The following is a 72,089-nucleotide window of genomic DNA, read 5'->3' on the forward strand; positions in this document are numbered from 1 at the left end:
CTAGGCATCATAAGTATCTATCAATATTTAACTCATACGATTCTATTTGACATACACTTCTATCTACCCTTCGTTTCACCCAAATCCGATTAACGGATTGAAAGTTACGCTATAAACAAGTAATCACCAAATATATAGATCGACAGTCAATCAACAAGTCACATATAACACATAACATGCCAAGTAATCAATGACATATCATTTATAAAGGAGTCTTGGGTTATAAACAGGCTTTTGGGTATTCAAAATGATTTTTAAAACATTTTTCGGAATTAAAACGGGTCGTTGGATCAATTTTGGAGTAATAAATAGGGTTCGGTTGGCCAAATCAGGCTTCAAAACAATTTTATAATAATTATCGAGCCATGAAAATAATATTTTAAAGCTCGAAACAATTTTTTGGAATTTTTAAATCTTTTTTAAATAATTAAATCTCATTAAATAATTACTAAAATCAATTAATAATTAATTAAATCAATTAATCAATTAATTTTCGAATTAATTGACCAATTAATCAATTAATTATTAACTAAAATTAATTAACTAATTAATTCAGATTTATTTTTGAATTAAAATTAGTTTTAAGAATTAAAATATTGATTTTTAACCCTTTTTAAAATAATTAAAACAATTTTCGGAAAATAAAATAATTAAAAATATGATTTCTGAAAATAACTAAAACAGAAATCCACTTTTTATGATTTTTGGAAATTCCATTGAGTGAAATACAGGACTGTGTAAACCAGGGGGATCAAAGTGTAATTTGACCACCCCTCCCCCCTTCTTCTTCACCCGGTCGGCCGGAACTCCATGGCTTGATTAAATTACGGAAGATATACTACAGACATGCAGGAATCGTTTGGTGGCATCAAAACATTCAAAAACATCGCGAATCAGCCGGGAGAATCGACGGAAAAAATCCGCCGCCGCCCGACCTTCTTTTCCAATGAGGGCTCTCCGGCTATCGTTTGTGCATCACACATATGCCAATCGATTTGTTTTGTTACGGTCTATCTATTGGTGCAACCAATTCAGTCTAATAACCCCTGGGTTAAAAACGCCCAAATCGTAATCCAGAACAATCAAGAACATTCAAACCCTAATTTTAATAATCCGAGAATCAAAACTAAAATTAAACATATTATTGAACTCCAAATCAAGAGTATAATATACCAAAATGATCAGGAAAACAAGCTCTACAACATACAATCATCAAATCATTCAAACAATCATCCGTACAAAAATTCATAATTTAAATACCAAGAATTCGAATATAAATAATTAAATAGGAAATCACCTGATCTTTCTGGGTTGAAATTTATGGAAGATTTGGATTCTAGATTTCAGTAGCTTCGTTTTGAGTATATGTACGCCAAAATCGGATATCGATAACGCCTCCGAATTTGTGTTTGATTACGAAGAACAGTTTATAATTATAGTATTTTCTCTGTAAAAACTCTGTAAATACTGTTTGCAAATGATTTCTGGTACAAAATAAAATACGGTAGAGGCTATTTATAAATATGGGAAATTAGTATCCCGTTGGATCATTCTGGATATAAAACGGTATGTTTATTCATAAAAACTGATCCAAATGGTACCGAGTTTTGAGATAATTATCCAAATCAGTACAATTTATACTGCGGTCTTGGTCTCAGCGCCTGGTTACACGTATTACGAGATGATAATTGTGATAGTTTAATAAAAAGCTCTCGTTTATCGAAAATACGAGTTTTATTGATCTACAGAAATGAATAATGTATCGAAAATATTGCGCCGGGACCCGCACAGGACAAACCGTACGCCGGATCGAAAAAGTCAAAACATGGAAAATGCTCGAAATATTGCAATTAGGTTAGGAAGAAGTTTTCGGAAGAGTTTCGGGTTATAAAAACGTAAAAACGGATGACGTCGGTTGGTTCCCGATTGTATAAAATAGTTTTTAAATACTCGGAAAAAGATTTTATAAAATCCATATAATTCTGATAAAATCATAAATCAACATAAAAATAATTAGGAAGATATGACAATTATCTATATTTTATTTTGGACATATAAAATTAAAATACTCAATTAATATTATTTTTTAAACATCCAAACATATTTAACACTTAACAAATAATTCACAGTATAAATACTAAACACATATAATAATTATTTGTTAGCAAAAATAATTACACGATATATCCCGAATATTACAAATATATTAAATTAACGTAAGACAGAACTAAAAAGTATAAAAGTATGTAGAGAACTGAGTTCTCGATAAGTCTAAATGACTTCTCGACAAGTCATTTTGAGACTTCTCGATAGAGTTCTCGATAAATCTTTTTCATGACTTCTTGAAGGACTTCTTGACAAGCTTCATTATGACTTCTCAATAAGTATTGTAGAGATCTCGACATATGTTTATTCATGGAGTTCTCTACAAGTATAAATTTTAGACTTCTCGATGACTTAGAACTGAAACAATTTAATTCAATAAATTATTTTACTAAAATCCTTTTGATACAAAATCATTCTAATTTTATTCAATGAAAATTAGAATAATTCAGTCCAATTAGGACAAACTTGGTATTTAGTCTACATCTCGATAAGTCCCTATCTTGTTCTCGATAAGAGTCAGGAAAGTGACATCTCGATATGAGTTTACAGATTCACGTGACTTCTCGATAAGTAAATCTCAACTGTTTATTCCTACTTCTCGACAAGTCACTTTCTTTTTTTTCTATAAATACCCAGACATCTTGACATAACCCCTCTTTACGCTTTCGAGATCTTAATTGACCTAGCTTTTGCAAATCTTCACCATTTTCTCTCATTTCAAGTTCTTTCTCTCTCAAATTTCTTAACCATTCAAACTCATACACTTACAATGGCTGCAAACAATGTTAGAGCTGATATCCCAAATGAGGGTACCAACTACCTAACTTTCACTGTAGCTAACCAAGCTCCTGATAGCTTCAAGAGTTTTGTTAAGTTTTTGTCTGAGTCCTATCTTGCATGTACCTTGAGTGATAATCCTATCTTGTACTTGGACGTGCTCAATGAGTTTTGGAACTCAGCTTTGGTTAACACTGTTGTCCATGAGAATCAAGCAGTGTCCTTGGTGGTAAATTGTTCAATTCAGGGCACACAAATGGAATTCGATGCTAATGATGTCAACAAAGCATTGGGCATCCCTACAAACAGCATGGTGGAGGTATCAACTCAACATGAGCTAGCTGAGTTTATGGATTTAATAAACTATAATAAGAAGATCAACCTTTCCAGCTTGAACAAGAAGCATCTTAGGAGGGAATGGACTTTTTTGTTTGATTCAATTGTTAGAGCCTTCACCTGCAGGAAGACTGGGTATGACAATATATCAGTGTGGTCCAAAAACTGATGTTCTCCATGGCTTACAACAAGCACATTAATTTGGGGCTATTGATCCTGGAAGAACTCAGCACTATGCTCACAATGTTATTGGCCAACAGAGGTAGGGAATTTTTTTCCTAGGTTTATTAAGTTTACTTTAAATCATAAAGTTGCAGACATATATTTACATGATGGTATTGATATAACTAAAATAAGAAACTGTAAACAAGTGACCTAAATTTTATTTGGGTCACTAATTAGAAAGAATAAGGTGAAGGTAGGTCTAAATACCACTAACTTTATGTAGGGTCAAAGTTTTGATAAATAAAACCTTAACCCAACCCAACCCGGTTCTACTATATAGGCCCAAACCATTTTAGTATTGGTTTCCTTTGCAGTCTAGCTATTTGTTTGTGTTATTTGCTCTACGGACCACTGGTCAGAGTGTAATAGATAAAGAACCCTTAAATAAATTAGAATCACGCAAATCTTGATTCGTTCTTAGGATGTACTAGGGGAGTCCCATTTTTCCTTTTTGTAATTAAAATAATTCTTATTTAACCTAAAATCATCCTTTTGGAAGATAATTGATGATCAGTTGTAATAAGCAGGATTTTTAAATAATACTAGTCCATTCTTCCTGTTTCCTTTTGATAGTTTTATTTTCAAGAACAATTAAATAGCAGCACCTTCTCATTTTACCACTGCAAATACATGATAATTTTATTAAATTAGGTTGGTTGGTGTTTGTCGTATGTATGTTGATTAGATTAACCAGATTAACCCAACACAACCCGGCCCAACCCATCACATAATTAATAGGGTTGGGTTTCATAATTTTTTTACGTTTAATGGGTTGATATATTTATAACCCGTTTTAAATGGGTTGGGTCATTAAAATAGCCAAACCGACCCAACCCAAACCTAAACACTTCAAATCAATCATCCACCTCAAACACCCAACATAAACCCTTAAAATTAATATCTCAATGGCTACAGGATGTAAAGACTCAACCAATTATAATGAATGATCTTCTAGTAGACCAATTGGAAGGACTGACAAACATTACCCAACAGTTACTCACCTCATACATGTCTAATCAGGATTACAAAAAATCTTGTTGTCATATAAGGAAGAAGTTGAAGCTCAACAGACTAAGATAGCTGATAAAGCTGAGCAGGATAGAAATATTGATACCTGGCTATCTAAAGATTTTGGTGTTGACATGGATGACGCCTTGGCTAGATTCAGGGAGAAATATATCACTATTTTGAGTAGCAATAGCTAGGCACTCACACCACATGAGGTGTATGATGTTATTATAGAGGTCTACAAGGCACATCTGAAAGCTTTCCACTTCATTGGTAAAGCATTATAAAAGACTCTAGGTAGCCATCTAGAAAAGATCAGGAAGATGTTTATGAATAAAATTAATGCACTTATGCCATCTCAGATTGAGATCAAGAACAAATTCATTAAGTTTGCAGAAAAGATGGCAAACTTCAGTTTAACTTGTGTAGAGACCAACATCAAGAATCTAAGGCAATCATTTCTTGCCTTACATGAGGTTGTCCAACAGCAAATCACAAGCAACAATGACACAAAGGTCAAATTAGAGCAACTTTACCAAGCAAGATATGAACCTTCAGCCTTATTGATGGAGGAAATCAAGAACTCACTTCAAGCCACCTTTGGTACCTCTCTCTCTCGCTCATAGCTCACAATCCATACCATCCACATCCACAAATCTGCAAATTCAGTCTCTGCAATAACAAGTCACATATCTTCAAGCTTCGAATGATTCTCTTTCAGCTCAAGTCAGTGCTCTCACCACTCTGGTTCAGTCTCAACAACAGGACATTAAGTCCTTGGTAGACTCCCATAATAATCTCCAAATGAAAAACTCAATTTCTTTAGGAGCTATCATGGGAGCTTTAAATGTACCTCTGCCAGAAACATCTAAATCTGTAAGATCCCAGATCCCTCTACCTTCAATATACATGCCTGCTAACCATACTAAGGGGGATATGGTGACCAATCCAAAATCCACAAGCCAAACCACTCAAGATAAACATGATGTTGGTAAAGACAGGCTTCAGTTGGGTGCAGAAGGACATTGCCTTGACAAGGAGTTCCATGAATTGCTTACAACACTGAGAGTTTCTCTAAATAACAACTACATCACATACAAAAGGGCTTTGGTTAAAAACATAAACTTTTTGAGAGTGATGTTAGTGACCAATAGAAATTTCAGAGAAAAGAGGAGTATTGCCAATGTCAATGACTGTGGTGTAGACAGGTGTATGCAGGTCTCTCTCTCAAATCTTCAATTCAAGAGAGTATCTGAGCTGGATGTCATCATTGAGAAAGTCAAATAGGTGATTTCAGAGGACACTCAACTACTTGGAGAGCTTAAAAAGGCACAAATTGTTGCATTTCCTGAAGCCTATCTTTAACCAAGTAAGGGGTGGCCTACATATGCTCTACAACCATAAAATTCAATAGTTCATGGTTCCCAAATATTATTTTATGGGTAACTTAAGATTGATCATGACATTGGAGACTTACCTAAAGAAAAAAAAGATGAAGATTGTTGAAGATGAGGAAACTATCAAGATAATGAGTAGATATCTGAGAAATGTTGAAACCATGCTGCCCAAAACTCAAATCAACACTAAAGATGACTTGAATGATGATGAACAGAAGAAAGATGAACAAAAACCTTCTGACTCAAATCCAAGTCAGTCTAGGAAAGCAGTTGGGAGCAAGGTGGTTGAGAAGAAGAATGATAAAGAAGAAAAGAAGGGGAGAGATGACAGGAAGAGGGGGAGAAAGGATGGAGATGGGATAGCAAAAGATCTAAATGTCGAAAGAATCCAAATATCACAAACTCACAAAACTCAAACTCATACACCTAGCCAATCAAACACTCAACAAACTCTAACCTCAAAGCCCAAATACCTGTACAAATAAATTGCAATTTCCTTACTCAAAATATCAATCACAACCATCCATGTATCTTTAAAAAAAATTCAAATCTACCTTCATTCAAGCCTCCAATCAATGCTTACTTCAAAACTGTTGGGAGAAAACCAAAGAAAATTCAAGCTAATGCTGGTGCTATATGGAACTGCTTCAATCAAGTTATTTTCTACCTATAACAGGGAGCATAACAGATGATGACTATCACCAACAAATAGCTAAAGAGATAGTTAAATTTTGGGTTGTCTCTCTGGAAGAAGTCGGAATCTACTACTTGGATGGCTCATTCATTTTGCTGAGCAGAGAAGTAATGGAAACATTTTCAATCACAAAATTGAAGAGAGTGATAAGCTTGATGAAGGATAATGATTCTAGCATAAGAATATGGAAGGCTGTTGTGACGCCCTCCAAACCCGGGTCAGAAGTTTGGGATCCACACACACACACCTTATTTATAACCTGCTTATAACAATAATAAAGATAATAATAATATGCAGTGACCCCACTTACCAACTTTCACAGACCGCAACAGGTTAAAGTATGTACACAAGCCACACACACACACTTTATATTAAAAACGTCCAAATCCCAACTATTCAAACTCAGAACTGAATATTAAACATTATTACAAACTTTTACAACTTAAACTATCTCAAAAGATGCCAGCTAGCTTAACTCGATCAACCTGGACCCCTAGCTCTCGCACTGGATTGGGGATCCTCGCTACCAACTATTTCCTTCTTAACTGGAAAAGAACATAAACAACATCGCACAAATGAGCTAACTAGCTCAACAAGTCACAATGACAAGACTGAGAATAATGATCATCAAATGAAAAGGATTAAGGTATCAAGTAAACAAGGATTAATGATTTAGAATTGGATATTATATTTTTATTTTTAAAAATTCAGGTTAGGTTGTTGAACAGTCACGCACTAACCCCGAGCAAGGCACACAACTCTGCTCTAATTACTGGATCCAAGGCACGTATTGGCCTAACTTGACCACCAATCTCGTCTGACCAGGAATCTGGTCCATAATTTTATAAAGCATTCCAATTCTAACATAATAACAGAATAAACAATGTAAATCAATAGCCAAAATCATAAGCAACATTGGATATTCAATCTTCACAAAGGATCAATATGTCAATTTCAAAGAATGGCTGTTAGGTAATGAAAGAATTGGATAACAAAGGAATCAACATTTCAAGGTTACAAGGATTTGGTCTTTCAAAGCATAATGTACAATGGTTTGAATATGTAAGCAATTTGATTCAGTGTTTGGTATTTTGTTTGTATGTATTTGTAGAGTAGTATCGTATATCGGTGGTTCGTATTCGGGTATGCAACAATCAATGGTTCAGAAAGAATAAGGTTTACGGCTCAAAGATCGACAACTAGAATCAAGGTTTAAGGTTCAGTGCTTCAAAGCACTTGCAATATAGAACAGGATTATCAATCATCAACAATACATCTCGAGAAAGTTCAAATTACTTTCCTGGTACTAGCTTGCTATACTTCACTAACTTCCAATTACCACCGTCTTACTCATCGGCTATCTGTTTCCCTTTCCTACGCCTTGCCTCTTCTTCTCACATATCATACATCTATCATTACTCAACTCATACGATTCTATTCGATATACACTTCTATCTATCCTTGGTTTAACCAAATCCGATTAACAGATTGAAAGTTATGCTATAAACAAGTAAACACCGAACATATAGACCGACAGGAAAACAACGAGTCACATATAACACGTAACACGTCAAACGCTCAATGATATATCATTTATAAAGAAGTCTCGGGTCATAAACAGGCTTTTGGGCATTTAATATAATTTTTAAAACATTTTTTGGAATTAAAACGGTCGTTATATCAATTTTTAAAGCAATAAACAGGGTTCGATTGGCCACATCTGGCTTCAAAATAATTTTCTAATAATTATCGAACCTTGAAAACAATTTAAAGTAATATTTTAAAGCTCTAAACTATTTTTCGGAAATTTTAAATCATTTTTAAATAATTAAATCTAATTAAATAAGTAATTAAAATCAATTATTAATTAATTAAATCAATTAATCAATTAATTTTCGAATTAATTGACTAATTAATCAATCAATTATCAACTAAAATTAATTAACTAATTTATTCAAATTTATTTTTGAATTAAAAATAATTTTTGGAATTAAAATAATAATTTTTGGAATTTTCAGAAATTAAAAACGAATTTTTATAATTAAAATAAATAGAGAATATGATTTTTAAATAATTTCAAAACAGGAAGGTTATTTTTTCAAATTCTGGAAACTTCAGGGACCAAACTGCATCGTTCCCAAAAGTTCAGGTACTAAACTGTCATTTTACAGGGGGTCGCCGGAAAATGTCATGTCTCGCCGGAGAAGACAATTCCGACATCATCACCCCACCAACACCTCCAGGTCACATCTATACAATACCAGGAACATAACCATATCATCAAATCGTCCTAACAATCCCTGAGTTGGCCGGAATCTGGCCAAGAAGTTCGCCGGTTTCCGGCGAACTCGACGAAAACTTTAAAACACAACTCCCTCCTCTACAGACCTCGTCGATTAGCAAGACTTATACGATTCAATTGCAAATTTCATAAGGAACACAACCCACCCCTCAAGAACATCTAGTTATCCCGAAATAAGAAACCCCCAAATTCAATTAAGACCATTCAAACGAACTATAAACCCTAATTTCAAAATTCGAAAATCAAACTCAATTTTGAACATGTTATTGAACTCCAAATCAGTCATATGACATATGAAAATCATCAGGAAAATAAGCTCTACAACATGCAATCATCAAATCATTCAAACAATCATCCGAACAAAAATTCATATTTTTAATCAAAATAATTTGAAAATAAATAAAAAAATATAAAATCAACCTTTGATTTTGCAGTTCTGAAACTTGTATAATCTGATAGTACTCTTCAAAACCTCCGTTTTGGTTACTAGAGCTTCCCGAGCAGATTTCAATAAAACCTCCAAATAGTAGGTTGATTCTTGAAAGATTATATGAATATATAGATTTTCTCTGTAAAATTATATAATTACTGTTTGCAAATGATTTTCGGTACGAAATAAAGTACGGTAAAGGCTATTTATAATTACGGAAAATTAGTATCCCGTTGGATCATTCCGGATATAGAATGGTACGTTTATTTATAAAAACAGATCCTAACGGTATCGGTTTTCGGGATAATTATCCAAATCAATATAATATGTACTGCGGTCTTGGTCTCAGCGCCTGGTTACACGTATTACAAGGTGATAATTGTAATAGTTTAATAAAAAGATCCATTTTATCAAAAATACGAGTTTTATTGATTTACCGAAACGAATAATGTATCGCAAATATTGCGCCGGGACCCGCGCAGGACAAACCGTATGCCGGATCGAAAAAGGCAAAACATGGAAAATGCTCGGAATATTGCAATTAGGTTAGGAAGGAGTTCTCGGAAGAGTTTCGGGTTATAAAAATTTAAAAATGGATGGCGTCGGTTGGTTCCCGATTATATAAAATAGTTTATAAATACTCGGAAAAAGAATTCATAAATTTCCTATAAAATCATAAATCAACATAAAAATAAATAGAAAGATATGAAAATTATCCATTTTTTATTTTGGACATATAAAAATTAAAATACTCAATTGATATTATTTTTAAACATCCAAATACATATACCACTTAACAATTAATTCACAGAATAAATACTCGACATGCATAATATATATTTATTAGCAAAAATAATTACATGATATTTCCCAGATATTACATCGTTTCCCCCTTAAAAGGATTTTGTCCTCAGAATCTCCTAGGAAAACAAATGAGGATACTTTTCTCTCATATCACTTTCTAACTCCCAGGTTGACTATTCGACCTTTGGGTTTCTCCACAATACTCTTACTAACTTTACCACTTTATTCCTTAACACTTTTTCTCTTTTTTCTAGAATCTCTATCGGACTCCCTACGTATGACAAATCTGCTTGAAGCTCTATTGGCTCGTATTCGATTATATGCCTGGAGTCTGGATTATATTTCTTAAGCATCGATACGTGAAAAACATTGTGAATGTGCTCCATGTGCGGAGGTAACGCTAACTCGTAAGATACTTTGCCAACGCGCTTTAAAATCTCAAAAGGTCCGACATATCTTGAGCTCAGTTTTCTTTTCTTTCCAAATCTTGTCAATCCCTTCCACGGCAATACTTTCAGCAATACCAAATTCCCTTCCTCGAATTCCATATATTTCCTTGATTGATCTGCATATTTCCTTTGACGGTATTGTGCTGCTATCAATCTCTTCTGGATAACTTCAATAACTTCCTTCGTCTGTTGCACCAATTCAGGTCCTAGTATTTTGCGTTCTCCTACTTCATCCCAATATACAGGAGATCGACATTTACGTCCATAAAGGGCTTCATAGGGTGGCATCCCAATACTAGCATGATAACTGTTGTTGTAAGCAAATTCTACCAAGGGTAAATGCTCGTCCCAACTTCCTTTGAAATTAATGGCACAAACACGTAACATGTCTTCGATCGTCTGGATTGTTCTTTCACTCTGGCCGTCCGTCTGTGGATGGTAAGTCATACTCATATTCAGTCTCGTTCCCAAATATTCTTGAAAACTTTTCCAAAATCTCGAATTAAATCTGGGATCTCGATCAGATACGATAGACACAGGCACTCCGTGACGAACTACGATCTCTTTCAGGTATATATGGACTAACTTGTCTAGTGAAAATCTTTCATTTATAGGCAGAAAATGAGCTGACTTGGTAAGTCTATCCACTATAACCCAAATGGCATCATGATTAGCTTTCGTCCTTGGTAATCCAACTATGAAATCCATGACAATATACTCCCACTTCCACTCTGGAATCTCTATTGGCTGCAATAATCCACTTGGTCTCTGATGCTCTGCTTTAACTTTCTGACATGTATAGCATCTACTAACCCATTCCGCAATTTCCCTCTTCATATCTGGCCACCAATTATTTTCATTTAAATCTCTGTACATTTTGGTACTTCCTGGATGGATTGAATACCTTGAATTATGAGCTTCCTGTAAAATTTCATTCTTCAACTCCGTTACTAGTGGATTCCAAATTCTAGAAGAAAACCTAAGAATACCTTGATCGTCCTTTTGCGTGCACAATTCTTCACCTACAAAATGATTTATGTCCTGATCCATTACCTCTTCTTGACCCTTCCTTATCTTCTCTAACAACTCTGGCTGGAAAGTCATACTATACACTTTCGCTTCATCAGGTTTATAAACTCTAATTTCCAATTCCAGTTTCTGAAATTCCTTGTATATCTCTCCGGGTACTGATAACACATTCAACTTTTCTTTCCGACTTAATGCGTCCGCCATAACGTTTGCTTTACCGGGATGATAGTTAATCGTGCAGTCGTAATCCTTGATCAACTCTAACCATCTTCTATGTCTCATGTTAAGCTCCTTCTGTGTGAATATGTACTTCAAGATTTTGTGATCCGTACAAATCTCGCACTTTTCTCCATATAGATAATGTCTCCAAATCTTCAAAGCGAATACTATAGCTGCTAATTCCAAGTCATGAGTAGGATACTTTTGCTCGTGTGGTTTCAACTGCCTTGAAGCATACGCAATAACCTTATCGTGCTGCATTAGAACACATTCGAGTCCTTTATGAGAAGCATCACTATAGATTACAAAATTCCATTGATCATCTGGAAGTGACAAAATAGGTGCCGTAATTAATCTTCGCTTCGATTCCTAAAAACTTTCTTCACATTTATCGTTCCATACGAACTTTTCATTCTTCCGTGTAAGCTTCGTCAATGGTGTTGCAATCCTTGAGAAATTATGAACAAATCGGCGATAATATCCCGCTAATCCCAAGAAACTTGTTACCTCTGTTGGTGTTATCGTTCTTTCCCAATTTGTAATTGTTTCAATCTTTGTTGGGTCCGCTTTGATCCCTTCATTACTGACTATGTGTCCTAAGAATTGAACTTCCTGTAACCAAAACTCACACTTTGAAAATTTAGCGTATAACTTTTTCTTTCTCAAAATCTCCAAAGCTGTTCTCAAATGTTCTGCATGATCCTCTTCTGTCTTTGAATAAATCAAAATATCGTCTATGAACACAATAACAAACTTATCCAAATATTCCTTGAAAATTCTGTTCATCAGGTCCATGAATGCTGCTGGGGCATTGGTTAATCCAAAAGACATCAATAAAAATTCATAATGTCCATACCTTGTTCTGAAAGTTGTCTTTGGTTTATCCTCTGGCTTAATTTTTAGTTAATGATATCCCGATCTCAAATATATCTTGGAGAAGTACTTGGCTCCCTTCAATTGATCAAATAAATCATCAATTCTGGGTAACGGATACTTGTTCTTGATTGTAAGCTTGTTGAGCTCCCGATAGTCGATGCACAGTCTCATGCTCCCATCCTTCTTCTTGACAAATAATACCGGTGCACCCCACGAGGATACACTGGGTCTGATTACTCCTTTCTCTAACAATTCTTGCAATTGCTTTGCTAGTTCCTTCATCTCAACGGGCGCCATTCTGTACGGGGCCTTGGATACCGGTTCCGTTCCAGGTGCTAAGTCGATCGCAAACTCAATTTTTCTGTCTGGAGGAAGTTCTGGTAACTCATCGGGAAACACGTCTGGAAATTCATTGACTGCTGGAATATTTTCAAATTTTGTTGGCTCCTGACTTCCATCAATCACATAAGCAACGTAATGCTCGCATACTTGCCGTAGTAACTTTTTAGCTTGAATCATTGTTAAAAACTTCTTTGCTTGTTTCTGGCCTTTAAACGTTACTATCCTTTCGTCTGGCATCTTCACCATTACCTTCTTATTTCGACAATCTATCTGGGCATCGTGCTTAGATAATCAATCAATTCCTAAGATAACGTCAAACTCTCCTAGCTTAAATGATATCAAATCTACACAAAACTTATTACCAAAAATCTCAATCTCACAATTCCCACAAACTTAATTAACAGATATACGTTCTTGATTTGCTAATTCCACAGTAATTATTTCATTTAAATACTCAACTGAACAGTTTAACTTACTAACAAAATCTTGAGAAATAAACGATCGAGTTGCTCCCGAATCTATTAATACTTTGGCACATAAAGAATTCACATTAAGCGTACCTGCCACGACATCAATATCCTGGATAGCGTCCTTCACAGACATATCAAAAACTCTAGCCCTCGGAGTCTCATTCACTGCTGGGGTAGATCCCATAATTCTCAATACATTACTGACTGGGGCTGGTGTCTTGCAATCCCTGGCTATGTGTCCTGGCTTCCCACATTTAAAGCATGTAAATCCAATAGCTGGAACCTTAACCGCTGGATTCCGGATAGGCTGATCCTTGTTTGCTGGCTCTCTCACTGGCTGATTGCGGCACTCCCTCGAATAGTGCCCTTTCTGATTACACTTGAAACAAACCACGTTTAACTTATTACAAACTCCTCCGTGCTTCTTCCCACATACCCGACAATCTGGAAAAGTTAACCTTGAGTGATTCGGCTAATTCACATTGACCGAACGGTTGCTTTGACCTCCGTCGCCTGCATTCTGCTTCTTGAAATTAAAATTTCTCCCTGTCTGAAACTTAGCCTTCTTAAAGTTTGGAAACTTCCCTGGTTGTGACTGTCCTTCATTTCCTTCAAACTTCCTCTTCTTACTTTCCTTTTCCTTCTGTGACATCTCGCTCTATGTCTCTACAATCATGGCCTTCTGTACAACTCCTGCATAAGTATCTAATTCAAAGATAGCTACCTTCCCTCTGTTCCATGGCTTCAGCCCTTGCTAGAATCTCTTAGCCTTCTTCCTGTCAGTATTTACATATGACGGCACATATCTTGACAACTCTTCAAACTTACTTTCATAATCAGCTACCGACATATTTCCTTGCTTTAACTCTAAAAACTTCAACTCCATCTGATCCTGAACAAACCGGGGAAAATATTTTTCTAAAAACAATTCCTTAAACCTCTCCCAAGTAATGACATCTGTACCTTCCAATGTCTTCACAGTCTCCCACCAATAGGTGGCCTCAATCTTCAAATAATAACTTGCAAACTCAACCTTCTGTTCTTCCTTCACTTTAACTAAAGCAAACGACTTCTCTATTTCCTTTAACCAAACATTTGCTTCAATCGGATCTAGGGAACCCTTGAATTCTGGTGGGTTTACCGCTTGAAAAGTTTTGAAAGTTACCTGGGGATTGGTCTGTCTTTGTTGTTGTTGAGTCAGGTGAACTGTTTATTGAGCCAAGATTTGAAAAATCTGGGCTATTGCTGGGTCATGGGTTTACATTCTGGTTTGGGTCATCTTGATTATTATTGTCGTTGTTATTGGTTTCTTCATTCTGGGTGTTGGTGTGGGTATTTCTTCTGGGAGGCATTTTCTGTAAAGAATCAAACAACTTATTTAGCTTTTAAATCAAATCCTTTCATTAAAAGAAAAGTTTTGTAAAACACAAATATCTCTTTTTGAAAACAGTTGTAACAGTTAGACCAAGTAAATTGCATGCTTCTTTACAGAATATAAACAGTTAAGGAAACAGGGTATCTGGTATCACAAGGGTATAACCGGTGCAATAAATAAAGTAAAGTAAAACAGGTGCAGTAATGTAAATGACAATGCTGGAAAGGAAAAGGTACAGCTATATATAGATCAAAAGTTTTAGGTAGTACAAGCATAAAGATGCTTCAGAAGTAAAAGTAAAAAGGGTACAACAAACCTACACTAGTCAGCAGATCTAGACTATAAATATAAGCCAAAAGTCTACTGATACATACTACACACTAATGTACGTACTAAACATCCACAACAGCACTGATCAGCATCTCCATCTCTGTATCTAACTCCAAGGAAACTCTGGTCCTCCCAGCCTCTTAAAGTCTTCCATCACCTCACTAGCCCATCCCATAAGTGCATCAGGGCCTCGATCAGGTAATGTAGCTCCGTGTAGCCTAGCCTCAAGAATCCTGCGTGTCACATGGATCTCCTCTCGAAGCTCCCTCACACCATGATCAACATCTGTAGTCCTGATGATATGCTGCAGCTCTCGGATCTGTGCCAACAAGGAATCACGCTCCAATAAAAGAGCCTCATACCGGTAATAACGAACAGGATGCAATATAGACTGGAATGGGGCACCCGTAACTGAATGCCGAGTGGAATCTGAATCGGCTGGTGGAGGTCCTCTAATAGGTGGCCTCATGCCTGGGGGTGGAATAGCCTGCAGTGGTATGGGCTGCAACACAGGTGGAGGTAAAATAGCCAACACTGGTGGAACAACATGATGTGGATCTGAAGATGGTCCTCCAACTGAGGGCTCTGAGTGATCAGCTGGTACGGAGATGAAAGAGTCGGCCATCGCTGCTATCTAAAATCATATCGCAATATAAGAATCTCAAACCATAACGCGAATTATACTAATACCTGTTATGCCATCGCATTCATCTTCTCAACATTCTATCTTTCTATTTCCTTACTTCTAATTCTAACCCTCTACCCATTCCCGTCAATCTAGGCTTGTGTCAGTGACTTATAACCTGTAGCTCTGATACCAAACCTGTGACGCCCTCCAAACCCGGGTCAGAAGTTTGGGGTCCACACACGCACCTTATTTATAACCTACTTATAACAATAATAAAGATAATAATAATATGCAGTGACCCTACTTACCAAATTCCACGAACCGCAACAGGTTAAAGTATGTACACAAGCCACACACACACATTTTATATTACAAACGTCCAAATCCCAACTATTCAAACTCAGAACAGAATATTAAACATTATTACAAACTTTTACAACTTAAACTATCTCAAAAGATGCCAGCTAGCTTAACTCGATCAACCTGGACCCCTAGCTCTCGCACTGGATTGGGAATCCTCGCTACCAACTGGTTCCTTCTTAACTAGAAAAGAGCATAAACAACATCGCACAAATGAGCTAACTAGCTCAGCAAGTCACAATGACAAGACTGAGAATAATGATCATCAAGTGAAAAGGATTAAGGTATCAAGTGAACAAGGATTAATGATTTAGAATTGGATATTATATTTTTATTTTTAAAAACTAAGGTTAGGCTGCTGATCAGTCACGCACTAACCCCGAGCAAGAAATACAGCTCTGCTCTAATTACTGGATCCAAGGCACACATTGGTCTAACTTAACCACCAATCTGGTCTGACCACGAATCTGGTCCACAATTTTATAAAACAATCCAATTCTAACATAATAACAGAATAAACAATGTAAAGCAATAGCCAAAATCATAAGCAACATTGGATATTCAATCTTCACAAAGGATCAATATGTCAATTTCAAAGAATGGCTGTTAGGTAATGAAAGAATTGGATAACAAAGGAATCAACATTTCAAGGTTACAAGGATTTGGTCTTTCAAAGCATAAGGTACAATGGTTTGAATATGTAAGCAATTTGATTCAGTATTTGGTATTTAGTTTGTATGGATTTGTGAAGTAGTATCGTATATCGGTGGTTCGTATTCGGGTATGCAATAATCAATGGTTCAGAAAGAATAAGGTTTATGGCTCAAAGATCGACAACTAGAATCAAGGTTTAAGGTTCAGTGCTTCAAAGCACTTGCAATATAGAACAGGATTATCAATCATCAATAATATATCTCGAGAAAGTTCAGATTACTTGTCTGGTACTAGCTTGCTATACTTCACTAACTTCCAATTACCACCGTCTTACTTCTCGGCTATCTGTTTCCCTTTCCTACGTCTTGCCTCTTCTGCTCACATATCATAAACATCCATCATTACTCAACTCATACGATTCTATTCGATATACACTTCTATCTACCCTTCGTTTTACCCAAATTTGATTAACGGATTAAAAGTTATGCTATAAACAAGTAAACACCGAACATATAGACCGACAGGCAAACAACGAGTTACATATAACACGTAACACATCAAACGCTCAATGATATATCATTTATAAAGAAGTCTCGGGTCATAAACAGGCTTTCGGGTATTTAATATAATTTTTAAAATATTTTTCGGAATTAAAACGGTCGTTGGATCAATTTTAAAGCAATAAACAGGGTTCGATTGGCCATATATGGCTTCAAAATAATTTTCTAATAATTATCGAGCCTTGAAAACAATTTAAAGTAATATTTTAAAACTCGAAACTATTTTTCGGAAATTTTAAATTATTTTTAAATAATTAAATCTAATTAAATAAGTAATTAAAATCAATTAATAATTAATTAAATCAGTTAATCAATTAATTTTCAAATTAATTGACTAATTAATCAATCAATTATCAACTAAAATTAATTAACTAATTAATTCAGATTTATTTTTGAATTAAAAATAATTTTTGGAATTAAAATATTAATTATTGGAATTTTCAGAAATTAAAAACGAATTTTTATAATTAAAATAAATAGCAAATATGATTTTTAAATAATTTTAAAACAGGAAGGTTATTTTTGCAAATTCTGGAAACTTTAGGGACCAAACTGCATCGTCCCCAAAAGTTCAGGTACTAAATTATAATTTTACAGGAGGGTTCACCGGAAAATGTCATGTCTCGCCGGAGAAGACGATTCCGGCATTCTCTCCCCACCAACACCTCCAGATCACATCTACACAATACCAGGAACATAAACATATCATCAAATCGTCCTAACAATCCCTGAGTTGGCCGGAATCTAGCCGAGAAGTTCGCCGATTTCCGGCGAACTCGACGAAAACTTTAAAACACAACTCCCTCCTCTACAGACCTCGTTGATTAGCAAGACTTATACGATTCGATTGCAAATTTCATAAGGAACACAACCCACCCCTCAATAACATCTATTTATCCTGAAATAAGAAACCCCCAAATTCAATTAAGACCATTCAAACGAACTATAAACCCTAATTTCAAAATTTGAAAATCAAACTCAATTTTGAACATGTTATTGAACTCCAAATCAGTCATATGACATATGAAAATCATTTAGAAAACAAGCTCTACAACATGCAATCATCAAATCATTCAAACAATCATCCGAACAAAAATTCATATTTTTAATCAAAATAATTCGAAAATAAATAAAAATATATAAAATCAACCTTTGATTCTGCAGTTCTGAAACTTGTATAATCTGGTAATACTCTTCAAAACCTCCGTTTTGGTTACTAGAGCTTCCCGAGCAGATTTCAATAACACCTCTAAATAGTAGTTTGATTCTTAAGAGATTATATGAATATATAGATTTTCTCTGTAAAATTATATAATTACTGTTTGCAAATGATTTTCGGTACGAAATAAAATACGGTAAAGGCTATTTATAATTACGGAAAATTAGGATCCCGTTGGATCATTCCGGATATAGAATAGTACGTTTATTTATAAAAACAGATCCAAACGGTACCGGTTTTCGGGGTAATTATCCAAATCAGTACAATTTGTACTGCGGTCTTGGTATCAGCGCCTGGTTACACGTATTACGAGGTGATAATTGTAATAGTTTAATAAAAAGATCCCGTTTATCAAAATTACGAGTTTTATTGATTTACCGAAACGAATAATGTATCGCAAATATTGCGCAGGACAAACCGTACGCCGGATCGAAAAAGTCAAAATATGGAAAATGCTCGGAATATTGCAATTAGGTTAGGAAGGAGTTCTCGGAAGAGTTTCGGGTTACAAAAACGTAAAAATAGATTCCCGATTTATATAAAATAGTTTATAAATACTCGGTTGAAGAATTCATAAAATCCAAAAATTTCCTATAAAATCATAAATCAACATAAAAATAAATAGGAAGATATGACAATTATCCATTTTTTATTTTGGACATATAAAAATTAAAATACTCAATTGATATTATTTTTAAACATCCAAATACATATACCACTTAACAATTAATTTACAGAATAAATACTGGACATGCATAATATTTATTATTAGCAAAAATAATTACACGATATTTCCCAGATATTACAGCTGTGATGTCTGAAAGGTTGAGAGAAAGGGATACAAGGCATGCTAGGATAAAGGCTAAGAGGGAAGAAAGAGAAAGGCAATATTCCAAGGAGTTTGAGATGTTTGAACAAAGATCTAATGAACTCAAGGCAAGGGGTTGAGTAGAATTTCAAAAGATGGATATATTCTGAACATTTAAGTTAGAAGATTTTCAAGATTCAGGGTTAACTATCTTAACAGTTACTCATTGGAAGAATGGCTCAGACTGGGGGAAGCCTTAAGAGGGACAATAATTATTGAAGAACTTCAAGTGCTAGTAAATCTCAAGGACCTCATTAGGAAAGAACCTGGTTATGAGAAATTCACCCGATGTTTGTAATTTTAAACTGATGTAATTGATCAATGTATAAGCAGTGTAATTCTTATTTAATCAGTCAATTTATTGTATTTAATTTTAGCTTGGGGTTAGTCTTGTTATCGGGCATGAATTTGTGATAAGAAATCTTCTCACAAATTGGGGGAAATTGTTGTGCAAGACATGCCTGTATAATAAAAAGACTAAATCATATTGACAGCCCTAAGATTAAGTTATATGATAATAAATATTTATATTATGTAATAGTATTCCTTGAGACTGTAAAAATGTTTAATAGATTAGACTGGGGGATTTTTCTATGAACAGTTTCAAGCTAAGGAATAAACTTTGAAAGAAGATCAAGTCATGATCATGCCTCAGAAAAAAGGTGTTGAAGCATGGAGTTGAATAATGTTGTTCTATGAAAAATGTTAAGTCAATATATCGACAAGTCACAGAGCAAGGTATATCGAAAAGTCATTCGAGAAGTCCAAAATGACTTGTAGAGAAGTCTTATAGATATCAACAAGTCAAATGAAGATGTAGAGAAATGGAGATATCGACAAGTCATTTATGCATGTAGAGATCTCAGATATATCGATAAGTCAAACGAAGATGTAGAGAACTAGAGATATCGACAAGTCATTTCTGCATATAAAGATCTCAGAGATATCGACAAGTCAATTGAAGATGTAGAGAACTGGAGATATCGACAAGTCAATTTCTCATATTGAGATCTCAGAGATATCGATAAGTCAAATTGTGTATATAGATATCTCAGAAATATCGACAAGTCATTTCTAAATGTAGAGATCACAGATATATCGACTAGTCATTTCACATGTAAAGAACTGGAGACCTCAACAAGTCAAATATACCTATAGAGAACTTAGAGATACCGATAAATTATTATACATATCGATATATCACTTCTCTATAGAACAAAAAGAGATCTCGACATACTATCTCAAATTCAGAATACAGGCAAGTTCAAGATTCAATATTATCTATAAACAAACAATTCATTCACTGAATTGGAAGTCTACAAAAGCAGCTTGAAAAATACAAGATCAAGGGCCAAGATTCACTGGACAAAGGATAGTCACATACCTGCAAGATTCTGCATAGATTTGTTAACACCGGGAAAGGAAATAGACAAAGTTACTTTAGAAATTGGTTTAGTACATTTTAGTGCCAGTTTTATAAACCCGTGTTGCTAGTCTATAAAGCATGCACGGGTCCTTAGTTTAAGAGTAACTAATAGATCTAAATTTTCTTGTATTCTCTCAAGATAGAAAGTTGAGTTCTTATTTTCTTAAGAACATAAATTTGTAGCAAGACAAACTTAATTAATACAATTAAGTGAGTTTTTGATATTGTGTGTTCTGTGTGATCTTGTGAAACATATTATCTCTAAAAATATTATATGATGTGTTCAACCATAATCCAACTAGCTTAAAAACAAAGAAAAATCCAAGAAACACATTCACCCCATGTGTTACATTTCATAGTATTCAATATCTAACACACACATATAACATATTTTAATCGATCAAGGTAAACCAACCTGGATAGTCTGGACACTCTCTGAGTTTGTAAATATTTGCATAAGATTTTTTCCTCACAAACCAAACCATCATTTATAGATTTTAGGTTCGGCGATTGAAGATTCTTCTTCCCCCTTTCTCTATTTTTGGCACCCAAATTTTGTAGATTTATTATTGCATGTATGTACTTTAATTAAAAAACCAACAGTCGACTTGTATTGTACTTGATAGAGGTTAACAAAGTGATAATACACTTTTACCCTCGATTTTATTTGTTCACACTAACAGTGCTTTCCTTTATTAACGACTGGTTAACAGAAGTCATTTAGGGGTCGTTTGGTTCACCAAATTCTTGAATCAGGTGTGGGTTTTAGACATTCCAATCTCATACCTGGTGTTTGGTTCAGAAAAAAAGTTTAATACCCATTCCTCAAACCCCGAAGGTATGGGTTTTTCATACCCAAGTGGGAAGGTGGGTATGGGAGAGCGGCATGAGAATCAACTTTATAACTAATATTTTAATTTCTATTTTAGAATTTAGGGGTCGTTTGGTTCACAAAATTCTGGAATGGGTTTTAGTCATTCCAACCCCATACCTGGTGTTTGGTTCAGAAAAAAAAAGTTTAATACACATATCTCGAACCCCCAAGGTATCGGTTTTCCATACCCAAGTGGGAAGGTGGGTATGGGAGAGCGGCATGAGAATCAACTTTATAACTAATATTTTAATTTCTATTTTAGAATTTAGGGGTCGTTTGGTTCACAAAATTCTGAAATCAGGTATGGGTTTTAGTCATTCCAACCCCATACCTGGTGTTTGGTTCAGAAAAAAAAAGTTTAATACACATTCCTCGAACCCCCAAGGTATCGGTTCTTCATACCCAAGTGGGAAGGTGGGTCAGGGAGAGCGACATGAGAATCAACTTTATAACTACTATTTTAATATCTATTTAAGAATTTAATTGTAATCGTTTAATACCAAAATATATATATTAACCAAAAATATATTAAATAATAATAAAATTATATATTTAATTAAATTAAATATTGAGTCAAAAATAAATTAAATTATATATTTAATACCAAAAATATGTAATCGTTGAGTCTCTAATAGATCATCCGTTGAAAGTGTCTTGAGTCATCCGTCGAAGCTTTGTAGTTTATCCGTTGAAAATATTTTCTTAACAGTTGATACTATTTTATTTATGCAAAATTACAAGGCATCTAATATTTATAATTAGCCAACCTATTTTACATAACTTTCTAGTATTCAACATGACTTAAAATTTTCTACAACTTCTAAACTTCTAAGTTATTATAGTATACAGAATTGTGCTACAAAAATTTATTGAAATATAAGTTACTCTATCAACAAATTAACAAGTATGGTTATCCATTTATAATTACAAAATCACTTAATTAAATCTACTAATTAAATCTACTAAGATGTTTTGGTGAATTATCATCAAGCCTACAATATATTCCTAACAAAGGAATTAACTCATACAACCAGATATATATGTTGATACAGTATCTGATACTATCATGTACATAGAAAAACTGGAAATGGGAAAACAAAAAAAAATTGAAGATTTTAGAGTATTACTTAGATAGCCAGATCATCAGGTAGTTCTCCCTCCCGTCCTGCTCAATTTAATTACTTCTCTGTAATAATCTATAAGCAACACCTCCTCTACTATATAAAACACAATCGCAAATCAATTCTACACACAATCAAATTAAGAAACAGTCATTAGTAAAAACAATTCGGCCCAGGAGAAGGAATTTAATTTTTGCATGAGTTGACCCAAGAGAAAGCCACAAGTCAGTAAGGGTCTAGAAACCGAGGCTTTGAGAAGAGCCAAATAAAATAACATGAAAAATGAGATGCTAGCGAGCACATAAGGAATTCCTAAAAAGCATTTCCTAATTTCTGTACATATGCAGTACAGAAAATAAAGAGCTTTTATTACAAGTTACGAGAACTCAGTCAATACAACCAAACACAGATAATAAGTTGGCTAATGATCTTTTACCAACTTGGAGGCATTAAACCCTTAGTTTAGATATACATACTTATTTCAGTTAGATTGGTGCAATTATGATATATTAACAATAGTAATTGTATAAAAATAACATTTACAGAAATTAAATACAGACACATATCGAGAAAATTCAGCGGGAGAAATACTACTCCAGTTACTTTTCTACGTTTTTTTGCTAAATAATTAATTCTATATGTTATAACTTTACATGGAAACAGAGTCATCTGCAAATAAAATTATCACTACTGAACTAATAGACTGATACATAATCAATTTACCTTGTGGATCTCGGCGAGCATAAGAAGAGCATCAATGTTTTGTAGATCAATGTTTCCCTTAACATTGTCAAGTATCATCCCAGACTCGTCACATGGGTCTATCTTTGATTTTCTGTCCAAGATTAAAAAGATAGAAGTTGTAGCGGTACTGGATATGCTTTTATCTGTTGCAAAAGAACCCGACTGAGAAATTCTAGTAGCTTCCATGGTCAGTGCAAAGAAAATCTTCATTACCACATGTTGCGTTTTGAAGCCCCCCCCCCCCCAACTGTAAACATATTGCAATATAAACCTAATTAAAATGCAAAACTTATATTAATTAAATTAGTACAATTTATTTAGCTTATCAAAACTATCATTGCATAAAATGAATACGCTTCTTATTTGCATAAATCACTGGAAATATTTAAACCATGTGAACATCAGTTATTTGCCTGCACTTGGAGACTCAGCATGTTGTAGGGCATCTTCTTAAACCAACAAATCCAATTAATTCATGGATTTACATACTAAAACCTATGCTCAAATGTATTTCTGATTGTAAAAGTTTTTAAATTTCGCAGAAAAACAAGAATCAAGTTCTTGAGATTGATTATCTGATTATAAACATAAAAGAATTGCGACATCGCCTTATTAAGGGTACTTCCACCAACAGTTATTTCTATTGATATAGGACTATCAGCTAACCAGTCTTCTTTTCTCTACCAACTAACCGTACTGCATGTTACAATATGTCAACATGGATAAATTATCGTATGCTAAATTGAAATTTAGGATTTCAGTGAACTAGTTAATGTACAAATGTAGACGTAAAAGTCCAATGTATGCATAAGAAACTAAGATTTTAATAGCATCTATAACTCATCAATGTTAGGAATACTATTTAAAAAAGATACTTCCTTCTATAATTAATCACTGAAAACTAATTATTCAATAAGATGAGAATAATTTGTAGAACTTACTGATAATTTGTAGTTATTCTGTTTCCAGGACCGATTCTCTCCTCCGTATCAATCCAGTACGCTGGTACTTTGGCCTTTACAGATTATACATTTATATTATATCTAGCTCAACCCCAGGTGATTTCACATTTCTGCAAATGTTGCTTGAAGTAGCTGTGGCTTGTGGCTGTTGCGACATCTTAAAGGGAAATGCAATTTTTATTGAGAAGGCACGAAAACCAAATATCAGTTTTATATATTGACATTCCAGATTATACTCAAGTGATAAGCTTTTCTATTTGTAAACTCAAATCTCTGTTGATTTTAAGTTCAAGCATAATTTTAAGAGGATCTTACTTGATAATTAAATTCTCAACCTTTTAACCAGATATAATGTACAGTTTGAAAAGTAACAATATCCACATGCTTAACAAATATTGATATACCTCAACTTCAGAATATGTGCTTCTTAGCTTTAAAGGGCTCTGCACGAGTGTGGAGTCCACACAGCCCGTAGCAGTTTCTATTTCCATCGGGGTCCACGCTGATGGATCATAAGCAATTCTTTTCGCATCAACTTGATTAACATGCAGAATTTCCAAAACATTGCTAGCTCTGTAAAAGACAATAATCGAAATAATTTCAAACTCATACAATCACAAATCACGTAACTATTACAAATCACAAGCTCAATTTACAAAAATATGCAAAAAAACACAATCAATTCAATCAAACCATAAATTTCACCATAAATACACAATAAATCAGTATCTTTAGGGAGATATAGCGAGAGAGAGAGGGTGAGAGAGATATGGTGATAGATTGAGAGAGAAGAGAGAGTGAGAGAGACAGAGAGATGGATTCAGCGAAAGAGAGCCAACGAGAGATAGATGAAAAAAATACGGTTTACACATTTACAATTTAAATTGAAGACAAAAGAGAGCTTGTATCTCAAGATTGAACATAAACATAGCTTGAAATCTGCAGAGAGCTTGAACCCAGATCTTTATCGAACCATAATTGAAAACTGCCTGAAGTCCTTGAAATTTATTGCTCTAACCCTTAAAATCCTTGAATCTGTTGCTCGAATTTGTTGCTTGGATCCAACCCGAACCCGTTGCTCGAATAACCGGTTGAAATCCTTTATAGTTTGAGAGAGAAGTGAGAGCAAGGGAGGGAGAGTTGAAAGTAATTTCCCTGTATAGACTTCCCCCGTTCCTTTTGTCCAAAATTTTGAAAGTTTCGAGCATATAAATGCAACAGAAACAGTAATTAAAAATGTAAAAAAATCAAAATTTTCGAAACCCACCGCAGGATCCATGCGAAAAATGTATATTTAAATCATAGATCAAATTGTTTACCTTAAGAAGTTTTACCAATTGGTTGACTAATGGAGATCTAAAACTTGTTCAATCACCACGCATCCCGCTCTCGCGATCTACGCTCTATCGGTATCCACACGAATGCTTGAACTCAAGGATTGGATGTGTACTAGCACAAACTCGTTTCTTCTTGATCTCTCCATCTTCTCTCTTGTTGGCTAGGGTTTTGGTAAAAGTCTTGCTTGCAAAATCAACCGCCCAAGAGATATTATATAGAGAGTATAATAAGAATTATAACTCTTAACTAATTAGGAGTTATTATTAATTCGAAATTCCTATTTTTATAATAATAAAAGTCACTTAATTACTTAACAAATGAATTTCATAATTAATATTAGTAAATTCGAATATCAATAATTATCTAATTAATTAAGTCATACTTAATTAATATTATAAATAATTCGAATTACTTTAGTATAATTTAAATCCAATTTAAATTAAATAATCCTTCAAGTATTCTTACTGTGTGACCCTATAGGTTATTATTACGTTGGCAACGAATTTTAAATCTAATTTAAAATCGTAAACAATGAGCGGCATCTAGTAATACATCATTGCTACCCGAGTAATAATAATTGAATCGGTGATCAATTAAACCTTTTGTAAATAATGTACAATATAATATAATCCCTTTAACCAAATATTATAGATTAAACTAGAGGCATGTAATGTGTCATCCTCATCTTAGTTTAATCCAATTTCATTGATCAATGAGTAGACTATTATATCAAATAAACATTTGAGCGTGGCCACACATTTCATAGTCTAGCTCACACAAGAGGCCAATAATATCCCTCCTAAAATATGAGGGTTAAATCTCATCTAGATCATTCATATTTCTCATACGATTCATACTATACCCAATGTCCACTTTTATCATTACCCGATCAAGGATAACTTTTAATGGAATCAATGTATATTAATTCTCGTATAGAAATATAATGACTTCAGGTGTAAGGACCATTACATCATTATCACTGTGAGAATTACTTATGACACAACAGACATGTAGAATCTCACATCGGGTCTGTCCAGCACCATGTACATATACATATGCCCGTGTCTTTGACTTTAGTATCACCAGACATATGATCAATGAGATGTGATCATCAGTCAACAAATACACTAGTCTTAATGCATTATTATTGTCCCTTAATAATAATACTCGACTAGGGACCTTTAGGAATATTGATAATATTCTCATAATCTCATTTCTAAGTCACGTACTTAGAGATATAGAATTGCATATCATATACCAAGGCCATTTACTAATCTAACATTTATATTACAGTAAACTAAGAATTAATAAATTATCCAGGGAATAATCGATAGAACATAAACATTAATAATCCTAATATCTTAAACTAAAACATCATAGTGTTGTCTCTAGGGTACAAACACTAACAATCTCCCACTTGCACTAGAGCCAATCACCCATGTATCTAATACTCATATAACTAGTATGACCATCGTGCTTCTGCTGCGACAAAGCCTTAGTCAGTGGGCCTGCAACATTATCATTACTATGCACTTTACATTTATATCTCTTTGATCATTAATCTCATTAATAAGGTGATATCGCTTAAGGACATGCCTAAACAGTCTCCTTGGTTGTTTCAAAAGTATCAATATATTCGGCTTCCATTATAGAATCATCAATGTTCTTGATGTGAACCATTCCAGCTAACATCAATTATATTTAGACAAAACACAAAACAGACATAAACTCGTAATCATCCTTGTATGTCCAAAAATTAGGTTCAGAAACTAGTATCAGTGTAACCCTTTACAACCAGTTCCATATCTTCTCCATACACCAAAAATAAATCTTTAGTCCTCTTTAAGTACTTAAGAATATTCTTGAAAACTATCAAGTGACCCTCACCTGGATTAGATTGGTATCTGATTGTCATGCTCAAAGCATACGAAACATCAGGATAAATACATATCATTGTACACATTATAGATCCAATTGTTGACGCATCTGGAACTTTCTTAAACGGCCCTTATCATCTAATGATTTAGGGGGCAATTATCTTTTGAGATCACTATCCCATGAGACATCGAAACATATCCTTTCTTTGTATCATGCATCCTAAATTGATGCAATATTTTATCAATGTATGTACTCCTACTAGGTCGATTAATCTCTTCAATCTATCTCTATAGATCTTGATCCCTAATATATAGGTAGCATCGCCAAAGTCTTTCATCGAGGAACTATTTCTCAACCAAATCTTAACAGCCTGTAGAGAAGGTATGTCATACCTTATTTGTTATATGTCATCTACATATAATACTAGGAATATCACATGGCTCCCACTAACCTTCTTGTAAATACATGGTTCATCTTCATTTTGAATAAAACCAAACTCTTTGACCGTTTCATCAAAATGAATATTCATTTTCCTTGAGGCTTGCTTCAATCTATAAATAGATAAAAGCAACTTACAAACTATCTTAGCAAACTTTGGATCGACAAAACCCTCGGGTTGTATCATATATAGATCATGTTCAAGGCTCCCACATAAGAAAGTAGTTTTGACATCCATTTGACAAATCTCATAGTCAAAGTAAGCAACCATTGCTAACAAAATCCTGATGGACTTGACCATAGTAACCAGTGAAAAAGTCTCATCATAGTCTATACCATGAATTTGTTTAAAACATTTTGCCACTAGTCGCGTCTTTTAGGTCTATACCTTACCATCCATGTCATTTTCCTTCTTGAAAACCCACTTGCACCCTATATGTGTTACCCCTTCGAGTGGATCAACTAAAGTCAGTACTTTATTTTAATACATGGATTCCATCTCGGATTTCATGGCCTATAGCCATCTCTCGGAGTCAGAACTATTCATAGCATCTTGGTAGGTGAGAGGCTTATCATTATTCGTAAGCATCACATCACCATATTGAGTCAAAATAAATTCATAATTTCTCTCGGGCTCATGGTGAATCCTACTAGATCTACGAATAACCTGTGTTTCTTGGACATGATTAGTTTCAACATTTTGATGTACATCCTGATCTTATTCCAACTCTGGTTCAATGTTATCATGTGGTTCTCGATCTTCATCGAGATGTATTATCCTCCTACTAATTTTCTTAGAAAATAGTTCTCCCTCAAGGAATACAGCGGCCCGAGCAACAAATATTTTATTCTCGGAAGGATTATAAAAACTATACCCTAGTCTCACTTGGGTATCCCACAAAATAATATCTATCTAATTTTGGTCCAAGTTTGTCAGAGGCTAAACATTTTACAAATGCTTCACGTCCCCAAATTTTCATAAATGACATGTTATGACATTTATCACTCTATATCTCATACGGAGTATTTTGAACCGCTTTAGTCGGAACTTGGTTAAGTCTATATGCAGCCGTTTCTAGAGCATAATCCTAGAAAATGAATGGAAGATCCGTTTGACTCATCATCGATCGTACTATGTCCAAGAAGGTATGATTTTTCCTCTCAGAATCTCTATTCCTTTGAGGTGTTCCAGAAGGATTAAATTATGATACACTATCACACTCCTTCAAGAAACTCTTGAAATTGAGGCTTAAGTATTCTCCTCCACGATCTGATCGTAGAACTTTTATACTTTCCTCTGTTTGCTTTTCTACTTCAGCCTTATATTCTTTGAACATTTCAAAAGAATCAGATTTATTCTTCATAAGAAACACATATCAATATCTACTGAAATTATCAGTAAATGTTATGAAGTAGTATAAGCCACCCCTTGCCATCATACGCATTTGACCACATACATCATTATGTATAATTCATAATCGTTCGATCAGGTAAAATAAGCTTTAGTCATTTTGCCAATGAGACAAAGTTCGCATCTTCCGTATGATTCAAAATCAAACTTATCCAAGTATCCATCTATATGTAATTCAGAAATGCGTTTCTCATTAATATGGCTTAACGATAATGGTAGAGGTAATTTTTGATTTGAGTCATCTTAGAACATATAAATTGTTAACTAATCGTGCAACATTATAAGCCTTATCATTAAAATAGAATAAATAACTATTGTTTATTTAATTAAAATGAAAACATTTCTTGTCCTGACAAGAAATTGATTTAATGTATTCCCTAAAGGCAGGCACGTAATAACAATTTATCAAGTTCTAAATCTCGCCTATATGGGAAAAATTAGGTATCGAGTTCTTTCAACTAGAGCAACAACTTTTGCTCCAATTCTAACCCGATACCTGAAACTTGACCATTGCTAGTCTTCTTCTTTAGATCTTCCAAACAAGCTCGACAATTTAACTTCTAATCATCCAGTTATTTCCACAGAAATGACAAGCATCTCCATTAGCAACACCACTATCAGGCTTCAAAAGCCCTTTGGGATTGGACTTTGGTTTGGCACGAAATAAAATCAAATATTCACCTTGCATTTCCACTTTCCTTTCCCATTTGCATTCCATGTGTACATCATCAATATGGACGTAATTCATGCCTTTACCGTGTTATTTTCAGCAGTTCTAAACATGCTTAACAACTCAGTGAGTGTTCTGTCTATCTCATTCCTTTTGTTCTTAACAAACTAAGAATATAAGTTGTTCAAAGATTGTTTGATCAAATCAAGCTGATTCTTTAGACTATTCTTGAAACCCAAAATATCAAGGTACATATACCTATCATCTTTAGAATATGTGGTCCAACCGGATATCATCCTCCCATTAATGCAAAAGTATGGTGCCTTATTATTGTCAAATCTTTCTGATGAGCCTATCCTTCAAGCATCCTTTGAAGGTGCTCAATCATATCATAAGCATCATTATGCTCTTGTTTCTTCTAAAATTCAGCACTCATAATTACAAGCATGAGACATGAAACATCAGTTGCATAATCAATTTGCTTCTGGTAAGCATTTTGTTCAACACATGTTTCATTCTCAGCTAGAAGAAATAAGGGAGGGGTTTGAGTGACATCCTTGAACCTGAGGACAATCCTCAAGTTCCCATGTCAATTGAGAAAATTATTTCATGTCAGCTTGTCATTCTCAAGGACTATTACATAGAGAAGTTATTTGTGTTATTTGTCATTTTATATCTATAATATTAAAATGCATTAAATGACTTAGTCTACAGATGACCATTAAATTATGTTCAAGTGATTATTCATATATATATATATATTCACAATATATATCTCCCACTATTTCTATCAAATCAATAGCCCTAACTATTAATTCGGAAATAAATATCTTCTATATCTTTTCTAGTGAGCCAAGATCCATATTTCACCATGTGTTAGGTCAACTTTGGCTTTTCTCCTAAGACATGATTATTTAGGTAGACAACATTTGTCAATTATATCAATTATATAACTCTTGGATAGATTGGTGGAACAACATTTGTTCATATTTATCTAATAAATCTCGCCAAACTCTATGCCTCTAAGTTCACAATCCTATTGTGGTAACTTAGTTAAGTCAAATCCAATAGACAAAAAGTATCAATATACTTCAACACATCTCTCACGATAGATAGGAGTACTTCACTTTGACGAACCCACTCCTGGTCGATCTAGGGGTTAACACATTGGACTCATTGGAAGGCATCTGATCAACTTAATATTAATTTTAGGGTTTTGTTAATTTTAAAACGATCATGATCCCATCATAAAGAGATTCCCAATTTTTTCTAAAATAAAATACTTCAAATCAATATTCGTCAATGATTTGATTTCCAGGTAGTGATGGAGTCACAACGGTCTCGCTTAAAACCCACAACCTTACAAGTTCGATGAACTCACTTTTAACAAAATTGCCCCATGTTAGAAATAAAGAAAATTTGTATTTTATTTCGTATTTCATAAACACGAGAATCTCATAATCGTTAAATCTTGAATCGTTACAGATTTTATCTTGTTTAGCAAACATGGCATGGGTGTTATATCTAAAACATACATCCCTAATCTAATTAAGCATGCATCGTTATAAACTACTCTACATATACATTCATCATATGCGCATATATATGTAAAGTACAATAAATAAACGTGGTTGGTTATGGCTTCATCCTATGTGATCTTTATCAAGCTAATGACAAAGATCTAGGCTAACTATTACATGTCTTCTTTCTTGTATTGCTTCCTTGGATGGCCTCCGTGTGGGATTACCCTTGATCTTCATGTCTTCATGTACATTACAAGAATGAAATATGAAAACTAATCTAATGAACTTACAAGAAGAACTCGAGTTACATTCGAGATTTAATAATTACAAGATTAAACGACATGCAAGCCGTATTTGGAAAAACCAAAACCATTAACCTAAGGCCATAAGCCATAACCATCCACCATGCTCAATTAACACAAAATAACATGTTAAAACACATAATCTTATCTTAACATATCATACCCATCATGATCTAATCATAAAAACCAAATATTGAAAAAATCAGAAAATTCGAAATTAAATTTGATAACATTAAATCGCAGATTACAGAGCCTAAACAACGTCAAATGCCTTACAAATCAGTCGTTGATAGCTTTATCTATCAGTTACATTCATACACTCGATTTCATATGAAATAGAGTATTTTTTCGCCAAAATCGGACATCAGACACAGATTTCAGCAAATCTGCTGCATCCGATTCAGAATCGTATCAAATACGATTATTATAATAAGAACAAACACAAAACATGTATATATCAGTATATATACAGATTATATAATCATCATATGATTATACAACTCTCATTAATATCATATATTCAAAATATATACATACATACATACATACATATATATAAGCATAACAACATACAAAACATACAAAAATGCATACATAACAATCATGGAATACTGTATACATGTTATCATCATAAAACCAGTAAACACATAAACGAATTAAACACTTTTCGTAAGTAGCTCTGATGTCATTGAAGGGTTTCGAGCACATAAACGCAACAGAAACAGTAATTAAAAACGTAAAAAATCAGAATTTTCGAAACCCACCGCAGGATTCATGCGAAAAATATATATTTAATGTGTAGATCAAATTCTTTACCTTAAGAAGCTTTACCAATTGGTTGACTAGTGGAGATCCAAAGCTTGTTCAATCACCACGCATCCCGCTCTCGCGATCTACGCTCTATCGGTATCCAAACGAATGCCTGAACTCAAGGATTGGATGTGTACTAGCACAAACTCATTTATTCTTGATTTTTCCATATTCTCTTTTGGTGGCTAGGTTTTTAGTAAAAGTCTTGCTTGCAAAATCAGCCACCCAAGAGATATTATATAGAAAGTATAATAAGAATTATAACTCTTAACTAATTAGGAGTTATTATTAATTCGAAATTCCTATTTGTATAATAATTAAGTCACACTTAATTATTTAACAAATGAATTTCATAATTAATATTAGTAAATTCGAATATTAATATTTATCAAATTAATTAAGTCACACTTAATTAATATTATAAATAATTTGAATTACTTTAGTATAATTTAAATCCAATTTAAATTAAATAATCCTTCAAGCATTCTTAGTGTGTGACCCTATAGGTTATTATTACGTTGGCAACAAATTTTAAATCTAATTTAAAATCGTAAACAATGAGCGGCATCTAGTAATACATCATTGTTACCCAAGTAATAATAATTGAATCGGTGATCAATTAAACCTTTTGTGAATAATGTACAATGTAATATAATCCCTTTAACAAAATATTATAGATTAAACTAGAGGCATGTAATGTGTCATCCTCATCATAGTTTAATCCAAGTTTCATTGATCAATGAGTAGACTATTATATCAAATCAACATTTGAGTGTGGCCATGCATTTTAATAGTCTAGCTCACACAAGAGGCCAATAATATCACTCCTAAAATAGGAGGGTTAAATCCCATCTAGATCATTCATATTTCTCATACGATTCATAATATACCCAATATCCACTTTTATCATTATTCGGTCAAGGATAACTTTTAATAGAATCAATGTATATTAATTCTCGTATAGAAATATAATGACTTCAGGTCTAAGGACCATTACATCATTATCACTATGAGATTTACTTATGACACAACAGACATGTAAAATCTCACATCGGGTCTGTCTAGCACCATGTACATATACATATGCCGTGTCTTTGACTTTATATCACAGAGTGAATAAATCTGCCATTTCTTGAAATCTCTCTTCTGATTCAAAATCGTGGTGTAACGTGTATCCTCCCATGTTCCGGTCATGGAATAGATGAAATAAATCCAGAAATGAATTTTTGTTCAAGAATGAAATCTTATTGGAACTGTCCATATACCTATGATCAATGAGATGTGATCATCAGTCAACAAATACACTAGTCTTAATGCATTATTATTGTCCTTTAATAATAATACTTGACTATGGACCTTTAGGAATAATAATATTATTCTCATTATCTCATTTCTAAGTCACGTACTTAGAGATATAGAATTGCATATCATATTCCAAGGACATTTATTAATCTAACATTTATATCGCAATAAATTAAGAATTAATAAATTATAAAGTAAATAATCGATAGAACATAAACATTAATAATCCTAATGTTTTAAACTAAAACATCATAGTGTTGTTTCTAGGGTACAAACACTAACAAATATTAGGAGCCCAACCCAATTCTTTCATTAACACAGCCCATATACTACTTCAATTACATTTTGTAAATTTTATATATTTTATAAAAAAAATTATTGCATACATTATAGTGATTACAATTCATTTATTATTTTAAATATTTAAATTATTACATGATTTTATTTTTTATAAACAAATATTTTAGTGATATTAATCGAAAGTAGTTGATATACTAATTTAAAAAAAAAAATTAAAAAATAAATTGAATATTTTACTATATAATTTAAAGTATATCAAATAATTTATTTTATATAATTTAATTGTCTAATATACTTTATCTTTCTAAGAAAATTTTATAATATTCAAATTAATTTATTTAATGATAAACTTAATTTTGAATTAATATTTTAAAAAAATATTCGCAGTCTATGGCAACATAGTATCATGTGTTGTTGTGGTAACACCTTATTGAGATATAGCAACATACTTTTATGTCTTTAGTAACACCGCATATGTTGGTGTTCTGATAGAGTCAAAATTGCATATCTATTGTAACATACTCTAAGTCAACACCCATGTAGAAATGTAACGATAGACCATCTATGGCGTAGTGTAACTTATACGCAAAATTATCCAAACATCTAAATAACTTATAACTTGCAAGTTCATATAACTTATAAGACACTTTTCAACTTTAAATTATAAATTACACTTTTTAAGAAATCTCAAACGGGACCATAATTTACGCACAATACAACTATCATTCTTCTGAATAAACCACTGTACGAGCTCTTCTGGATGGCCTTGCTTTTATTTAGATTTTCTCCTTTTTATTTTATATATTTCAACGATGTTTATAATTGTAGCTAGCGGTGAGGATAAAAATTGAAATGAAACCGAAATTGAATCAAAATTGATAAAAATTGAATCTTTAATAATCGAGCCGAATTAAAATCGAGATATTGAAAAACTGAAATGTTACAAGCAGTTCGGTGTTTTTGTGGTTTCGGTTTTTGACAAAAACCGAACCGAAAAAATCGAACCGAATTGGTTATCAATTTTTTTATAATAATCCATTAATGTATAATATACTAAATATAAACCTATATTATATGTTAGGATTTACACCTTAAAATAATTAGATATGACGACAACAAGACTTGTTTAAGCTTCAATTTATCTAGCTGATCCTTTGTTATGTGAACATGTAGTTTGGCAGAAGTTTATGCAATATGGTTTATGGAACATATTAATTACCATTTATTTACCTTGATGTCAACAAGACTTGTAAAAGCTGTATAAATATGTTTATGAAACATGTTGCTTGTTGTCTGTTATAGCCAAAATTTGGTAAAAGAGATATCCGGATCAAAGTCAGGTCAATATAACTCAATTTGGGCAGACGCCAAGAAAATGGATTTTCACGGACGTCCAAGGAAGGACGACCAAGAAAATGGGTTTTCCCTTGAAAAGTTAGGGCGAGCCCAAACCTTGTACAATTAGGGCGAGCCCAAACCTTGGAAAAGTTAGGGCGAGCCCAAACCTTGGACAAAGTTAGAGCGGGCCCAAATATTGGACAAGTTAGGGCGAGCCCAAACCTTGGAAAAAGTTAGGGTTAGGGCGAGCCCAAACCTTGGACGAGTTAGGGAGATCCCCAACTTTGGACGAGTTAGGGCGAGCTCAAACCTTGGACGAGTTAGGGCGAGCCCCAACCTTGGACGAGCCCCAACCTTGGACGAATTAGGGCGAGCTCCAATCTTGGACGAGTTAGGGCGAGCCCCATCCTTGGAAAAAGTTAGGGCGAGCCCAAATCTTGGAAAAGTTAGGGCGAGTCTCAACCTTGGACGAGTTAGGGCGAGTCTCAACCTTCGACGAGTTAGGGCGAGCCTCAATCGTGGACGAGTTAGGGCGAGCCCCAACCCTGGACGAGTTAGGGCGAGCCCAAACCTTGGAAAAGTTAGGGCGAGTCCAAACCTTGGAAAAGTTAGGGCGAACCCAAACCTTGGACAACTTGGCACGAGCCAAACCCCTTGGACAGCTTGGCATGAGCCAAAACCCTTGAACATCTTGGCACGCGCCAAAACCCTTGGACAGACCAGGGTAAGCCCTTACCTTTGGACAAGTTAGGGCAAGTCCTAAATGTTTGATTGATAGATTTCTTAGACGGATTCCTCAGACATGATTACTTTGACAAATTCACACATTGGATTTCCATGGAGGTGGTAAAGGCGCGCCCTAACCGTTGAATAAGTTAGGGCGCCCCCTATAATTTAGAATGACAAAAGAAAATATCAAAGGCTGATGACATAGGATGGCGCCAACATACATAAATTTTTGGGCGCGCCTTTAGATTCTACTTGGCACAGAATACAACTTTGACATGCTACTTGGACGGACTCTTTGAATACTTAAGGAGGACAGTGGAAGATTATTACTAACATATTTTTTGCAGATACTCTATTGAAGAACTCCTTCCTGTAATACAATCACAGGAAACGGTGTCTGTGGTCAGAGACCTCCAAGGGTATGCTTGGACGGAAAGCCTCCTCCTGTAGTCAATGAGTGTCCTCATTAGGGATGTAGGGTAAACTCTAGTGTGTGCTTTGGGAGCTCTGTCTCTTTAGTCAACGGGTTTTCTCGTTGGGAGACTTCGGAGTATCCTGCACTTTGCATCCAAAAGCTTGGGATCACTTGTCCTGCAATCTGGTAGGGGCTCCTTATCCGGGGATAATGATGCGTCCAACATTTGAGGTGAACCACGGTTAAACCTGCGTCCACGGACTAGAGAAACAGCTGGCAGTGGAGAGTTATCCTCGGCCGAGGAGATGCCTTATCCGCGAAGTCTTGAAGTCGTGGACGAGTTTTGGGCCTTTGTGGTTGGGTATCATCGGTGGACATTCTTAAACTAGTAGAAGACGGTTTCCAGTAGGTTTCCTGCTAGGCTTCGGGATAAGAAATCTACGCCCATTAGGTTTCTTGTTCCCCAAAAACTACGTTGGCTTGATTCCCTATAAATAGGGATACGTAGCCAAATTGCAAGGGGTCGGAAGTGCGAGCCTTAAGGAACCACCACCAACCCTAAGCAATCTCAGCCCTCAATTCATCACAACCACCAAACACTGTTCACGTTTTCTGACAAAGAACCACCGCACTGATCTTGTTTCCGGCTACGAACCTCAAAATTTGTTTAGCATTGTCATTGTCCTTGCATATGTTCTTTTTTATGGTTTGCTAGGATGAACATAAAGTGGCTAAGGAATTTATTAAACCCTTTTCATTTTTAATTTTTAAAAATTTAATTTTTTTTCTTTCTCATATTTTTTTTCTTTCGGTTTTTCAATAAAAACCGAACCGATAACAACCGAATCAAGAATTTTGAAATCGAAATCGAAACCGAACCGACAAGTTTGGTTGCGGTTTTTTATTTTTAAAACTGAAGATATGCAGAATAACTGAGATTAACCGAATCATGACCTCCTTAACTGTGCCCTAGGAATAACGTGTTTCTTTGTCATTTATTCTATATCAGGGTTTTAGTGGTACCGTAATCTCATTAAGTTCATATATCTAAGTATATTATACTAATATTTGACATATAATTTAAATGTTTTAACGTCCACAAATGGGAAACATCAGTCGACCTTGTTTATCAAAAAGTTAAGATGCAACTAGAAAAGGCTATTTTACCAATCTCCGTTTAAAATAATTCTTAGTAACCATCTACATTTTATAAATATCATTATTAATTACTTTGTGAGGAACAAATTTTTTTTTGAAACATGTGAGGAACAAATTTTTGTACAATAGTACTTAATTTTTTTTTACCATACTTAATTGTTGTTTTACTTGCATCAAAATTGGGGTCAGTAGTTGTAGTATTTAATATACATATACATATATGGAATTTTCTATAATGTGTCCCAAGGGCAGATAATAATCACTAATCCCGTATAAATGAGCTCGGTTAAATAATAAATATTAATGACCCCTATTCACATCAATTTCATTAATAAAAAAAACCTATTTTTATTAAAGTTAGTTAATAATATGTGCGGCACACGTCAGAAAAACCGTACATATACAGAGTAACTACTTGTATACTGCTGTAAACCCAACTCACTTTACTTTCCCAATCTATTGTGTTGGTTGTGATTTAATGATATGGACTAAAGTTGGGTCATCTTTTTCTTGAATATTTAGAGCTCTTTGGAGCTTAAAGATGAAATCTTGATCATCTTGTTTGAAGAAAGCGTCAATCTTTGATCTCACTATGGGGTCTTGTGGATCCAAACCCACAGGATGTGGAATGGGTATTCGCAGGAAAAAGAACCCGACCCGGAAAAGATTAGTTGTCAGAAAAACATCTTCTTTGTCTCATAAGCTTAGTCAAGTGGATTCCTCTGTTTCTGTTGATCGATCTTATTGTAATCCTACTTATCAAGGTATGATTTTTATTCTTTTCTGGTTATGATTTGGTGAAATATTTGTGGGTGATTGTTAGTTTTTATTTTTGTATGCAGTTTTTTTGGTTTGATTTTATTGAGTTGTTGATTGTAGTTTGTGTTGATATCTGGATGTTTTGTAGGGTTAGATTGATGGGCTTATTTTGATATACATTTTGCTAGATGTAACTTATTACTTCATGTTAAGACTAAAATGTTATGTTGAAGCCTGATTATAGGATTAGTTTGCTAGAAATGAATTATATCTCTTGTTTTAGCAACCAGAACTTTTTTCGTAATGAATCAGCCATGTTATATAATGAGCTTTGAAAGCTTAAAAAAAAGAAGATATTTGAATAGATGGAAATGATTTTCATTTGTAAATTTTGCCTGACTCCTTGAATTTTATTGTGCTGTACTAAGCAGTAAATTCAGAATCATGGTTTGATCCTGTGTTGGTGGTTGAGTCGGATGAGGATGATGACTTTTATAGCATTCAAGATGGTAATATTTGATGTCTGCTGAAAAAGTTTCCATTTTTTTGGTATCTGTAATCAGTTCAATGTGCTGAGCTTTGTCTTGTACATTCACAGATATATCTTTGAATGGCTCTGGGTCAACTGTTGTCACTCCGAGATGTTCAGATTACGTTAATCATAATGGCACTGGTCCAACCTTTGCTACCTCAGATCGTACAGTACATCCAAGTACTGTACTAGAAGGTAATATTGAATCTAATCAAAATGAGGGAAAAGTTGTGGTACATAATATAGCTACTTATGTTGATGAAAGTGCTGGTGGGGAAGACATGGGAATTTTGCACAACTGTGGTCTCCTCCCCAATAATTGCCTGCCATGTCTTGCTGGCACTGCCTCTTCCTCGGACGAAAAGAGAAAATCGCTAAGCTCAAGTCCGAAGAAAAAAGCAGCCTTGAGACTTTCCTTTAAATGGAGAGATGGACAGGCTGCTCCTACAATATGTAAGTTCTGTTTTTGTTCATTTCCGCAAAATTTCTTTTTTATACTACAATGTTTTTTCTTACTAATTTTTTTATACTAAGAAGAGAGGAATTCTTAACAACAATCGCTTAATATAAAAGTGAATAATTGACCTGGAAGTAAGTTCAGACAAGTAACAATTAAAAATGTTCAGTGTAAATGTAGCTTGAGAAGGCTCTTAAGTTCCCACGAGAGGAGTACATTACCTGGCATTTTCTCTTGAGATATACTTGTTTATAAGATTTTTAGTTTTAGGGTATGAGGTGCCACCATTTATTAATGTAAGTAAAGAATAAATTAATTACGTTGCATAACACTAATGACCAATGCATGAGTTATATCATCTGTGGTTTGAGGGTTTCCATAATTTGTGGTGCTAATACGTTTACTTCTAAATCAGTGTCCCCGAGACCTCCCCTGCAGAGACCCAGAGCAGGTTCTCAGGTTCCTTATTGTCCTATTGAAAAGAGACTGTCTGATAGTTGGTCACCTATTGAGGCAAGCACTTTCAAAGTCCGGGGCCAAAACTATTTAAGGTGAGAGCAAACCATATATCTGGTTTAAGCTTTATATATGTTTCCTCATATTAGTCGTACTGGCGTATGGAAGTCCAATTTACCGAATGGGTTTCTCAAACTGTAAGACCTTAATTGTACTCCAACTGTTGACAGGGATAAAAAGAAAGAAGCTGCTGCAAATCATGCTGCATTTTCTCCTTTCGGCGTTGATGTGTTTGTATCTCAAAAAAAGATTGACCACATTGCACGCTTTGTGGAACTTCCCGTCATTGAGTCATCTGGAAAAGTTCCTCCAATCCTCGTGGTGAACCTTCAGGTATATTTAGTTCCCAGATTCATTTATTAAACATATTGTTTTGGTGATTCCTAGTCTCTCCTTTTCTTCTTAAAATGGAGCAATTTTAAAACGTCATAAACTGTATTACTGAAGTTCCAATCTAGCAAATGGAAACTCTTGATGTATGCGTTAAATTGCCATGTTATGTAACTGACTGTATTGTCGTGAATCTACATCCATATATATGAACAATATTTATATATCTGTTTTCTGTCCCAATCTTTCGTGTTCAGATACCACTATATCCGGTGACAATATTTCAAAATGATTATGATGGAGAAGGAATGAGTTATGTTCTGTACTTCAGGTTATCAGAAAGTTATTCGAAAGAAATGCCACTACATTTCCAAGAAAGTATTAGGGTAAGATCTCCAACTTAAGACTTCTGTTGTTACACTAGCCTTTGCCTTTTCACCTTTATACATGATTTTTTTGGGGACAGAGGATAATTGATGATGAATCAGAAAAAGTCAAGGGTTTTGCTTTGGACACAATTGCACCATATAGGGAAAGATTAAAAATCTTGGGTCGAATAGCAAATATGGAGGACATTAACTTGAGTGCAGCTGAAAAGAAGCTTATGAATGCTTACAATGAAAAGCCTGTACTTTCGCGTCCTCAACATAAGTTTTACTCGGTAAAGTTTTTTAGTATTTTCAGTTTGTAGTCTGCTTGAATAGAAACAATGTGCTATACTTATCCTATATTACTGACAAAGCAAATATTTTTGTCTATTGGTTTCGACATCGATGCAATAATCTATTAATCTCATAGCAATTTTTTTAGTCATAACAAGTTTTCTGTTTATAAACATTTGTATGTCACAAATACAATAGCTTATTTTTGGGACAACCTATTCCAAAACTAAAAACTTTTTCTGATCAATGATCTTGGTTCATTGCGGTGTCCTCTAGCATAGTTGAAGAAGACCACGAATGTTGTGCCTTTTTTAGACCACATGTGGGACTGATGCTACATTTTGCACATTGCATAATATATGCATTTATGGTCCAATATATGCATTTATGGTCCAAGATGTCAATCTACAAGTAGGAAGTAAAATTAATTTGTGATGTTTAAGAAAGGAATAATTACTATACTGCAACTCAACATTTTTTCTGGGATCTCTTACAGGGCGAAAACTACTTTGAGATTGATCTGGATATGCACAGATTCAGTTACATATCAAGAAAAGGTTTTGAGGCATTCCAAGAAAGATTAAAACTCTGTATTCTGGATTTCGGCTTGACCATACAGGTAAGGTTTTTTCACATCATCAATTGCTCTAATAATACTTAATTTCAGTTTTATGTGCAACTCTTGTATAATATATATATATCCTTTTTATTTTATTCTGCACAGGGAAACAAGCCGGAAGAGTTGCCAGAATGCCTCTTGTGTTGTGTGCGGTTGAAAGAAATCGACTACACTAACTATCATCAACTAGCATTATGACCCGGGTATTTTTGATCCGAAACTGATTAAATTCATTACTTAACCGATTGGAGCTTATGATTTATCTCTTGGTGGCTTCACCCTTTTTCTTGAGGTCATACTGAATCTCGTATACTTTGAACCTCTTCCCATTCGATTGTGTAGAAATGGTAATTTGAGTGTACAGTTGAGACAAATGAAATGTAATAAATAAAAATTTAATAAAAGAATATTTTCTTCATTTCCTTTCTGTCCAGAATTATAGATCATAATTGAGAGGGGTTCAATAACTTCCTCCAAAGGCTTGTCTTTAAAAGCTTTGTAAATCAAAGATAATCTTGATAATACCGTAAAGACGTGATTGAAACATGAGTAGTAATCTACATTAAACATTGAAAAGAAAAAGAAGGTTCAATAATTGCCAGAATGTTGCAACATTATCAGACAAAGGCTTCATTTTAATCCTATAATGTCGTAGTCAATTTGGTGCAACATTGTACTTGTAAATTTTGCTAAATGAATCCCATGTTGTATAGATTGTAAGAAATACAAATGAACCGACATGTTTGTAGAAATGCAAAGCAATAACAAGTCTGCATTAATTTACACAGCATTCATGTAGTGCATTTAATCTTCTGCATTGTGAGATATCCATCTAATCTTCTGCATTTCTAAGCACTCAGCTAATTGCTTTAATGAGAATTTTCTCGGAACATGTTGGGCATGTTTTTCAACTGGCTTATAAGCTACTTCTAAACCGTAATACTTATCTGGTTGATAAGTTAAATATTAGTAACGACATATTTTAAACTTATTTTGATTTTTCACTTTTTTATTAATTTTAGTTTTTAAATATATGTTTTTAAATGTTAAGTTAATTTAAAAGTCATGAATTAAGATAATTATATTTAAAAATTATTTATTTTAGTTCATTTAAGTTAAAACAAAAAAAAATTGACTTATAAGTAAAATTAACCAAGCACTTACATAACTTATAATTACATAACTTATAAGTATTCATCTATTTATCACTTTTAAGCCATTTATTAATTTTAAATTATTATTTTAAGATTTTTCAAACGTGCATATTCTATTGATTTACTTATTGTCCTAATTTATATCAATGAAAAGTAGTCGGCCTAAAGACGACTTTATCATATAAATTAGAAGTCTCTTCAAGTTATATAATAAAAATACATCTATAAGCAATTCAGAATACCTGAACAGTCTCCAGCTTGTACATTTTTAGCGCATCTTCCAAGTTTCGCTTCTGTATATAAGCTTGAGATGCGCAAATACCAGAAAGTGTATTTCAGGTTAGCACACTTCTCATATTGTAAACTTCAATGTGACAATAGAAAGTTACATTATGTTGTCAGAAACTAAAGATTCATTCAGCTGCTTTTGCTTAATTTGTTCCTCAAGTGACATCAATATAAAATATTTCTTTCCTTTTTCTTTTCTTTCAAAGTTTGCGGAAAAAACAAGCACAATGGTGTGTACATCGGTAAAAATGTAAGTTAACGTAAGTTCCTAGATAGATTCTTGTGAAGAACACAGCTTGCAACTCTTCCTACAATATCCCTTCTCAACCTTGGAACCAACCATGTAATGAGGATTTCTTTCGCATTCACCTGCAGCAGCCCACCGAGCACAGTTCTCATTTTCATCAGCGCAGACCCCATTTGCGGGTTGTGGTATGTCAAACGATCTTACATGAATCCACTTAGTAGCAGACCACTTTTCACCCTCAATCACCGGACAGCTCCCGTGCAAGCTCAATGCATCTGTACTCGCGTCAGGATGAAGACTGAAAAAGAGCAAAGCATCGCCCTTTTGAGGCTTCACTGCAATCATTACATATGACAAATGTCAGAATCATGAGTTTTTCATAGTAAAAAACAAAAGAATGATGTTCTGTTTCATAAATTCCAATGGAACTGAAATAAGAAAATTACCCGAGTAACCATTTTTAGCACAATCAGATATACTATCATCCTCTGTCTTAGTTTCTTCCTACAAAAAATATACATGATCCAATTAGTTTACAGGGAGAAAACTTGAAGACTACAAATATCTATAGCATTACATTAAAATTACCACCGATCTGGGGAAAACTGTTTCCCCGCCTTTGTCGACATTAGACAGATACATCAGTACTGTGGCCACCCTGTGACCTCCCACCTCCTGATTGACCTTGTCAGTGAAAAAATCATGATGCGGCTCGTACTTCTCACCATTCTCATAGTGCAGTATTTGTATAGCTTCTCCGTTTTCTGGTTACAAATTTGTGATCAATTCTTCATTTAGCCAAAATAAAATTTTAAAAAAAGTTCCTAGTCCTTGGATAAACACATGAAACTGTAAATTTGATAAACATTTTACCTACAGGAAGAAATGTCCAAGCAGCTATGCGTGATTCAATGCCAGCAACTACTTCATCCTATATGTTAACATTATGATTACCAATGACTCTGCTAAATAGTTAACAAGATCAGAATAGGGCACAACCAAATCCTTAACCTGGAGCCTTTTTGTAATTTTCAGCCAGTTATTACAACAATGTAGAAACACATCAGAAATTAGGGGAAACCTTAATTACTTGCACAGTTACATATACTATATGAAGCTCCGGCAACCCCTCACTATCTTAAGGTAGACAACTCAAAATATCATACTCATCGGGGGAAAAGTATTGGATACAACAAAACTAACCTGAGCTTTCATTAAAAACATGCCAGAGCTCGTTCGGACCTCACTCTCAATACTTTCACCAGAGTCATTGTCGGCAACCATAGACTTCTCCAGCTTGTCCTTGGCCTTTCCAAAACATCCAAATCAAGAAAAAACAAAACATTCTCTAATTTCAAAAGCTAACACTGTATACAATGAATTTACAAACACAAAGGAAAATTCTCAGAACAACCCCAATGACCCCTAGACAACCTGAACAACTACCTACACTTATAAAAAAGGAAATAAAAACTGAAAGCACAGGGTGGTCATATGTGAAACCAAAGACTAACCAGAAGAGTTAGATGATCACACTCCTCATCTGTTAGAAAATTCTTGTACAAAAAAGCCCTGTATGCTTCAAGTAAGCGATGTATCAGATTCTTTCGATACAATCAACTGATCAAACACGACGTATAAACAATCAAAGAAAGGAGTTTGATATGACCTGGGACGCCAAGAAAGCTGGATGACCCTTGTAGGATCAAAAGTGGCAGAGGAAGTTCCACTGATCATTTCAAGAGCTGTTCCTTTTTGCCTGAGAAATCAAAGATTATTACTTACATCTGCATTCTTTAAATTCTACATATGAAGAGTAAACAACACGTACATATTTCTGCTTTGACGCCATCCAAAAGAATGGAGAGCAGAGTGTCAGAAAAACAAGATAAAAAATAAAAAACCTACAAAAGGAGTTTGATAAAAATCCATGGAATAACAATCAAGAAAATTTTGTGGTTTTGGTATGATATAAGAAACAAGGAATGGTATAGTATAAGATACAAAATTTTCATTTTTGTGACTATAATATTGGAGTAGTATTAATAATATCTGTATCATTAAAAGCAGCTGTTGCAGAGTTGCAGATTTTGGTGTGTTTTTATGACTGCAAATCTGTAACATGCCAAATTGACACGTAACCCTTTCTTTTGGAATATATAAATAAATTTCCTTATCATTATTTAGTACAACACTTTGTTTTTTTACAGGGTAATGTTCATATAGATTATACACACTTTCTTACTTTCCTGGTTCTTTAGTTTACGACCTTGTAATCTGCTGGATCGCATTTCAGTCTACTTTTTCACTTATTAGTTATTATTATTACAGTGTTCTCTCGGAATATATAAAAGAAATGTTGTAAATAATATAAATTAATAAAAGAGACCTCAAACAGTACAGAACTATGCAGACGACACACTTGTGTTCATACATTGGATACCAACTGTTTACTCCTACAAAATCACTACATATTTATCGTTTAATGTTGTTAATCACATTACTAACCTCAATCGAAACCTAACAGGGAAATATGCTTAGCTCGAAAACGAATACCCCAGCATAGGGCAATTCGGCTCCGTTGAGTAGAACTACCTGGCTCCGTTTCTGCAGTAAGATCTAAATTTTCTTCATGAAGCAGAACAATATTTTCCCACCATATAATTTATTGCTAATGGTTTTCTCGTGACCATGTTACCTGTGTATTTCTCCAAATGCGATATGTCAATGTTATACCCGAATTTTGGTATAGGAATAACTCGCGTCAAACGCAGACTAATTACAGTCAAACTCGGTATTGCATTGTAGAAGGCGAGGACGCCTCAAGGCACACAAGGCGCGCCCACCTTTGAGGGGGTGTTTTACGAAGGATGGTCTTATGATAAGAAAACTTGGAAGCACATGATTAGAGCAGAACGCGCCCAGGCGTGGTGGACGCTTCCGCCATTGGGAAAGTGTTTAGTACTTGCGGTCCTTTAGTGATGAAGGTTGGTATGTCCAAAGTGTAGGACGCGTCCTTAAAGGTAGGATGTGATGGGAAGTGAATGCTAGAGGTCAGTATCAGTTACATGGAGGATAAAAACGCGCCCAAGACAGAGGACGCGTCCTGTGTTGAAGAGATGAATGAAGATTGTATTTTTTCTAATGTGTTTGTTGCAGGTATTTTTTGAAGAATTCCCTCCTTGAGACGGTCAAGGAGAGGGGTGTTTGTGAAAAGTTTGAAGGCCTCCAGGGTATGCCTGATGATTGAAGACCTCCTCATGTATTGAACGGGTGTCCTCGTTGGGGATGCGGGGTTACCTTTGGTGTGTGCTTTAGGAGCTCTGTTTTTGTATTCAACGGGTGTCCCCGTTATAGAACTTTGGAGTCATCATGCACTCTGCACCCAAGAGCTTAGGATCACTCCCATCATCATCTCTTACGATTACTAAGTATAACAAATCATCCCGTAATCATCAGATTTATTTTATAACACAAGGTCGATTTATATCACATTACTTTTATACGTATCATGTTTGATCATAACATCGTCATCTAATTTCAAGAAAACTCTCGATTTCCAATCCTCTCAAATTTCTTTAAAGATCCATCTAGCTCACTCCACAAGATAATCGTGAGTGGCATACTCATTAGTAGCTCCATATAACCTGGTAGCAGTTATTCTTTGAAATAACTAAATTCTCTCTCAAGGTTCCTTCCCACCTTTCTTACTACCTCGTATACTCATCATATGATGTAGCTCTCGAATTCATCCTCATAGGTGTTGTTACTTCATAAGACGAGTTTTAAGCTGATGGTATAGAACAAGGCATAGAGTAGACAGAAAAGATGCGCGCATGACTGAATATCCGGTAGAACCAGAATCAACGTGTGGGGGATTCTCAAATAGGTAGTCTCGCATCAGGGGATGAGATAATAGTTTGAAAAAGTGCAATCGCCGCAACATGATGTGACATAGCTAACACCAGTGGAAGAGCAGGTCGTGAATCAAATGATGGTCCTCCGACTGAAGGCTCCGAATGATCAGACAATCCCGGGATAAAAGAATCTGCCATTGCAGCTATATGAAAATCGTGTCGCTAGATAAAAATCTCGAATCTCATCACGAATCATACCAAAACCTACTATACCGTCGCACTCAACCTCTCGACGCCATATTTTTTTATTTCTTAATCCTAATCCTAACCCTCTATCCATTCCCGACATTCTAAGCTTGTTTCAGTGACTTATAACATGTGGTTCTGATGCCAAAATGTAACGCCCTCCAAATCCGGGTCAGAAATTTGGGGCTCACAACACACACACACACAATATATACACCTGTACATAAAATATTATATGCATTGACCCTTCTTTTCACAATCATGGATTGCAACATGTTCAAGTATAAAAACAAGCCACAACCTTATCTTTTATTACATCGTACCAAATCCCAACTAGTTCACTTTACAATTGATAATAATATCGTTCTTACAATCTTGCATAACTCATCTACAATATAAAGCTCCTGCTAGCTCGATCCAACTTAACTTGGAATCCTAGCTCGCACAATGGACTGGGAATCCTCATTACCAACAATTTCCTTTCCAACTGTTGAAAACATAAAAAGTTTGCAAGAGTGAGCTAACTAGCCCAGCAAGTCATAATAGCAATAACGGAGGTTAAACAATAGCCAATTGAAATGATTCAGAAGAATCAAGTTCTTGAACAAGCAATGAATAAAATTGGATATTCACTTTTTATTTTAAAAACCAAGGTTAGGCTGCTGATCAGTCACGCACTAACCCCGAGTAAGGCTCCCAGCTTTGCTCTATATATTGGATCCAAAGCACGCATTGGCCTATTATGACCACGAATCTGGTCCGACCACGAATCTGGTCCATATTTATAAAACCATCCAATTCTAAAATAATTCAATATGATAACCAATGTAATTCAATAAGCTGAATCATAAACAACATTTATTTTGAAGCATAGGGTGTTTCACAATACCATGAAGGTATAACAAGGAATTTAAAAAGATTGGCTTTCAATCAAGGAAAGAATCAAAAAGTAGAAGACCAAGGGTTCAAGGGTTCCAAGGATTACTCTTCTATTAAACAGGAATAAGGGTTGGTATGTCAAGCAATTCAATATCAGAAATCATTATATGGTAGATATGTATTTGTGGAGTAGAATCGTATGTGTTTGGCTCGTATCTGAGAATTCAACAATCAATGGTTTATGAAGAATAAGGCTTATGGCTCAAGATCAATAAGAATCAGGGTTCAAGGTTAAATAGTTTAAAGCGCTTGCAATATAAAACATGAGTTATTTTGAATAATAGACACATGTTATGATATAGTTCAAAAATATTTGCAATATATCTTGAAGAAGGTTCAGAAGTACTTGTCTTATCACAGATGATTTCCAACTTTACTTGTACTCATCTAACAGTTTTACTCATCAACCACTTTCCTTCTTTTTTTATGCCTTGCTTCTATTTATCAATCACTGGCCTTCTCTTTCTACGCTTCGATTCTATTTATGAATCACTGGTTCCTTTTCTATGCCTCGCTGACTCTGCTAGGCATCACAAGTATCTATCAATTATTCATACTCATATTATTCTAATCATCACATAGACGCCAAAAGCTTTTATCTACCCTTCGTTTCACCCATTAAAACAACCAATCAATAACCACATAGGCATATAACACATCAATCAGATAGCACATAGCACACAAGATATTTGATCAAAATAATTTTTCAAAGAAGATTCAGAGTTAAAATGATTTTCGAGGTATTTAATACAAATTTTTGAATATTTTTCGGAATTAAAACGAGCCTCCGAATCATTTAATAATTAAATAAAAGGGTTCAAACACCCGGATCTGACTTTAGAATAATTAAATAATAATTATTGAGCTTTGAAAATAATTTTCAATAATATTTTAAAGCTCGAAACTATTTTTCAGAATGTTTAAATCAAAAATAAATAATTAAATCTAATTATTAAATTAATTAAAATCAATTAATAATTAATTAAATTAATTAATCAATTAATATTAAATTAATCGATTAAATAAAGTAATTAAAAAATAATTAAAATTAATTAATAAAATAAATCAGATTTAATTTTAAGTAAATAAATAATTAAAAAGAATTTTATGAATTTAAAATAATTAAATAAAAAATTTTCTGATTTTTAAAATAACTGAGTATTGTTTTTGAAATGTTTTTAAAAATAGAGGACTGGAATGCAATTTCGGTGGAAGGTGGGTGATGAAATTGCAATTTCACCACCACCTCCACCCTCCGCCACCGGCAACCATGGTCGCAGCCATCGAGCTCGTCGGCGGCAGCCCAAAACCGCCCAGAACGGCGTAACATTGTGCAGATCAATAGAAGGCAACACCCAGAGTCGATTTACATCCTTAAAAACACGATAAGATCGATCAACTCGTCGAAAATCGATCCGCCTTTCCACGGTCGACGAGTTTCCGACGAGGCATATTTGGCCTCCAACACAGCCGTTCAACATATGAATCCGTTGCAAAATCCCCGATCTATTTGTTGGTATACTTGAAATCTACCCAGAACTTGTAAAAATCAAAGCCCCAATTTTTTAATTAAAAAGCTTCAAGAACTCCTATAAACCCTAATTCGAATTTTCACAAAAATCAAACCTCAATTTCATCATGTTATTGATCTCTATTTTTGACATATAACATACCAAATTGACCAGAAAAATATTACCTATACGATGGAATCATCAAATTATATCAACAACATCAAGAACAAATTTTCATAATTTAATCTTTAATAAATTTGAATTAAAACAATTAAATAACAAAAATACCTTGATTCCCGCATAAAAACGGATGATTAATTATGAAAGTACTTTTTGAGAGCTTCGTTTTGATATATTACACGCCCGGATCGGAGTTCGATAACGCCTTCGTTTGTGCGTTTGATTCTCAAGAACGCGGTATTAATTCGATATTTTCTCTGTATTTTACGGGATTTTATTGACTGATTATGATTATAAGAATAAAATGAAATAATAAAAGGGCTATATATATTTATGGAATATTGGTGCATTTTGGATCGATAAATTAGTTACTTAGCCGCTAAGTAACTGCAAAAACGATCCGATTTAATACCCGTATTGGATAATTATCCAAACCGGACTTTTCATAAAACACTTTATATGAAAATAATAAAATAATATCCCGTATTTCGAGAATACGGGTTTTGTTGATTCACCGAAATGATTATTGTATCAAAAATCTTGCGCCGGGCCGCGCACGGGTCAAACTGTAATCCGGATTGAAAAAGTCAAAACACGGAAAATGTCCGGAATTACCAGATTAGGTTAGGAAGGAGTTTTCGGAAGAGTTTCGGGTTGTAAAAACGTAAAAACGGTTGAAGTTGGACGATTCCCGGCTTTATAAAATAATTTTGTAATTATTCAGAAAATAATTAATAAATTCGTAAATCAATATAAAATCATATAACACTCCAAAAATTACCAGAAAAATACCTTAATTATCTTTATTTTATTCTGGACATAATAAAATTAACATACTTATACTTTATCATATTTAAGCATCCACATATCCACACCAATCATCCAATAATTCACCAAAAATCACATAATAATCACATAATAATCACATAATAATCATTTATTGATAAAAATAATTACACACTATATCCCGGATATTACATCCTTCCCCCACCCTTAAAAGGATTCTGTCCTCAGAATCACTCTAAGGATCGGATAATGATACATTCAAGTATCTTACTTTCATTTTCTCGGGTTGATCCCTCACTCTTACAACTTTTCATAAACTTTTGCTCACAGCATCACTCATTACTTAACAGCCTCTTGCTGACATTATATTCTATCTGTTGCTTATATAACTCAACTCAAGTCTCCATTTATATATAATGGAGCTAAATTACTTTTCCTGAATATACACATATAAATACCTTATGAATCTGCTAAATGTGTGGCGGTGAAGCCAACTTACTTACACTTATTCTGACTATTTTACTGTCTCAAAAGGACCATCATAATGCATACTAATTATCTTTTCTTACTAATTCTAGTAATTCGTGCTCATGAACGTTTCCAATAGGACTGGTTGTTGAACTTCGTTCCCACATGTTTCTTTGTTCAATTAACCTAGTTTGTAATTGCCTCCAATCGCATTCGAGGCTCTTTAATTGCTCCCTTAATCTTCTCATCCCTCTGCGAATGATATACTAAGACCATGCCGTATTCAATTTTTGTCATTCTCGATATTACTTTAGAATTAAGAATCAACTAGAAAATCTCGTCTGAATATGATTGACGCACAAACTTATCACCATATCCTATTTTTCTTGAATCATAATCGAGTATATTTGCTGAGCGAAAATCTCTTACTACTTTGAAGAAAATACATTAACCTGGAGGCATCATCAGCATATTCTGACCCATATTATCATTTATTCTGGTTATAAGAAGTTTTCATACGAAACTGACTACAATGCTTTCCTTGACGTCTAGTCACATATGGCGTTTATTTCATTTTATTTTTTTTATTTTTTTTTCTTCGTGCCACATTATCATAAAGTCTTCCTTGACAACTATATCTCATATCATACTCTCGGAGTAGCTTGAATCCCTTAAGTTATCGTAGCCAAATTCCTATCTTTTAGTTCTACCTTACTTAATACCCGTTCATCTAGGAGTGGTATATACTATTCTGGTTCGGCATAGTTCATCGTCTTCTGAATACTCCTGTCACATCTCAAATCAAACAATATTGATCATTTACAAACAATTTCTGAATTGATACATACCACCCTTTCTTTAGGCAGCAATTGACCCACTTATTGGAAAAACTGTTTATTAATAAAAGAGAATGATTAGGTTTGGATAACCTATCAATAATGATGCAATTATCGCTTTTCTCACCTTCGGTTCTCAGCTGACTTCACTACAGCGTCTCCTGGAGAAATGTATTCATCTATCCTTTGGTGTCCCGCCTAAATTCTTGGGTAGGTATAACATTTATTTACACGTTTTTCCCATTTTCTCTTCATGTCTGGTCACTAGATATTTTCTTTCAGCCCTCGGTACTTAATCGTACCTCTGAGATGCATTCCATATCTCAATTTACAAATTTTCCTCAAACTCTTCACTTTACTCATGTCCCACATAATACCCACATCTTACCTATATCCTGGCATCTATAAAGTTTCTTCATCATCCTTTTGATTCCACTTTCTTTCCTATTTTCATCTTCATTCTCGTAGCTCATTCAAAACCGAACTCTTGACATTAATACTCATTTTGATGTCATATCAAATTAGATATCAATACGAACTTTGATGCTCACAACATCCCATTCTGAAGTAAACATCAATCATCTATATTAATACCACTTTCGATATTTAACAAAAACTTAAGTATCAATATCAATCAGAGACTGAATTAAAACTGTATCTCACACTTTATCCAAAACATAAATACTTGGTAAATCATTTATTGTATGATTATCAACAATTTAGAAACAAGATGTCTTTTAATAAACTTTATTGCACATGATAAAATCTCCTTGATTGTCTAATAAAATCCGTATTGGTGTAGTTATTAACCTCTTCTTTATTCCACCTCCCTTCTTCCTTTCCTTCCTTCCTTCTCTTTGCTCTATCTTAAATCTTTAGTTCTTGAAAACATTCTTTTCACTTGTCCATATAGATAAATTTTTATTTCTCTTGTCCATTACAAACGACATATTCATCCAAGTAAAGCCTCACACACTTGCAGAAATTCCTGAATTCTACTGGTGTTCTTACTTCCTCCAAATTTCTCATTGCTTTGATTTCGGATTTTGAAAGTCACATCAAAATTTGACTTAATCTAACTGGAGTCGATTTCCATCTAAATGACCATTAATTGGTAAAATTAACCAATTAACTCACTCAATTGATCAATTACACCAAGTGATGACTAGCTAAATGAAATCATAGACCAATTATATATAGTCGGATTGGTTGTAATAACTTTTTTTTTCAGAGCCGAGATCATAATTATTTGAAGTATCAACATGAATATCAATAACACACGGAAGTATACTTTCTATTTTTAAGAGTAGGGTATTTTTTGAAAATTTTGGCAGCATCTCCTATATATTATTGACTACCAGTCAGGCTCAAGCCGACACCAATAATCAATCAAACAACCAACAATCATTTAAACAACCAACAATCAACCTTCAAATATACCAATCCACTGCCACCTTCTAAACTCATTATGTCTCCATTGCATATAATACTAATCAGTACAATCCATATTTTAGTTCAACTTAGGATTATAGCGAACAATTATGATTATACCATGCCCTTTCTCATATCTTCTGATTATAACAGAATATCACCACTGAGTACAATTATAAATTATTCTAGAATTGTTCTAGTTCATGTTTCAAATCAAGCTCTCTACTTAACAATTAGTCCATCCTTGACCATATACACTTGTTCTTATTAATTAATTTGTTCAACTTCTGATAACCAACACCTGGTCTCAACCAACACTTTTATAATCTTGTGCAAGAATTCCTTTGGTTTTAAAGCATCACATCTTAAGAATTATTGCAGTCAAACCACCATACCTTCATCTCCACTTATGCCTTCCCACACTGAACCATCTTTGCTGACCCAGTTATAAGTATCAAATTTACTATAACCCACTTACTTGAGTGGGGAAAGCCCAACCATTCCTTGACAACGCACTCAAAGTTTGTTCGTAACTAGCATTTCTTCGATCTTAAATCTTCATGACAAATATCTCCCACATGATTGAGGTATGCTTTATCTTCACAATGTATTAATCGATTATCTGGTTATTATTAAGAATTTCTTCATTCACTTCCGTTGTCCAATCAATCATTTGCCTTATTCGATATACGCAACTTTGCTTTCGTATATTTTATTTTTCTAGTTAATTCACCTCATACGGTTTTCTAACTACTTCAATTTATGCCAAAATCTCATACTCGCAACGTTTCATGTATAAAAATTTTCGCCTCTGATGTGATGTCCTCACAACAATCCTGACATTGGCATAATGGTTCTCCTCTGCACGTAAATGTCCACCATTTATTGGCATGCAATTATCCATACTCATCATATAACTCCATCTGCTACACGATTTCATTTCACGTCCTTTTTAAAATATTCAAAGGATAGATCTTACATAAGAAGGAAATTTATGTATGTGATTCTGTTTGGAAACCTTTTATAAGGAATAAGAGTACCAGGAAACAATCGGAAGGATCCATGAATCAACAAATCATGATTGAAGAAGAAAGAATGAATAATGATTTGGATATGAGTGAGAAAACCATATTTGTACTCAAGATGGCCAGTCTTTCATATTATATGGCATATAACACATGATTAGGTGGCGTCCCACCAGACTCTTTATTATTTCGACAAAGCGTCACACCATAACACTGTTTGTCTCAATCAGAAGATAAGACTTGAGGAAAAAAATGATTTTGAAAGGAATATAAAAAATTTCTTATCACCTCATAGAGCTGATTATGAACGAGGTTCATACTTTATTCAAGATTCATAAGAACGAATGGTATTATAGAAAATGATGATAGCATTGGTCGCCATCCACATTTCATCTATTTACAGCTTTAATGCTGATTTGATCAATATATTCCAACCTGAGTCATATATTTACTTTAGAAAGTTCTCTGATATGCCTTCTTAAATCGATTATTAGAATAATTTCCCATTTATTAGGTTTTGTATCTTCAGCGTCATGCTTCCACATTCACTATTTCTATAATTCGACCTTCTTTGCACTCTTTACGAGATTTACAATTACAACTTCAATTCCACTTACACTATTGATTATTCAACATATCCACTCCTTTGTCAATAACATTCTCCCTTTAGAAAGTCTGGAGATTTCCTTAATATTCTTTGCTCGTACTTGGCTTCTCGTGAATCAACGTATTCTTCGTACTCTAATCGTCTCTTAAATTGGATGAACAGTTTCTCTGTACATTGATTCTGTCGTTAAATTTATCAAGCAAGATTTGCACTCTCCTGTTAGAAACAATCAAATTTCTTCTGTAATAGCGGGTCCACTTGGCCTTCTAAATGAACCATACTAACTTCTAAAAACCAGTATTCTTCTAGGTAATCCAAATCTTATAACAATCGAGAAACTCAAGTAGTAATTGGACAACCAAGTTTTTAAAACTTGTTTTGTTCAAAGGATTTTAAAAAAAATTGTTAAGAAAATCTCTTTTGAAAACTAGTTTAAAATTTTGAAAATCATACACCTGGTCGTCATTACTATATGAGTTGGTTGTCGTTATTTTCAACCCCTACAAAGTATCAAATTGGGAACACAATTAGATAAAAGCTCATTCATTTCCATATATCTTCTGCCCCTTATTGGGTCCATTTTGCCATCATTAGTCAACAAAACTCCAGTTACCGTTGCATACTGTTAGGCACAAAACAAGCGCTAATAATTCACGTAAGTATACGCGTTCGCAAGTAATATAGAATAATTTCTAGTTTGTTTCCATAGAGACTTAGACTAATTATGTTCAATTAACACTTACTCACCAATGTATGATTACTTTTCAATGTCAAGACAATAACACTTAAATTTGATTAACTAATTATTAACTACAATTAACTACGAGAATTAAACACTTAATTGGCACTTGAATTAACAATATTAAACACACATGAGATCATAACTTCAACTTCCTTCAATAGTCATCATTATTACCCTTATCATGAAACGATGATGATATTAATCGAACAACACGAAACTGATAAAAGCCAACTTTCGTTGTACTAATACCATTCTACCAAACATCCACAATTAAGATAGAAGTTGAATAGGCATCAATTATGTTGAGACCCTATATGTCTACAGAATTTGACGACATAACGATTTAAGCACAAGTTATTCTTTATGATTACACAGGGCAAGTAAAACGGTTAGAGTTACCCACTAATCAGGCATACACATACATGAACCTATGCTAGCATGGTAAGTTCTAAACCTCAAGATCCACCGTCGCTTCACAAGAGATTAACAACCTATCTTATATGTTCGCGACGCACATAAGACGAATAAGCACAACCTATGCTAGATATCATACAATCATCACACACTAAGGTATTAAACAACTAACTAAAGAAATCCATAGTAAATCCGTTACGACCCCATGATCCGATTAGCCCATGACAGAACTCATCGTCACCATGGGTTCATATGAAAACATGATGATAACACACAATATAAACTAATAAAAATACTTATTAAAACCAGAGTACGTCACAAGAGTAATAAGGTTCAAAGTAAAGAAAACTAGCATCCACTGATACACCGAATAAAAGAATCACAAGAAAACGTATGCTTCCTCTTCTTCTCTGCGATGTGCTAAAACGGTCTTCTTCCTTCTCTCCTTACTCCTTGCTTGATACTCCCCTCTTGTGAAACGTCTCTGAAAACTACTTATATAGAAGCCCACAAGAACCAGCCGTCTCAGAAGTCCAACAGAATAAGGATTATAAAAAATCAGTATTTAAAATTCTCGACCCTGAGCGGCCGCCCAGCATTCATGAGCGGGCGCCCAAGCTCCTGAGCGGCCGCCCAGCATTCCTGAGCGGGCGCCCAGCAGGCTACTGGAAAATTTCTCATTCTACTCCCGATTTCTGCTGCGTTCTGCTCCTAACTTCCCACAACCAATGCCAAGCACTTCCCTAGGCTTATTTCTGATGAATTCTTCCTACATACGCAAGTTATACCCTGAAATGCAAAAACACTAGAAAAACGCATCAAATACACAAAATACCTGATTTCAAGACATCAATTCAAGCCATTATAAGATGTTCTAAGTGGTATAAAATGCCACTTATCACACCCCCAAACTTAAATCGATGCTTGTCCTCAAGCGTCACAGACTCAAAAATAAATCAAAAATATGCATGAATGCAATCTACATGAAATGCAGCGATCCCCCTCACAATGACTAAACCAACCAACTCATGACACCTCAACAAATGCAATTAGGCGAATAAAGATCAACCAAATCATGCAAAGTAACATACAACTAGAAATGTGGTGTGTGCGGATGCTTAACAGATATGTTTCGAAACTAGATCAATTATCATAACTCGATTATCCTCAAGGAAATCACATGATTATACGAAGAATAAATTCTAGGCACAAAATGACTTATAACACTTCAAGATCACTATAGCTTATTACGGAATCATGCTTTTATTCAACACAACAACAAATGTTTATTTGACCGTGCAATGAGTGAGGTCCATAAAAGACTTATGCAATGACATCCATTTAGCGAGCGTTAGGTTAGTGGATCGCAGACTATAAAGGCTTAGGTCACTAGGCACAAATTCCCCTAAGAACTTAATAACTCGAATACCAAATAGCCCACTCGTGATCAATTATGCATTAACTCTTTATTTTTTTTCTTCTTTCCCTTTTTTCCTTCTTTTTTTTTTCAAATTTCTGAGCAAGTGCGTTTCGCTCCATATTGCTCAACCCTAGACTACTCGCATAAAAATACGAGCCGGCTACTAGCCATTTGACGCCTAGCCATAATTAGCAATGAATTCCAATTTTTACTCTAACTTTTTCTTTTCATGTCTTTTATCATTAAGGGCCTATCATAAATTCTAAGCATAATCAATAGATTAACCTCAAAAACCATCAAACCATGACAACCATCTAGTCCTTAAGCATACTCTAAGACTTAGTGAGATTACAAGTGTTTCTAGCATGCATGTCAACCTACAAGACTCAATCATCACTCTAACGCTATCACTAAACTTGCATCAATATCATAAATCAATCGGTAAAGCAAAGCAAAAAGGGATCATGGTATATGCATGAGCTAAATGACATGATAAATAAAGCTATAAAATAAAAAAAACTATTATATGGCAAAAATATGCAACTATATGAATTAAACTACCATGAATATGCAACTACATGACACACACACAAAAATATTCCTTAACTACCACCCGCAAACTTAAAATCTTCACTGTCCCCAGTGAAGGTTGTAGAAAGGAACACAGGGTATACCTACTCGGAGAATTCATCATCATCACCTTCAGAGGGTGGAGGGTCAGGAGGCGGATAAGCAGAGTCCTCACCAAAAATGGGCCACTGGATGTCAGCTCCAAGGCCTTTGAAAGCAGTTCCAAGTGCAAGGGTGAGCTCCTGAGCGAACCTACTATGCGACTCATACATCGCATCCATCCTTCTCGACAGCCTCCTATACTGGGCATCAGCCATCCCAACACCTCCCTGGGTTCTAGAAGAGCCTGCCTCATCACGACCCTGACTGGGCCTAGCCATGGTAGCACCAGCTGCTGGACGTCCTCCTGGAAGACGATATCCCAAACCATGCTCCTCGGGCTCTCCACCCGTCCACTCCTGCATCACATTCAGGGTCGTTGAGTCAATAGGAGCGGCCGACATCTGTAGCTGCTCGTGAGAAGGCCAATAAACTCCCACTGCTCTGCACAGCTTTGTGACAGTAGATGCATAAGGGATCTTCATGTGTTTCACCCCCTCAAAAACTTCAAAATCCCTTGGTAGATGAACTCACCAAGGTCCACATAATACTCCTTATTCAAGATCCCCCATATCAACATTGCTCTCTCGACCGTAACCTCAAGTTCATGCGAAGTAGGCAAAATATTAGCACAAATAAAGGCATTCCATGCACGGGCATACCTATTCATCGCAATCGCTGGAAAAGAACGATACTCGTTAGATCCCGTCTTGAACTTCCATACCGTGCCCGGCTGACAGAGAGTAGCATAAATCAAATCCAAATCAAAGTCCTCGGGGGTCTTCTCATTCCAATTCTCCTCTGTGGGCTTCCATTATCGTTGCCCAATAACACAACGAATCGCCTCAGGCTGATAATCCACAGTAAGCGCACGAACAACAGTAAACCCATTCTTTTCAGCCTTGGCGTTCGCATAAAACTCGCGAACCACACTCATTGGAACCGCCTCCGGTGACTCACAAAAAGAAATCCACCTCTTCTCCGCAATCATCGGTAACAATTCACCATCCCTCCCCGATGGTAAAAATCCCCTCTCCTTCAAAATTGGCTTAGTCAGAAGTCTAGTATACTCCTCCTCAGCAGCCCTATCCGTCAAACGAGGTCTCGCAGTAGTTCCCCTCGAAGAATCAGCAGTAGGAACGGTGCTGCTGCTATCAATAGTTCGGGATCTCTTAGGTGCCATTGAAACTGAGAAAAAGTGTTTAAGAGTTGTGTTTTGAGTGTAGGAGAGAGTTTTATAGTTGAAATTATATGGGAGTGTATATGGAGGGGTCGTTTATATATATAGGGTAGGAATTAGGGTTAAAATTAGAGTAGGAGTGGGGTTTGTGGGAGATAAAATGTGGGTTGTGTAAAAGAAATCGTGGGTTGTGGGTTTGTAATTTGTTTTTGGGTTTTTCTGATTTTTTTGGATTTTTTTATAAGGCAAAAAAAATTCTGGCAGAAGGGTCCTGCGCGGCCGTCCAGCATTCCTGAGCGGGCGCCCAAGTTCCTGAGCGGCCGCCCAGCAATCCTGAGCGGGCGCCCAAGGGGTTTCTGGAAAAAAGTTTTTCCTGCCCATTTTTTTTGATTTTTTAGGTTTTTTGGATATGGTACTAACTTCTAAAGGTTTCTAAAGGTTAAAGTCTTGGGTTGCCTCCCAAAAAGCGCTTCTTTTATGTCATTAGCTTGACATAGAGGAGTTCAATCAAGTTGACAATAAAATGGCACTAACCACTTCCCGGTTTGCCGTGTCCCCATAGTAATGCTTCAATCTCTGACCATTAACCTTGAATGCTTGGTCCGGATCGTTCTCAAAAATCTCCACCGCTCCATGTGGAAACACAGTTTTGATGATAAAAGGTCCAGACCACCTTGATTTTAACTTTCCAGGAAAAAGTCGGAGACGGGAGTTGAATAAAAGAACTTGTTGCACCGACACGAATAACTTAGGAGATAGCTTCCTGTCGTGCCACCTTTTTACTTTTTCCTTGTACATTTTGTTGTTCTCGTATGCTTGAAGTCGAAATTCATCAAGTTCATTTAACTGAAGCATTCGCTTCTTCCCAGCTGCATCTAGATCAAGGTTCAACCTCTTCAACGCCCAATAAGCCTTATGCTCAAGCTCCGCAGGTAAATGACATCCCTTACCATAAACAAGTTGAAACGGGGATATCCCAAGTGGAGTCTTGTATGCTGTTCTATAAGCCCAAATAGCTTCATCGAGCTTTAAAGACCAATCCTTCCTTGACAGACAAACAACTTTCTCTAGAATGCGCTTGATCTCTCTATTAGACACTTCAGCTTGACCATTCATTTGCGGATGATAGTCAGTAGCAACACGATGATTCACATTGTAGCGCTGCATCATAGAAGTGAACTTACGATTGCATAAATGCGACCCCTCATCACTTATGATTACCCGTGGCGTTCCAAACCTTGTGAATATCTGCTTATGGAGAAAACTCAACACTACCTTTGCATCATTCGTCGGTAGAGCCTTGACTTCTACCCATTTCCAGACATAATCTACCGCCAACAAGATGTACTGATTATTGCAGGACGAGACAAATGGTCCCATGAAATCGATTCCCCAAACATCAAAGACCTGGACTTCAAGCATCACATTTAAAGGCATCTCATCCTTTCTAGTAAGATTCCCCACTCTTTGGCAACGATCACACCTTAAAACGAACTGATATGCATCCTTAAACAACGTAGGCCAGAAAAAACCTGCTTGCAAAATATGAGCTGCCGTCTTTTCACCACCATAATGTCCACCATAAACTGTGGAATGGCAGTCTCGTAATATCCCCTCCGTCTCACAGAATGGGATACATCTCCTGATGATCTGGTCAGCTCCATGTCTAAACAAATATGGTTCATCCCATATGTACCACTTCACCTCATGCAGAAACTTCTTTTTTTTGAGCTGCATTCATATTAGGAGGCATTATATTGCTGACAAGATAGTTCACAATATCTGCGAACCATGGCTCTTCCTCCTGAACTGCGAACAACTGCTCATCCGGAAAAGATTCGTTGATCAATGTCTTATCCTGTAAAGTCGAACCGGGATTCTCCAATCTAGAGAGATGGTCAGCTACTTGATTCTCCGTACCTTTATGATCCTTGATCTCTAACTCAAATTCTTGTAGCAAGAGCACCCAACGAATAAGTCTAGGTTTTGAATCCTTCTTTGAGACCAAGTAGCGAATGGCAGCATGATCAGTGAAAACTGTCACCTTTGTCCCAAGCAGATAAGATCGAAATTTTTCGAAACCAAAGACTATAGCCAAGAGCTCCTTCTCAGTAGTGGTATAGTTCATTTGAGCTCCATTAAGCGTCTTACTAGCATAGTAGATCACATGAAAAAGATTATTCTTGCACTGCCCAAGAACTGCTCCCACTGCATAATCACTCGCATCACACATCATCTCAAAAGGTTCTGTCCAATCAGGTGCCGTAATAACTAATGCAGTTATCAAACTCTTCTTGGGAGTATCGAATTCCGCCAAACATTCATCATCAAATTTGAAATGCACATCTTTCTTGAGCAATTTGCACAACGGCTTAGATATCTTCGAGAAGTCCTTGATGAAACACCGATAAAAACCTGCATGACCAAGAAAACTACGGATTCCTTTCACAGAAATAGGTGGTGGAAGGTTTTCAATGACTCCCACCTTGGCTTTGTCCACCTCAAGACCCTTGCTAGAGACTTTATTCCCAAGAATAATGCCTTCACGCACCATAAAGTGACATTTTTACCAATTGAGCACAAAATTAGTTTCCACACACCTTTTGAGTACCGAACGAAGATTATTTAAACATTCATCATACGAATGTCCAAAGGCGGAGAAGTCGGCCATGAATACTTCAACATTGTTTCCAATCATAACAGAGAATATAGCCATCATATATCTCTTAAAAGTGGCAGGTGCACAACATAAACTAAACGAAACTCTGCGAAAAGCAAATGTGCCGAATGGACAAGTGAAGGTAGTCTTTTCTTGATCTTCTGGTGCAATGCAAATTTAATTATACCCCGAATAGCCATCCAGAAGATAATAATACTCGTGACCAGCCAACCTGTCAAGCATCTGATTAATAAATGGAAGAGGGAAGTGATCCTTCATCGTGGCTTTGTTCAACTTTCTGTAATCCATGCATACCCTCCATCATGTGACTGTTCGAGTGGGGATGTGCTCATTTTTCTCATTTGCTACCACAATTATACCTCCTTTCTTAGGTACACATTGCACGAGGCTCACCCAAGAACTGTCAGAAATGTGGTGAAGGATAGAGCTGTTTCTCTCCTATATTACTCTCAGGCAGAGTGTGTTCAACAGTAGTCTTCCTTGGTTCCGCCGCTTTCTCCTTTTACTTCTCTTCTTCATCAACAACTTCAGCTTCTCCATCTTTCGCTTTTTCAGCATCAACAACTTTTCCAGACCTTAAGGTGACAGCCTTTACTTGCTCCTTAGCTTCCTTCCTGCCTGACACTTCAGTATTGCTGGGAAGTGTGCCAGGTTGACGATTGAGCACAACATTGGCTAATTGACCGATTTGATTTTCCAAGGTCTTGATAGAAACATCCTGACTTTTGCACAACAACTTGAGCTCCTCGAAATCAGTACTAGAAGGTAGAGCAACACCTCCTTATTGAGGATATGATTGCCTTTGAGTGTAATGCTGTGGTTGCTGGAATCCAGGTGGATTAAACTGTTTACTTACAGGTTGCTGATATGGTTGCTGAACAGCATTCTGATTATTACTATAGCTGAAATTGGGATGATGTGTTGTTAGGATGATAAGTAGCTGGCACAGGCTGCTGCGGTCGCTGATAATTGTTCACATACTGAACAGATTCATCAATAAGAGAACACGGATCCGTAGCATGAGAACCTGCACAAATCTCACATACCATAGCTATCTGATTGACTCCATAGTTGGCTAAAGAATCGACCTTCAAAGACAGCGCTTGGAGCTGTGCTGCAATAGCTGTAGCTGCATCAACTTCCAGAATACCTGCTACCTTCCCAGGCATCATCCTTTGAGTTGGGTTTTGATGCTCATTTGCAACCATAGTTTTAATAAGATTATAAGCCTCAATATAGATTTTGGCCCACAAGGCGCCTCCAGCTGCTGCATCGAGCATGGGCCGAGATTGGGCCCCCAAACCATTATAGAAACCAGTGATCACTATCCAGTCAGGCATACCATGATGTGGACACTTTCTTAACATCTCCTTGTAGCGCTCCCAAGCTTCGCACATAGATTTTGTTGGTTGCTGCGCAAACTGAGTAAGAGCACTCCTCATAGCTGCAGTCTTCGCCATTGGATAAAACTTTACCAGAAACTTTTGCGCAAGATCTTTCCAAGTAGTGATGGACCCAGCTGGCTCAGAATGTAACCAGTCCTTAGCTTTATCCCTCAGAGAGAATGGGAAAAGCTTCAGCTTAATAGCCTCATCAGTCACACCATTATATTTGAAAGTACTACAGATCTCGACAAAATTCCTGATATGCATGTTGGGGTCTTCAGTCGCAGCACGGGTCAAACGGTAATCCGGATTGAAAAAGTCAAAACACGGAAAATGTCCAGAATTACCAGATTAGATTAGGAAGGAGTTTTCGGAAGAGTTTCGGGGTTGTAAAAACGTAAAAACGGTTGAAGTTGGACGATTCCCGGCATTATAAATAATTTTGTAATTATTCAGAAAATAATTAATAAATTCATAAATCAATATAAAATCATATAACACTCCAAAACTTACCAGAAAAATACCTTAATTATATTTATTTTATTCTGGACATAATAAAATTACATAAAAATAATTACACGCTATATCCCGGATATTACATGGGTTATCCGCATTCCGGGGACAGGGACGCGTCTGGCATTTGGGGTGAACCGTGGCTATACCTGTGTCCGTAAATCAAGGAAATAGCTGAAGCGGAGTGTTATCCTTGCGCAAGGAGATGTATTATCCGTGAAGTCCTACGATAACGGACGAGCCTTGGGCCTTCGCGGTTGGGCCTCATAGTTGGACATTCCTAAAGCTAGTTTAAGATGGATTCTGGAAGGACTTCTGCTGGGCCAAGGAATAAGAAGTCTAAGCCCATTAGATTTCTTGTTTCCCAAGAACTACGTCAGGCTTGATCCCTATATAAAGGGTACGTAGGCACATTGAGAGGGTAAGAAGTTGAGAGCTAATAAGGGAGCCACCACTTACTCTGATCAATCTTAGCCTAAAACAACCACAAACCACCACACACCGCTTGATTTTCTGGCGAAGAACCACCGTCATAGATCTTAATTCTGGCGAGAAACCTCAATCTTTGTTACCAGATTCCTCCGTCAATAAATTGGCGCTAGAAGGAGGGGTGCTGATTAAGATCATAATCTTGGGAGAAAAAGATGTCTTACAATCATAATGAAAGTTCTTATGATGGAAGTGATAGCAGATCTGAAGGAGAAGGCGAGGGAGGCTACACTCGCCATGAACCCTACGTGCCCAGAAACATCGCAGATCCTTCGAGAGCTCTAGATGTGGGAGGAAGGCCTCCAGTTCTTATCAGCAACGCTGATATCTTGGAGCAACTATATTGCATGGGGGATACTCTGAACAATTTTCACTCAAGGCTGGGTACGGTGGAGCGTCACAGGACGAAGAGGGGTCGTTGTTTTCCCTGCTGTGGCCACACCTTGGGGAAAACACCCGTAGTTGAGGGAGATGCCCAGGCCAGCGGGGAAAAACCGCGAATCACTACGCGGTGCTTGGAATATTCCGATGATGTAGAGCCTATTATGGAGCTTGTTGATGAGGATACTGATGGTGGAAAAAGGCCTCATCTCGGTAATCAGGTTGTACCACACCCACATAGATCTGGGCATACGATGGATGAGCGTCGTCGTGCGGAAGATATTCAGAACCTAGATGAGGAGAGAAGAGATTGTTCAACCTTAGAGAAGAGGCTTGGTATAAGGTTGGGAGACGATGATTTGAGGATGCTGCTGGTAGAATGGAAAAAAGAAGGAGACGTAAGAGAAACGAGGTCCCGTGATACAACGCGTGTGCCCCCTACATACCCAAAGGATGATAGGGTGCGGCACCGCGAGCACGAGCGTGCCCCTCCGCGAGGAAGGTTTGGAAATTATGGCCGAGGCTATCAAATGAATGGATGAGGAAGGATAGGATACCAGCATAGAAGGACGCCATACAATGGAAGAAGGGATGGCGCGCCCTCCACTGAAGAAGCCCCTGTCATTATTCTTGTAGCTTTCCACAGTGCTACGGGCAATGGATCCAGGTAGGTTCTCATGACCCGGATGGCGTGCGAATTCAAGTAAGGTTGCAAAACTATAATGTGATACCAAGACGCAGTCAGGAGGAACCTCGTACGTGAGGAAATGTTCAAAATCAAGATGGAAATATACTACATCCGCAGCCGTAGGGCGAGGGGCGGCGAGATCCACCGGTACACCCGGGGGTAACCCCGGGGAACAACAACAAGTTGCGGAGCAACCCCAATAACTCAACGTTCAAATCATTCCTAGAGTAGGGACATTTATGTGAATGATCTTAAGAGGTTACTCAACCATCTTGAGGGAGGTAGGGTAACAGCGACCGCTCAAACTCCATCCCCTTTCGCTGCTGTTGTGAGGGAAGCGCAGCTGCCTGCAGGATACAGGAACACAACTAATGACTTACGTTTTCATGGGAACTTTGACCCCGTGGAATTCCTGGGGCGTTTTAATATTGAGATGGATGTATATCAGGTATATGACTTGGCACGATGCCGCCTTCTGGCGGCCACCTTTAGAAAAGGTGCTAACAATGGTTCCAAAAACTTGGTCCAGAGGTGATCACATCTTGGGAATAGATGAAAACCTTGTTTCTAACTCAGTTCCAGGATGTGGTGAAGTATACGCCACCGGTTACCATACTGGCCAATGTGAAGTAGAAGGAAGGGGAAAGCTTGACCTCATACTTCAAAAGGTTCAATACAGAGTCTACCTTGGTGAGAGGCGCGACTGATGAGACACTGAAAATACTTCTTATAAATGGTATGCACGTGGGAACAGATTTCTGGAAACACCTGCAAGGAAAGGACCCTGTGTCGTTAGCTGATGTACTTGCGTAGGCGGAATCCTTCAAAGCGATTGAGTAATCGCTTGCCAAAACAAAGAAAAATAATAATACCCACAACTCCAAGGGGCGAGCTAAGATGAGAGACAGATCCGTGAGTACAGATTATCGGTGGAATGCCCGAAGCCCTAATAGGATGAACGCCGTGAACATGCGGGGAGAGTGGAGTCCACCGTTAAACTATGAAAAAAGGGTAAACAATTACACTCCGCTGACAGCATCCATTGATCATATCCTTGAGGTGAAATAAGGACAGAGGAATTTTCAAGAAACCAGACTGTCTGACTTCGTGGCAGAGTAGAGACAAGAAAAAAAATATTGCGATCACCATGAGTCTAACGACCTTGACACCCATGAGTTTCGTCACCTAAAAGATGAAATTGAAGAATTGATCAAGGCTGGATATCTGGGAGAGTGGATTGATAAGTCGAAATGATGCAGAGGAAATGATGACAAGGGGAAGATGAGAGGCATCCCACACAGGCAGAGGATGTCGAAAAGACAGCGGAGGTTAAGTTCTAAAGGGCTGGGAGTATTCGGAAAATTTTTGGAAGACATATATTTGTTGGTGATAGCAATCGAGCGTTGGAAAGGAATGCAAGAGAGGCACGACACCCACCACTTACCAACATTCATAGCTTGGAAGATAGACCTCCAAATATATTCAAGGAGGAATCTGCTGATATTACATTCAGGGAGAGAGAGTTAAGATGGGTACATCATCCTCATAATGATGCGCCGATAATATCTATGCTTATTGGGGCAATGAACGTGCATCGAGTCTTCTTGGACAACGGGAGCTCTACGAATATCCTGTATTACAACACGTATAAAAAATTGGGTTTCCCAGATAGTGACATGAATTTGGAGGATGAACACGTCTACGGCTTTACAGGTGAGGCAGTAAGAGCTATGGGTTCGATTAGGCTTCCTGTCACGCTTGGGGAAGAAGCTCTGTCTGTCACTCAAATGATAGACTTCAAAGTGATGGATCACGACTCCGCGCACAATGTGTTGGTGGGCAGACCTTGGTTGCAAGCGTTCAGGGCGATAACCTCGATACATCACTTGATGATAATATTTCCAACACCTAACGGAGTGGGCAGTCTGAGAGGGTCACAATATGAATCACGCGACTGCTATCACAAGGCTGTCAAAGAATTTCGCAGGAGGAGGTATGAGGGAAAAGGTCTTCCATTTGAAGATGCGGCGGATATTCAGGCAAAACCAAGTGGAGAAGTTCATGCCCATTACTTTGTGGAAAATCCAGAGGAAGAAGAAACTCATGTTACCGAGAACCCTACTTTGACGTTGGGGAATGTTTCGAGAATCCGTAGTGTGAAGGAAGTTGTGGTAAATCATATAGAAGGGATCATGCAGAAGGAGGTTAATGGAAAAAAGTTGGAAGGAAGAAATGAAATTTTACAAAGCCTCGAAAGTAGCCTCAAGGTTGATGCTCCTCAAAAGGAGGACGCGCCCTTGGAAAATGGAATTGAAATTGAGGTTGATGCTCCTCAAAACGAGGACGCGCCCTCCATACCTGCATTATACAAAGCCATGCCTTATCCTAAGGTGGATGCTCCCACATATACGGATGCGCCCTCAGATGCAGGAATGGAGGTCGAGGACCCCCAGGACTTTGATTTTGATCTAGGTCCCAGGATCCCTATGCCTGCCGAGAAAACGGGGTCGGCCAAAGACACAATATCTGTTCCAATTGATAAGGATGACCCAAGCAAGGTTTTGAAGGTGGGATCTCAACTGAGTTATGAAATGAGGCAAAGGCTTACCCGTTTTCTGATTAAAAATCCCGATATCTTCGCATGGAATCATTCAGACATGGTGGGAATCGACCCAGGGGTAATGTGTCATCGGTTGAACACTTTCCCTAATTGCACGGGCATATGACAAAAGTGTCGCCCGGTGAGCGGGGAAAGGGCGATAGCATTAAAAGAGGAGGTGGACCGACTGTTGGAAGTGGGGTTGATCAAAAAATCCTACTATCCCGAGTGGCTCACGAATCCGGTGTGAAAAAGCCGAATGGGAAGTGGAGGACATGTGTAGATTTCACAGATCTCAATAAGGCTTGCCCGAAGGACAGCTTTCCGCTCCCACGAATTGATCAGTTGGTTGACGCGATGACAAGGCATGCCTTGTTAAGCTTTTTGGATGCATACTCCGGTTACAACCAAATTCTCATGTACGGTCTTGATTAGGAGCATACATCCATCATTACTGATAGGGGATTATACTGCTACATAGGGATGCCGTTTGGATTGATCAACGCAGGCGTGACCTACCAACGATTGGTGAACATGATGTTCAAGAATCAGATTGGGAGAACCATGGAGGTGTATGTGTATGATATGTTGGTAAAATCCAAGGAGGCAAATGATCATGTCAAACACTTGATGGAAATGTTTAACATTCTAAGGAGGTTTTGCATGAAGCTAACCCTGCAAAGATCATAGCACTGCTGGATATGAAATCTCCCACCAATGTGAAGCAGGTACAAAGCCTAACTGGGAGGATCGCCGCGTTAAACAGGTTTGTCTCTAAATCATTCGACATGTGCAAAGAATTCTTTAAGGCGATTAAAGTGGCAGAGAAGACTTTGTATGAACACCAGAATGTGAGAAAGCTTTTAGGAGGATCAAGGAACAACTAGGGAACCCTCCCATGTTGTCAAAGCCATTGCATGGGGAGTCTCTGATCCTATACCTTGCAGTTTCTGAGTATTCAATCAGTGATGTGCTAGTAAGGGAAGAGGATGCGCAACAGTCACCGGTGTATTATGTGAGCAAGCAATTGCACGATGCTGAAACTCGCTGTACAGGTATAGAGAAGCTGGTTTTTTCCTTGATCCTTGCATCGAGGAAACTACGCCCATACTTCCAGGCCCATAGAATTGAAGTTCGTACCACATATCCTCTACGGCAAGTCCTTCACAAGCCAGAATTATCGGGGAGAATGTTGAAATGGGTTGTGGAGTTGGGGTAGTTTGACTTGGAATATATGCCCCGTACAGTGATTAAAGGGCATGCCTTAGCTGTTTTCCTGTTGGAATTTGATTTTACAGTTGATGATAAGGCTTTGGTAGTGTTACATCCCCCTCACACCGAGTAGGTCTTAGAGGAGTTTCCACATCCCTGGTGGATCTTGCATGTGGATGGGGCAGTTAACAATGGAGGAGAAGGCGCAAGCATAGTACTCATATCTCCAGAGGGCCATCATCTGATGAGTGCGATTCACTTCAAATTTTATGCAACGAATAATGATGCGGAATATGAAGCATTGATCAATGGCCTGAAGATCGCTTTGGAAATGGGAGTGTGGAACCTAATTTCAAAAAGTGACTCGGAGTTGGTAGTAAACCAGGTGAATGGGGGATTTCAAGCTCGAGGACCGCGGACGGAATTGTACTTGAGGTGCAGACAGCGCCTGGTTGGAAAGTTCAAGGAGGTTAGGATGGAATATGTACCACGGGAAAAGAACAGCAATGCGGATGCCCTGGCAAAAATGGGATCCCAGCAGGATACTGTGTTATTGGGATCTATACCTTTAGAAATCCAGTAGATTCCTAGTATCCCAGAGGTAGAGGCGATGCAAGTAGATGAGGCTCCCAAGGAAACATGGATGACGCCCATTCTTGCCTATATTCACAAGGGAACACTTCCCGAAGATAAGTTCAAGGATCGACGACTCCACTACCAGGCTGCAAGGTATGTAGTGTACAATGAAGTTCTATATAAGAGAGGCTTCAATCAACCGTTGCTCAGATGTGTCGATGAAGAAGAGGGAAATTACATCTTAAGAGAGGTGCATGCAGGAATTTGTGTTAATCACTCAAGGGGTAACTCGTTGGAAATGAAAGTTTTACGCCAAGGGTACTATTGGCCTATGATGAAAGAGGATGCTGCGAATTTTGTTAGAGCATGCGACCGCTGTAACACCCCCAGATCCGGGGTCGGGAATCCGGGTCGTCACGGTTTTTCTTTCCATAAATATCAATTAACTTAATTAAAATAAATAACCTCATGGTGTGACCCCACAATAACACACACCATAACACATTATAGTCTCAGAGATGAAATTGAAATAAGTACAAGTCCTTGAATCCATAAATTAAAAGTTATTACAACCCAAAATGATTACTTAATAAGTTTACAGTTAATTGCCATTATCTACCACAAGTTAAATATTATACATAATTGATTCCCAAAAGTAGAATGCCTGGTCTACAGAGATATCAACGGGAAGACGCGGGACGCTTCCCACGCTCTTGCGATGGGTCTGCTTGAGTCTGGCCATCCTTCCTAACTGTTGTTGTGTGATGAAGAAATGAAGTAAGAGTGAGCATTACATCTCGCAAGATAATATATAGTGTAATCAATATTGCAAGTATCTAAATAGATAAATTACTGGAAAACTTAATCAAGGGTAAGATAATTACTAACCCAATATAAGCTTAAAGAAATATGAAGTTACCAAATACTTCACTATACTTATATTATTTTAGAAAACTACTTGAACTACCACTGTTCAAAGTATCATTTGAAGTTCGTCACATAGGTAAGATTACAAGATAAGACTTGAGTAGATTCAATCTTTGAATTATTATTTGAAAGAAATGAAGTTACGAGATACTTCATTAAGTCCCGATATATATACCCATATATTCTTTCTTACATTTCCTGAAAATCTCTGTCATGCAAAGTATGAATAGAGTTGTAATATCCAATGAATTTGGAAAGAAGAGAAATTTGGCATAAATCCGATATCTCGCTGATCAGGAAAAGATACCCATTAAGTAACCTTTTCTACTGTAGATGGCTGAATACCTCTCCGGTCATCACCGTGGCCGCATTAGGACCTCGCGCTAGACCGTTACCCGTCCACTCACGTGTGGATGGACTGTCACCCAACCTCTTACACCTTCATAGACCATACCCCGGCCTGTCGCTTATGCCGACTCAATTAGATGGACTTACTTACCGATCATTGGGCAAGTAATCAAATTGTTTTCTCAAAACAGCAACCTCGTTGTGAATATAAAATACACC

The 72,089-nt window shown here is 36.0% G+C and overlaps 3 protein-coding genes across 11 annotated transcripts; 1 reads left to right on the forward strand and 2 right to left on the reverse strand.

Moving 5' to 3' along the window:
* Window positions 1-15,062: 15,062 nt before the first annotated feature.
* On the reverse strand, window positions 15,063-25,779 carry LOC141667752 (uncharacterized). Of its 9 annotated transcripts, none has more exons than XR_012552764.1 (5): window positions 24,990-25,773; window positions 24,565-24,742; window positions 23,603-23,766; window positions 22,886-22,923; window positions 20,597-20,852 (listed from the first exon to the last, which is right to left on the reverse strand). XR_012552764.1 is itself a non-coding variant. In XM_074474362.1 (4 exons), exons 3-4 carry the CDS (start codon window positions 23,831-23,833, stop codon window positions 15,276-15,278), a joined length of 759 nt encoding a protein of 252 aa, XP_074330463.1. In that variant the 5' UTR covers window positions 23,834-23,870; window positions 24,565-24,730; window positions 24,990-25,779; the 3' UTR covers window positions 15,063-15,275. The 9 variants fall into 9 exon arrangements, 3 of the variants coding, with proteins under 3 accessions (XP_074330463.1, XP_074330462.1, XP_074330464.1); XR_012552761.1 differs by having other exon boundaries at window positions 20,620-20,852; window positions 22,886-23,003; XM_074474362.1 differs by lacking the exons at window positions 20,597-20,852; window positions 22,886-22,923 and adding an exon at window positions 15,063-15,803 and having other exon boundaries at window positions 23,603-23,870; window positions 24,565-24,730; window positions 24,990-25,779.
* A 12,847-nt stretch (window positions 25,780-38,626) lies between these two features.
* Window positions 38,627-42,490, forward strand: LOC141667975 (uncharacterized). Its single transcript, XM_074474628.1, has 9 exons — window positions 38,627-38,961; window positions 39,388-39,465; window positions 39,555-39,941; window positions 40,361-40,496; window positions 40,632-40,794; window positions 41,049-41,177; window positions 41,258-41,452; window positions 41,950-42,072; window positions 42,178-42,490. Exons 1-9 carry the CDS (start codon window positions 38,790-38,792, stop codon window positions 42,268-42,270), a joined length of 1,476 nt encoding a protein of 491 aa, XP_074330729.1. The 5' UTR covers window positions 38,627-38,789; the 3' UTR covers window positions 42,271-42,490.
* A 1,189-nt stretch (window positions 42,491-43,679) lies between these two features.
* On the reverse strand, window positions 43,680-45,841 carry LOC141668870 (putative prolyl 4-hydroxylase 7). The gene is made up of 8 exons (XM_074475910.1): window positions 45,593-45,841; window positions 45,431-45,520; window positions 45,276-45,333; window positions 44,965-45,069; window positions 44,635-44,692; window positions 44,350-44,525; window positions 44,208-44,265; window positions 43,680-44,096 (listed from the first exon to the last, which is right to left on the reverse strand). Coding segments are annotated over exons 1-8 (861 nt in total). The 5' UTR covers window positions 45,595-45,841; the 3' UTR covers window positions 43,680-43,782.
* Between the last annotated feature and the right edge of the window lie 26,248 nt (window positions 45,842-72,089).

The sequence above is a fragment of the Apium graveolens genome, chromosome 6 (assembly GCF_009905375.1).
Source record: "Apium graveolens cultivar Ventura chromosome 6, ASM990537v1, whole genome shotgun sequence".
Classification (NCBI taxonomy): Eukaryota; Viridiplantae; Streptophyta; class Magnoliopsida; order Apiales; family Apiaceae; genus Apium; species Apium graveolens.

Coding starts and splice junctions, on each gene's coding strand:
- LOC141667752 (XM_074474362.1), bottom strand. CDS start 23,833: ATGAAGATTTTCTTTGCACTGACCATGGAAGCTACTAGAATTTCTCAG. Junction 15,804..23,602: donor TGCTCGCCGAGATCCACAAG/GTAAATTGATTA, acceptor ATATGATTTTAG/ATAGCAGCGATGGCCGACTC.
- LOC141667975 (XM_074474628.1), top strand. CDS start 38,790: ATGGGGTCTTGTGGATCCAAACCCACAGGATGTGGAATGGGTATTCGC. Junction 39,466..39,554: donor CTTTTATAGCATTCAAGATG/GTAATATTTGAT, acceptor GTACATTCACAG/ATATATCTTTGAATGGCTCT. Junction 40,795..41,048: donor TCCTCGTGGTGAACCTTCAG/GTATATTTAGTT, acceptor TTTCGTGTTCAG/ATACCACTATATCCGGTGAC.
- LOC141668870 (XM_074475910.1), bottom strand. Junction 45,334..45,430: donor CAGCTTTCTTGGCGTCCCAG/GTCATATCAAAC, acceptor TGAAGCATACAG/GGCTTTTTTGTACAAGAATT. Junction 44,266..44,349: donor CAGTTTTCCCCAGATCGGTG/GTAATTTTAATG, acceptor TATTTTTTGTAG/GAAGAAACTAAGACAGAGGA.